The sequence below is a fragment of the Helicoverpa zea genome, chromosome 17, assembly GCF_022581195.2.
Source record: "Helicoverpa zea isolate HzStark_Cry1AcR chromosome 17, ilHelZeax1.1, whole genome shotgun sequence".
Lineage (NCBI taxonomy): Eukaryota > Metazoa > Arthropoda > Insecta > Lepidoptera > Noctuidae > Helicoverpa > Helicoverpa zea.
Window position 1 is genome coordinate 1,334,166 of NC_061468.1, and position 72,089 is coordinate 1,406,254.

Below are 72,089 nucleotides of genomic sequence, written 5' to 3' on the forward strand. Positions count from 1 at the left end.
ATTTGGTCTATCTTTGTCTTGAGGCAAAGTGGAACACTAACAGTATTAATACTACGATGACAAGTTTCTATAGCAATTATTTCATGAGTATTTCTCATTACAATAAAGTATATCGAATATTCGAAAAACGGAACAAAAACAAAATAATTGAATGTTTACACTCATCTGAATGATATATCTTATTTCAATTAAGGATCGAAATAAAACGAAGCGGACATTTTAAACGATATGGTCCGAAACGCTCAATTTTCTCTGTGATGACATTAAGTTTTTAATCGGATTTCCATGTTGATTCGAGGATTAATGACGGACACGAATCTCATTGAAAACGGTTGTTCCGCGAAAATCTCCGTATCAAAATATATTATCATTAATTAAAAGGAAATTGTTAATAATAACAGACAAAGGACGATTTTATTTCGTATTGAACTAAAATATTATTATTTAAGAGATACCGTCGCTTGGCTCTCTCGTGAATAATGACTTCATTTGCATTGGGAATGGTAAATTTTAAAGTTAAATGTTACTCGCATAAACATGACTATTTATCACAATGTCTCGATAAAAAGCTTAATGACAAAATATACGAGCTTAATGGCACGTATAAAAGAACAACAATTGAAAGAATTGGAATCTCTTCAAATAATGTCATGTAAGTTTTTGTTCAGCAAAACGATTATACAGGTTCTCCCTGAAGAATAGAACAATTCGGATCATAAGCATTTTCCAAACTCTTTGACTTAATCATATCCGAGATATTGGTTTTGGGGTTCAATACTAAATTCCAATTTCAGTATTTTTATTTATTATTTGGCATAATTCTCGAAAAAAAATCTTATCAAAGTATCTGTAACATAACATTTAATGAAAATAACGGTTTTTGATCCATACTTCGAAAAGACAGCCTGTATAGTGTGACATAAAACAGTAGATTTACGAAACTAACCAATGTAATATAATATGAATATGATAAGAAAGTAGGACAAATAAAATTTATAGTCTATTATGATATGGAATATTTCTGGCAAAGCCTTGGCTTCAACTGTAAGAGTATTTGATTTGTGCGTCCTAAATTTTTGTTATATCTTTTGCACAAGTTGAATGAGAAAAGCATTTATAAGTGTTTTACGGCTGCTGTTTGATTTAGTATTATTTGAGTTCATGTTTCATATTTTTTGTTTTATCTTGTTTCATAATTTTTGTTTTGTTTGTTTTAATTTATAACTCATATTTTTTGCTTGAACGTGGTACTCAGGAACTGTTGGACTGCCTCGAAAATTCTTTCAGTATCAGATGGCCCATTTATTTCGAAGGGAGGATTTATTATTTGTCTTTTATTCGGGTGCGTGGAGTTGTTCCCATTGGGCACGGGTGAAACCGCATAATGTTCTTCTAGGAATAGTAAACATAAATTTCCAAACACGGCTTCTTCTACCAACAAAGGCGTGACATCATTTGATATTTGTAAACTAATTACGTTACCAATGGTAACTCGCGTAATAGAGTTCACCGACACAGATTACTCAACAAACTAGAAAATTAAATAAACCTCGAAAATTCTCTTACTAAACTAGAACATTCAACAAGCCTAAGCTCGCTTTGTAAATGTAAAACCGCCTACATACATATTCAACAAAAATAAATTAATTCTATGTTTGCATAGGCTGTGAGCGGTGTGAAAATTCTTAGCAGACTTAATTTGACATTTCTTCTACAAAGACCCATTGCCGTCCCTTTGGCCTCAAACGTCTCACTGTGTCAATATTAGAGGCCCAAAGCCGCATATTCAATATACGAATGTAAAGCAATTTAGTTCATGGGGACCCCTAGGGCGAAATGCAAATTCTCTGATGAACCTACCAAAACGATTCTGGGTATCTCGGTAGGACGTCAAAAAAACAAACGTTGGACATAAAATTATTTTGGAGCTTTTGACATGAAACATTTTGTATTTACGCATTTCATTTACACTAAATTGTTTGTATAAAAAAACTTAAATCCTTGTTAGTACTATGCACTATGTCACTTTTTATAAATGTGGGTTTTACAACCACGTTTTATAATAAGGTGGTATGTTTATGTGTTTAAAGTCACTAAAAAAGACCTCAAAAATATCAGTTGACGTCAGAACAGTTATAAAACGACTGAATATTATTTTTACAACCAGAAGTAAAATCAGCATAATATAATTCAAGAACCTATCCCGCTATGCATTCGAGTGGCTCTTCAGACCATCGAGAGCCAACCAACTTTGTGAATAAACTCACCTAATTTGATCCAATTTTAGAACCAATATTTTCATCCAATTTGAATGGTATATTATTGTACCTTCCAATTTCGTTTGATGATAGAATAGATTTGAGTTTTACAAAAATATCTGACATTTGTATTAATATTTGGATTTTTTCAGGCATTCAGTAGGAAGGGCAAAATGTTTTTGATCATACATTTTAAAGGTGTATTTTTGGATTATATGGATTGTACTATGAGCGTAAGATTAATGTATATATATTACATAAATTACATTACATAAATTCTCTATTTATTCTCCATTCAGAAACAAAAACAGACAAATCAAAACACAACCAAATCGTTACCTTGATATTTCCAACTTTTTCTTAACCAATTCATCGTCTCACCTATTACCGTTGTCAAGACCACAACTTACAACCTATTTCCATAAATAAATAGTTCCTTTTGTAATTCAGAAAATCAAATCAGAATTTCTTTATCCTAAGATCTGTCCGGAACATTTCTCACAAGTCACAGCCCATCGAATAATCCGAGGATTAAACGTACAAAAGAATGCAATCCCCTTTATCCTTGCCAAAGAAAATACGATAGGAAAGAAAGAAAGAAAGAAAGCATAGTTCTTAATACCATTGACATTTCATTCCTCTCGACGGAACCACAACAACTAAAACTAATTTATTTCTTCGGAGATAAAGATTCAGCTTGTCTGTTCCGGGAATCGAATCTCTGTACCCGTGATTGCATTGAGGCACTTCAATTGCTATAGAAGAGTAAAAGGAATTTTATTTTAGTCGTCAATTTGTGTTTTTTTTTTTATTTTTCTTTAAAACTGGTTTGAACTCAGGATGGATTGTAGGAAATGAGGGTTACAAAGAAATCTGAAAAATATACGTTTGTCTTAGATGGATCAAAGAACTTGATAATGAAGCTATGCTTAAACGTAAATTATGACTTTAGAACAATAGTTTTATATAGTGATAGAAAATATTTCATTACTTATTGTGTTTGGTAAAAAGCGCTGCAGCTCAAATTGCACAAAACAAAATTAAATAGTGGGAACAGTTTACATGAATTTGTGACATTTCACATAACGAGATAAAACAAAATGAAAAGCAATACAAAACAAACTAGACCAAAGCATTGTTCCATAACAATAGAACTCCAAAAATACATAGTTATTAATAATACCCAAAAATTTGTATTCCAAACAAATATTCCTACAGGGATCAAGCGTTATTAAAACGTTCAAATAAATTACTGAAACGACTGAATATTTCAGGGGAACAACTGGGAATCTAAACACTTAACTTAATAGGTCCTTTGAAGCTCACCGCTTTCAGCTAAGGATTGTCGTCGAACCATCTAATATTAGTAGAAACTGCTACTTGAATTTTCCAATAGGACAAGTTCAAGAAAATTGTTTAGCGTTTACAGCAAACGTTTCTGAATTTCAAGTAAATATATTATTAGCGTTTAGGTCAAAACAGTAATATTACAATTTTAACACACAGTAGTAGTAACAGTTTTAACTGCCTCGTTGGTCTAGTTGTCGCAAGTGTGGCTGCTGAGCACGAGGTCTCGGGTTCGATTCCCGAGTCGGGCCGAAATCACTTTGTGGGATTTAGAAGACTTTCACAAAGCAGCCCGAAGCCTGGAAGTTGGTGATTGATTCACCCGTGCATCGGAGAGCACGTAAATGTCGGTCCTGCGCCTGATCTCTTTCCGGTCGTGTCGGATTGCCGTCCCATCGGGCTACGAGAGTGAAGGAATAGGGAGTGCACCTGTGTCTGCGCAAATGCTTGTGCACTATAATATGTCCTGCGCAGTTGGCTAATCTCCTTACATGAGAACAGCCGCCGTAGCCGATAATCGGCTATTTATATAGAACTGCTATTGGAGGAGATGGGATAGTGAATGATGTTAGCTGGATAGACCTGCAAGTCTGTCAAGATGAATAATATTAATCATATAATTTACTTTACGGGGTGTAAAAGACATTATTAATACCATATTTGCATCGATTACTGCGTTGCTGCGTAGATTTTTTAAACATGTGAAGATTATTTAACATAATTATTTCTTTATAGAAAACATGAATATGCACTCTAGTTATATTTTGTGTTTGTATCTTACAGCGAATAGTCTTACTGTAGACTGTAGCCAAACAAAAAACTTATTTTCTAAGCAAAAAAGTAAATACCTGATATAAACTAAAACAGATTCCATATAGACAGATAAATAAACAATTTGTACGCAGAGTTCAGTAAATAAGACTGAGGCAGAATGAAATCAATCGCTACGAGCGTAGCGGTGTACCAATGACGTCAGCTTCGTAGCGGCGTAGCAACGTAGCAGCGTAGTCAATATACAGGGTGCGAGTATGTAGCAATGTAAATAAAATGTTACATAGATTGTTATATTTTTCCCTTACATTTCATGTTCTGGTAAATGTTAACATTACGTATTCAGCTGTTCTCTGTTGTATAGTTGCTGTTTTATGTTCTACATTTACTCGTGTCACAAAATTAAGTATGTACTTCTACATTTCATATTTGCGTGTTTCACAATCGGTTTCGGGCTTAGATTGATTTCATATAAAAATTACAGAATTAAAACAAATTCAAGTCATAATTTTTGCCAAAATATAGCATTATGCTGAAATAATAAGCAAACAAATTGGGGGTCACTAAATTACATTAGGTAATAAATATTTAAAACCCAAACACAATACCTTCACTCCAACTTATCTAATTCTCATCTAAATTCCTTGCACACCCAATCAATTAACACGGACGAACTTTTTGTCATTGTGACGAACTTCTTTTCCCCTTTTGTGACGAACTCCTCAATTCAGAACTTCACTAGCTCCTCTTTCAAAGAACGGCCGAGTTAGATTCGAAGCGGGCGAGACAAAGCGAAGTTTCTAGTCTCGCTTATTTTAGGCCCATTCATGGGTACTGCGGTTTGTCTGTATGTTTGCTTGTTTCTTGAGGTGTGCTCTGAAAACTTAGGTGTTTCTTGGTTTGTGTAGAAGTGTTTGTTCTGTTATAATTATGGTTGTGAGAAGATAATTAGGTCTGGGTTCTTTATTTAACCAGTAATATATTGTGACTGTTGGATTTATTTTGGTAGAAAATAATTAGGAGTAGGTACTTTATTTAACTAGGATTTAAATATGATATTATAAAATGAGGTCGTTGAATCATTTCTGATTCAGACTTATATTATGTGTAGATTAATATGAAAGCCTTATTAAAAATAAAGTTTTATTTACTATTCAACCAAAAAAAAAAAATGAAAAAACGCGCACTTTTTATATAAAATCCATTTGCATAGCTATGACGTAACCAAATCCTACGTCATCAACGTTGCACGGCTCGCAGAATTTTAAGCTTAGTTGTTCAATAAAAAATCCTATTTGCTTTCACTGGGCCCATGTATTCTGTATTCGGCCATTTTATTCCGATTTAGAATCGATATAATTTGAATGTCGATATGATTAGGCAGGTTATGCGATTATTCTGCTGTTCCGATTGTCGTTTCAATTTTGGACACGAGATACAAAATTTATTCACACAAAAATATGTTTCAATAAAACGTGGAAAAAGACAGGTTTTAAATATTAATGGAAAATTACAGTAATAACCCTGTTTCAGACATTTCATGCAGAAACCCGAGCTTTACAATAAAAAGTAAAGTATTAAAAATGCGGTACAAAAAAAAAAACTAGGTAAGGTCCAGATTCTATAAAATACTCCAATAATAGAATAATCGGAACTAAATTAAATCAGAAACATCTGGTACATTTTCCATCGCTTTGATCCCAAAATAAGAAAAGAAAAAAAGCAATTATTCAGTTAGAAGCCATTTATTAGCCTGATGCCCGTAATTGCGGTCTTGGATTCAATTTTGGGATTCCAGCCATATGGTACAAGCCTTTTAAATACAAAACAGCCTTATATGTAGCATACTACACACACTGCAGATTAAAAAATCGGGCGACAGTTGACCCGATGGCTAGCAAAAAATGTTCTTTAAGAAGATCTTGATTCTAATCAAAGTTTTCAGTCTGTCTGAAACCGGCTAAACACCTGATCTTAGTAATGTGCGTACTGCCATTCATCTTCATACTGATTTATGCGCCCAAACAAACTGGGCAGACTAAAAGTCTGCAGAGTGCTTGGAGCAAAAATTCACGTTCGGGGACATAAAAAGACAGCCTGAATTTTAGTATATAGTACTAAGTAGGATGCTAGACTTGACATCTGTCGTCAGAACCCTTTATTAAAGTCTGACCCAAACATAACTTGGGTATTATGGACAAGAAATATTTTGAAAATATTTTCGTATTAAGTTCTTGAGATTCTTGTACCAAATGCTGGTCTATCAATTCTATTTCATAGAATAAACGAAAATTAAATTGTGTTTCTACGAGATCAACTAAATAAACACTACGTACTGAGTTAATCATTTATATCTGATGTATGATATTTACACCATGGTAGGTACATCTCATAGAGAAGGTCAATTGTATGGTCCTCAGCTGATACTCACATCTTGTACATAACTTGACATCTTGTACTAAAAAAATGGTCGTTCATCATAAAATCTTAAAGCGATTGTTCCTCATTTATTGTCTGTTATATAGGATGCGTATGGCACAAATGGTACAAAGTTGTAATAGGTACAGGTAGGTGCAATACATGCCAAATATTACAGTTTGTATCGTTTATGTATGCTGTTGATGTACCAGTAAATATGTCAAAAGAAGTAACTTTTATTTTCACAAAAATAAGTGGTAAACCAAAAGGTGAACACAGAATACCAATCTCAAACCCGTTGTCCTGATCGATTACTCGAAGCTCGCACTTCTATTTTACTTACAGCTCACTTAATGAACTCGGAACATCCACTGGCCCCTTGGCTACCTCCCAACTTTAGACAGTTGAGCAAAAAACTTCCTACCAAAGTCGGTCAGAGTACTATCAACTTTTATTAGTTTTTCCTTTTTTAATGGTGACGTAATTCTATAATTAGTCGCACGACGTTAGAGCGAAAATTCGTATGTTTTTCGAAAGTTTGACTGTCGACTAATTCGTGCGAAGTTTCGTTTAACTAGTTTGGGTTGCAGTTTTGCTTTAGTTTTATTAAAATAGTTTAAATAAATTGAACTATATGTGTAGTATAGTTTTATTTATATGTGGCATTTTTACGACGATTTTTGGAATTATCCCCCCAATACACTCTAGAAAACTTAATTAAAAAATCTGAAAATTTAACTGATGTATTAAAAGCATTTTTTTCTTTAAGAGTTTCATCTATATTAATATTATAAAGAGGAAAACTTTGTTTGTTTGTTTAGTTGTAATGAATAAACTCTAAAACTACTGGACTATATTTTATCCCGGTGCGGGCAGTAGCTCCCACGGCACGCGAGTGAAACCGCGGGAAAACGGCTACTCTTTTATAATAAATATGATATTCACAATCAACTTCCTGTAAATGCTATACCCAAAAGCTATCAAAAACCCATACATTAAAATCTCAATTTCAGCAACTCGACCAAAACATGGTTGGTTTATACCCTCTTTACATAATGACCACGCTTAACGCCCATTGGAGTCTATTCCTATTGAATAAACTCATTAGGGTTTCCATTCAACCGTGGTATCTCGGACAGGTCCATGGCCCATTTCAATGGCTATATAAATACATGGTGGATCGATTATTACGTCCTTTCTAAGGGACGGGAAATCATGGTTATTGGTTATGTGGGAAAAAAGGTGATATTATTTTTTTTGTGGGTATTTAATGTCTCATTATATGTTTAGATGAGTGGACACTGAGATTAAGTAGTCCTTCTTTCCGTGTTTAAAAATATTAAAGTTGCGAAATGTTACTGGTGCTGTCAGATAAGATTTGTCCTATATTGGACAAAAATGAAATAACAGCATCTAAATAAAAAAAGATTGTCTTCGCTATTTGCTGCGACTATTCCCAATATGTCTTCCTGTTCGTACCTATGAAAGTAGGCCATAAACAGCTAATCACGGAAAAAAAACTTAATATAGCGTGATACAGGTACAAAACCTGATAATAACATGACTCGCATATTCTATTCACGTCGCCATCCAAACAGTGTCCTTAAATCACCGTACACATAGTCACACTACAGCAACACATCGCAAAACCGACCATAACTCGTACACAACATAGTTGAAATTCCGCCGCATCAATCTTGATTACGCGTGAAGCTTGAAATGGACTTTAAGCAGATGATAATATGGTTTAATTTTGTTCGCAGGGGAGGTGTTTTGAGCCGTGAAAGTGGGATTATGCATGGACACGTGATCTAGCGATGTCTGCGGCTTTCCTCTTCGCGGCGCTTGGCGCTTTGGCTCTCGTCAGCCGCACAGGTGAGAAGGGACCTCTATTTATGTGCAACCACGGAGTATTAGGTCGTGTGATGTGCCGTATGCTGTTGTGGCTTGCTATTGGGTGCTTTTTTGTGTTTAGAATTCTATGCCTCATGTGAAAAAAACAATTCACTGATTTAGAACCTGCAGTAAAAATGTTTGTTAGTTTATTACACTGCCTTCCGCTCACGATGTCAACCGCCTCCTTGGGGAACCCTTTTCTATCACCTGGATAAAAAGTGGCCTGTGATTATGTCTAGGGTAACAACCATATGTGTGCTTTTTCCGCAATCGTCTTCAGCGGTTCATGTGTAATTCTGTAACACACGTAGAGTTATTTTTTCGTAGAATTGTATCTATAACTTATATTTGGAATTTTTTTTAGGTCCCTGGTAGCTTAATTTTAACTAGCTCTTGGCCAGTTTTTTCCGTGCTTTATCTTGATGTTTTGTTCTGCCAGCGTTAGGCAATATAAGTCTAGCTTTTGTACTGAACCTATTTGGCAACAGTGAAGCTTAAATCTCTAAATACATAGCGCTTTTACTTATTTTTTGTATTGTCCCTTTTTTGGGCCACGACAAATATTGTTTATTCTTCTTTTATTTTGGATTTTATCACAAAAGTGGATGTTGGGTTTGTGTTATGCTGAGTTTTTTGTATTTTAGTCTTAATTAGAGAGTGTGAGTAGCTAAAGTTAAATGTGTGAATTCTAGATGCATTGATATACCTACCTACATCGCAAATAATTGGAAGACGGTTTTGCCTAACCTTTTCAGAAGTAAGTAGGTACTTACTTGATAGAGATACTCAGTTAGTGAAATCGTAGGTACTGTAACGGTATTTGGAAGTATAATCACAAAGAACGTTTTGAATATTTGTTTGCACCTAAGTTAAAAACAAATAAGTTAGTCAAATAAAAATATTGCCTCAAAAAAATGAAAGTGCATTATATAGTTTTGTAATTTCATAAATACTTATCTAGACTGGAATGCAATTTAATTTAATTAATCGTTATTGGCATTGTCTTTTTTTCACAATAAAATAGGTTTCAGTCAATAATAAAATTGGCTTTTAAAATAAATGTGAGACACAAAATAATGGCCATTGCGCTTAAATAAATTACCTACAGATAAGTACCTCGTATTTTCGATTTTGCATTGAAAATAAATAAAATATAATTATATTTGTGTGAGGTTATTCATTTAATATTTCATTTAAAATCATTATTTGATTATGTTGGTCTGCTTTTATGTAGTGTGAGTTTTCAAATAGGTATTACCGTGTGTCGAATTTTATTCAGCCAATTCATATAGTTACAGATCCCTTTGTAGAATATGAAATCTATGGGTACAAATAATAAATCTACATATTTTTGTTTCTTTGTACCCTGTATGCTCAGAAATAACCGAACCAATCCGAAAATTTTTCACTGTTGGGAAACTACATTATCCCCAAATTAGACGGGCTATATTTTTATTCAGCCACGGGCAGTAGTTTCCAGGCGACACGAGTGAAACTGCGGGAAAACGGCTAGTCTAAAATAATTAACTGAGTAAAGAAGCAGTACTATTGAAACCATTCCATGTACTAATAACATCAAAGTAGTCCCCAATATAACTTGTTCAATCATTTAAAAAACAAAAATAATAAACCTCTCTTAACAGACGCCAAAATTATCTCAAAGCCACCACTAATTCCTACGGTCTCACCATATTTCACTCCAGTACTCCATTACTTCTGAGCACAAGGAAGCATTTACTTGATTACACGAGCATTTTAAACGGAGCTTACACAAACTTGTGACGTCACCTAAGCTCACCGAAATACAGTCAGTCGTTAACGCCATGAAATTGTCGTTCACTTAAGCCCTTCTCGACCTGGGTTCTCAAAGTGATCCAGATTTCAAGAGAAAGAGCTATATGGCCATGGAGAATGAAGTGACTAGCGGAGGTGCCATAACGGAAAATCACCTAAGAAAATGCGAGTGAGCGGAGGACGGGAACGGTACTATCTTCTCTCTTGTACACCCTATGGACCCATTTTTTTTTATAATACCAAATTTTGTGGATGTATGACGTCGACAGAGAGGAATGGAAGAAAAAGGCATGTTGCGCCGACCCCAAATGACTTGAAAAACAGGGCAGGAAGATGATGATGATTATGAAATTTCGTTGATCAATATCTCAAAGAAACGAAACGCCTCGTTAGTTCTCGTAACTGATCATTTTGGTCATGTCCTGCCCACCGTACGAATTTGACCTAGAAGAAGGAGCCTGACCTACCAGCATTATAGCATCTCCGCTCTTTCCTTACTCCGTGTATAAAACCTAGAACCGTCTGTTTTTCACTAGAAAGTGGATCACTTTAACGTCTGGTTATATGGTCTGTGACCTCTTTTTAAAACTGTAAACGTTTTGTTTTTGAGATGTGCTACGGAAACGTATAAAAGCGTGATGACAGGGCTTAAAAATAGTGATTTTAATTAGTCCGCATTTTAGATTGGCAAAAAATATTGGACACGTATTTTATATTTTGACAAAACATATAAATATTTACTAAGATATGATGCAACAATTTATTGAAAATGAGGCTCGTGACGTCACGTTTATGTAGAATTTGTACTTTAAAGTGACGTAACACAATATTCAATCGTGATGTATCTTCGTTATTATTTACTAGCTGGTGCCCGCGACTTCGTCTGCGCAGGTTTAGTATTTCGAACAATATGTTTACAAATTGTAGCCTATGTGTTATTCTGATGTATAAGCTATATTATTGTAAAGTTTCATTAAAATCCATTCAGTAGTTTTTGCGTGAAAGAGTATCAAACATCCATACATCCATACATACAAACTTTCGCGTTTATAATATTAGTAGGATTTGTGAGAGAAAATAAAAAAATACGTGTGCATTATTTTAGGGTTATCTAAAAGACGGACTAATAATTTTATTCATTTACCATGCTTCTTGACATACTTTTTCGTCTGTTTTTTTTTTCGAGTTTGAACAAAATGGTGTCTGATTAATAGGACATTTGTTGGTTTTATATGAGAAAGGGGATTAGTGAATTGGTTGTGACAAAGACAAGTGGTGAGCTATCAAGTCTGATCGATTGATGAAACGTTTTTCTGCCCAAGTGACTCGGTTAATGTTTTCGATTTAAGCTAGGCTCCGAATTGAAATCTGTCGGTGAGAATTGTTCCTTGAAAATCTTTAACTTCAGACCATTCGTGTTGACTGAATTAAGAACGTCCTCCTTTTTGGGAAGTCGGTTAGAACCAAGCAAGAGTATTTATGACAAAGCGATATTTTTGAGGCATATAGAGTATATTTTCATAATTTCCGTGTTGTTGCGAGCAATCGATTTGTTTTATTAGTAATACTTAGTTAATTGCTAGTTTATTGAAAGCAAACAAATCAGCTGAGTAAGGTCATTTTTGTCCTAAAATTATACCTTTCTTTATTCATTCTATCACATATGTACAAAAGATTTTATGTCAGCTTTTTACACCCATATTTCACTCGCATTTAATTTCCTTACTTGAAAATTCTAAAAATAAATACGAAAACGTATAGGAACATACAACTGTGGGTTTGTAAAGGGCTCTCTTTTAGTTTCCGGGTAAAAGGGAGTGAGCATTTAGGGCGCTGACTTGAAGGAAAAGGGGGTGATTAGCCTAAGGGCGGAGGGGAAGGGACACCTACATGATTTAGTTAGATAAAATGTTTCTGCAGATTTCTTGGATAAAGACATGTGGCCAATTCGATTTGGAAGGTAATATGATATTTTTTTAAGACTGGTTAATTGTGTGTTCTGTTGTATAAAATGCCTCTTGCATTCAAAATGGCGGATAGTAAGAAATAAGAAGAATTGAGTTTAGTTTGTTCTTCTTGTTTTAAGAATAAAGCATAAAAACCTTTTTCTCTTATTAAAACTGAAATATAATAGAGCATGAAAGCTTCAACAAGACCTAATGAAATGAAATAAATAAATAAATTAAGGATTTTAATGAAAATTCATTTTGTTTTATTTTTTTTTTCACCCTTAGAAACGTTAAACCAGGTTTTTATAGTTTTAGTGTCCTCTGCTTTGACTTCTTAAAGTTAAACTCTGAACAAATATGAAGGCTTCGTGGCTCTCTAAGTTTTCTATCTAATGCGGGCGAAAAGTTTTCAAACAAAAAACGTAAAAAAAATGTGGAGCAGTACAAAGGTTTTAGTTTTAACTTACATTAAGCGCTTAAACTTAAGTTTTCTGTTCTTTGAAAGATATTAAATATAGCTCAAAAAATTGTATATCTTTTGACCTACGAGATTATGAAGTAAGAATGTGAATAAACTATCTAAATAAAGGATACTGATGTATTAAAATATATTAGACACATATGACTTTCTATTTTTACTTTTCTTTTCAATTATAAAAATCCTTTTTTTTAACATTATCTATTTATAATTCTTTGCAAAGAAAAATGATTTCTCTTAATTATTTTGTGTATTAAGTAGATGGCTTCACTGAATAAGCTTTGGTCCATACAGTTGAGCGAATTGGACGGAGCAAATCCAACACAATTGTCTCAAGGATATTTTGCTTAAGTGCGCAGTGATGTCAATGTTTTTGGGTTCCGTATTCTGTATTCAATATTTTATTATTCATAGTCAGCTTTTGTTTTAGGAAAGCATTGAGCTTTTAGAACTCTATGTGATGTACATACTTTCATATTTTCAAATACCTTTGTCTACACATATAGCAACAATAAGTCATATAATATAAGTCAATAATTAAAAATCAAGTATTTTAGCTTCAACAATGTTTAAGTTGGTTCTTTAACATAAGAATAACACAAAAATACAGAACCCTCCCACTTTACATCCAACTTTACTTGACCGTCTTTTTCATCAAATATAAAAAGAAATCTTGTGTAACGTCCGTTAATGGGCGCCAGTCTTGATTGAAGTGGTTCATGACAAAATGTAATTTAGACCCCTCAGTACATTATCTTGGCGAGTTATCCCTCCATCTGCTTTCTGGCTATTCTGGTTGAGTTGTTCCATTCTGCTGTACGTCTTTTTTTTTCTTTTAATTTAGCAGTTTTTTGGAATGTATGTAGCTTTTTTTGAATGTCATTCAACCTGTGACCTGTGTGTGTGTGTGTGTGATTATAAAAAGAAACTGACGTGCAAATTCAATGTGCACGTCATTTTTTTCTTCAAAAATTAAATATATCAGTAGAAAAGACAACCTTTGACAGACGTGCCACGAAGGCTCACATAAAAAAGTTATTAAAACAATTTCAAGCTTACAAAAAAAATCTATACCAAAAAAAGAACACATACACCCAAAAACCCGCTTCCGAAACTCAGAAGAAATTAGTTTTATAACTCAGAAACACACAATAGTTGTCTTCCCCGCCATAATGTCATAATGCCACCAAGACAAAACTGTTCCAGTGCCGATATTAAACTTTGTTCCGCGATATTTATCGCGACGTTCGATATATGCGATATTCTGAGTCCCGACACAACTTTTGACAGACTTATCGCAAAAAATAAAAATAAAACAATCATTGAATACTTACAAAAAAAAAAAACTATTTAACAATTTCACTGTGCACGTAATTTTTTTCTTCAAAAATAAAATCTAATTCGAAAAGACATGGCTCTGTATCCTGAGACAAATTTTGACAGATGTACCACATAGAAACGCAGAAAAAGTAATTAAAACAATTGCAAGCTTACAGAAAAAAACTATTTAAAAAAAAGAACACAGACACCCGAAAACCCGCTTCCGAAACTCCGAAGAAATTAGTTCTATAACTCAGAAACACACAATAGTTGTCTTCCCTGCCATAATGTCATAATGCCGCGAAGACAAAACTGCTCTAGTGCCGATATTAAACTTTGTTCCGTGATATTTATCGCGACGTTGTGACAATGTTGCTCCGTATTGTATTTTTAGTAGGTAGATATTGCTCGAGTTCTGTAGCGGATTCTTGCTTTATTTAGTGTGTAATTTTTAAATTGTTGAGGATATTGAATGGGGCGGTTTAGTTTGTATTGAAGTTTTCCAATGTAAGAGCATTCTTGTGTTTGTTAAGGGGGTAGAAAACATTTTAAAGATTTCTGTACTGACCTACTTACATACATTCACATATTGAATTAACTTGTGTAGGTATAGAAGGTTTTAAGTCGTTAAAGACCTGGAAACGGGGCAGGAAGAAAATGTACACATTCACGTTATGTCAATTTAACATAAATCAACCTATGGTTGTCATGATATCAGCCAAACTTCTCATCGTCGAAGCGAGGTCGAAGCACTATTTTCACAAAACACGCCCAATTATTAGGTCATATTTTTCAATTTCAATTTCTTTGTTTCACTTAAGACGCAAAGAAAGTGTGCTAAAAATCTTAATTATTCTCTCTAATAATAAGGCGGCCAACTTTCCGAAAACTGAATGCGGGACTTAACCTTTCGTGAAAAGGGGGGGGGGGGGGGCATTGAAAAATGATCGGACGGAACTGATAAAATAAAAACCGTAAGCAAAAAGCTATAATTTAACCTATCAATATCGTGTCACAGCGTGCACTAATGTCTTATTTTCAAAATCATTAGGCCTCACGAGTTCAGTAGAAATAAAGAGAACGAGATTATATTATAGGTAATCTGTGTTCCTGCACTGTTGAGCGTGCGCGCAGGTGGGTGTTGTGTAGAAGCGTGGTAGAAAAATAGGGATGCGGGACATGCGGGACGCATACAACGTTTTGCGGGATTATTTTACTAATAATTTCAAAACGGGATTTCGTCAAGCATTGCGGGACGGTCCCGCAGAATGCGGGACGGTTGGCCGCCTTATCTAATAACATAGTTTGCTTAATTAGCTTCTCAGTAGCAATTAGTGAAAGAGTTGACGAAGTAGTCGAGGCACACCTCCGACGTAGCTTCATTAAAACGTCATTTACATACTAAATTCAAATTTTCTTTGTGCAAGGAACCAAGATTTAGAGATGGGACGTGAGCGAACTCAAATAATTAGGTAGTTCGAAAAATTACACCGTGTAATCTGAACCCTAGTGATGTGCTTTGAATTCTATCGATAATTTACTAGAATCACATTTCAAAGTGACTTATTTGTGTTACGTGAGCAAGGGTATTTGAATAAGGAAGTTCATATATAGAGGTGAATGGATTTGTCAGTTAGTTTATATATTCGTTAGAAAGTGGAGTAGGTTTTCTTCGAAGTCTTATCGAAGTTTGTAATTTTCGTCTGACTTCTTATTTGAATTGGGTTTTGGAGTAATCGGAGACAACTTTAATCGTCTTGTTTTATTACACGTATTTGTCTCCAGTAGTTTTAGTTAAATATTTCAGATATAATATTTGCAGTTTTGCTAAAAAACATAGTCGATGATATTGTTTGCACTGAGTGAACTTATTTGTCGATAGCGATAAATCGTTTTGCCCAACACTAAAACGGAAAGCGAAGTTTCCACAAAGAGTGAGCAAGTTCACAGTCCCGGTAACTAAAGTGGCACCAACTTGACTTCCCGGTGGCAACGTGATGAGTTTCACAAGTAACATACTTTTTGTATTTGTCGGCAAAAAGATAATGTGTAGGAGTTCATTCACTTTTCAGGCTGGACTATTGGAGAGCGACAGTTAGTCTGATCGCTATATAAATAACATACTAAACGCTAATAATGCATCTGAACGCTAATAAATAGAAATAGACTTTGTCATTTATTTATTTTCAAACATATAATTTACATTTTTAAATATTAAATATAAAAATAAAAAACATTTAAAAATATAAAAAATAGGTTGCCACCGATATCGGGCACAGGGTCCAAGGTACCGGTGGTTAGGGTACCAAAGACAGAAACCTCCTCACAATACGTGCCGTATCAAGGAGTACTGCCTTCTGAATCAGTCCCTTGATCCAACCGCCCAACGAGAGCCTCCTGAGGTGTTCGTCGAGGCTCTTGGCTATTAAACCATTGGCCATAACGACAATCGGCACAACAACAGCCGTGTCGACACTCCACATGGCGACAACCTCGTGCGCTAAGTTGAGATACTTTATTTGTTTCTCTTTCTCAGCTTTCACAAGGTTCTCGTCATGCGGAACGGCGACATCGACTATCATCGCGCGGCGCGCTAATCGATCTATCACCACAATATCAGGCTTATTGGCTACAATAGTCCTGTCAGTGATGATAGATCGATCCCAGTACAACGTGATATGGTCCTTTTCGAGAACTGGGTCGGGCGCATACTTGTAGTACGGTACCTCAAGGTCTACAAGGTTGTATTGCAGAGCAAGCTGCTGGTGGATAATCTTGGCCACTATGAGAAATATATTATTATGACGAGAAAAGAATGATTTTTTTTTGGTTTGTAACCTTAAAGGTTCTGACAGTAATGAACCGATTTGAAGGACAACTACACCTTCCCCAACTGCCATAAGTGATATTTTATCCAGACACAGGATTTTGTTTTCAAAGCAGAAACAGCTATATTATCTTTAACTCTATTTTACGTACAATATACTTCGAGAAAGGTTCCAAGGAAGTTGGCATTACAATTCTGACAGGATTTTTACTCATCAAGTTTCCCCGTAATAGTTTCCTTTCAACCTTAATAAGGTCGGGGAAGGTATTATGTACTTCTCCCTATATTAACTACATATTACTATGTGTAGGATGCATAAACGATAGCTTACGGAAGCAGATGAGATCGTGTGATATCATAAACAAAAGACATCTAGTGCGCGGATAGGCTGACGGCTCAGGAAGAGAACGTCTAAACTTTGTATCGGGAACCAGGCCCGCCGTAAGCGGGCGTGCAGGGCGTGCACAGCACGCGGGCGGCACGTCCTAGGGGGCGGCAAATCTAGCGAGTTATCACGTAATATTTAAAAAATACAATATCGTTTTACTAATGATTTGATTTCAATATTTCCGAACACAGCAATAGCGCTAAGAATATTACTTACACTGCCGGTTTCAGTTACATCTGTTGAAAGATCATTTTCAAAATTAAAAATTCTTAAAAACGATTTAAGATCAACCAGTGGCGTAGCGTGGGGCAAATGTTATTTAAGGGGCGGCAAAATTAAACCATACGGCAAAAAAACATAGGTAATTACGTAATAAAAATATTTTTACTAAAAATAGATGAGTAGATTAGCAATAAAATTTCAGAAAAAGCCGCCCTAGCTTTGGTCGTCTCCTATCAATTTTGACTGTTTCACCCTTTGCATCCCCAAAAAAACCATGTCAGATACCATGGTTTTTCTTTGTTTAATTGTTGAGGCATTCAATTCCGAAAAATCATTTTTCACGCACGTCCGTTATGGCTTTTTGTTCACTTTGGCTTTTTATGATATGTTTACTTCATGAAAACTCCAAGGAAAAAATCGCGCTAGCTTCGCTCGCAGCTTTTGCACTTAATTTCTGTGCATATCTTACTTTTTTACTTTGCTTTGTTAATTTACAGTGGTTTTTATTTGTTTTGTGTCCTTAGACTATTTCGCGCTCGCTCCGCTCGCGCTACCTTACATATGAAATATGTCCCATAAGTTGACTTTTCAACGGGAAACCCACCAAATAACATATTTTACTGACTTTAAACATTGTTATAGATATTTAAGTGCGTTAGTTCAAGTTAATCACAATCTTTCAATAAGTACATAGGGGCCACTTGAGCAATGATTGCACTGCATTGATGCCCTAAGCAATTGCTTAGTTTGCTTATGGGCTAACTCTGGGGCCCGATTCTCCTAATTTTACTTAAGCAATATACGATTCACGTTCGACTCGATTCGACTGAGATCCAATCCCGACTCGATTACGATTGAAGCGTATGTGGCATTCCGCTATTTTTTCTTTGAAATAAACGTTTTTATCCTTTTCTGTTATTCAATAATGAATCATTTTGTCTGCAAATGATTTACGATTGCAAAATGATTGTACAGCAAACTACCGTATAGACCAAAATCACCGAAATAGCAGACCAATCGCACACCAATCAAATGTCAATCGAATACGATTGGTCTTTTATTAGTAGCAGAATGCCCGATATGGCTAAAACTGCTATTGCGATCATATTGCGATTCGATTTCTATTAGATTTTGACATTATTAACTTAGGAGAATCGGGCCCCTGAGCATTTCAAGTAAATTTAAAAAAGTTACCTATGTGTAATGTATGTTATGTATTGCAATATTTATTTATCCAAAAGTAGTTTTCTGCAATCAGAGCGGTGCATGTACATATTTTTTTCTGTTGGACAAGTAAGATAGATATGAATGGGCAGCATTTATATATTTTTTGACAAAACGTATGTAGTCGTAGGGCGGCATAATCAGTTTTGCACGCGGGCGAACAAACAGCTAGCGGCGGGCCTGTCGGGAACAATCTAGGTGATATGACACATTATAATGTTAACTATATAGTAGGTATATCTAAACTTGATATTATAAAGCTAAAGAATTTGCTTGAAATTAATATTATAAAGCTGGTTTGTTATTTGTTTGAACGCGGTAATCTCAGGAACTACTCTCAAAAAAGTATTTCTATGTTAGATAGCTCATTTATTGTAAAAGGCTAAATTTTTAACTGTGTGCTCAAAATACCCATGTGACGCGGGAGAAACTGCTAGTGGAAGCTAGTTAAAATTGTATTTAAAAACATCTTGGAACATTGGGTATAATGATGGTAAATATTAAATTAAATTCAGGGCAAGGTTAACAGATAATATTATTTTAAGATATTTTTAGGAAAACATTTAATTTAGGTTAATTTTAATAACCCTCTATGTTTTGAGTTCTTTAAAGTATTACAAAATGGCTACGAATTATCTTCAAGGTATAATTATAATTGAAGACCATTCTTTTAATGTTCTACAACCAACATCCTTGTCCACAGGTTGCACAGACAACACAAATGGCTTAGGAGCAGACGGAGTACAAGAGATAGACTATACTGACGTGGATCTAGGACTGACACAACGAGGGCCCAGGTTCGATGTCCCGCACTCGAAGAACGTCACAGCACTAGTGGGGAAGACGGCACAGCTCAACTGCAGAGTCCATGATTTGGGGAATAGGACTGTAAGTATAATAGCTGAATATAAAAATGACACTCAAATAATTGTAAAGACAGCAACGACGACGTTCTATCTCTTAATACTCTGGCGTACTTACGTAAATTGGAAAAAAATAAAGTTGACGTTTGAGTATTTTGAGGTTAGACTTATCCTCTAAGTAAAAAACTCACAGATTTTTGGCTAATACAGCTTTTATGACCATCCACGAACCTAAACCGTCAAGTGTTGCATAAAAAATATGATTGATTGACCTAAAACAACCAAAACTAACAAGTTAATGTTTGCATAAATGTCGATAGAACTCATAAAAACATTTCAAATAATTATTATTTCATAAAAGAAATAAAATTGATAATTTAAATTCGCTGCGCATTTTGCCGAAACAAAGTAAAAAAAAAACACAAATCATAAAAAACTAGTTTCGATAGTAAAATTGATGGCTCTTCAAAATTAATCACATTAGCTCTACGTTCACTTTTAAAATAAATATTGAACAAAGTCAAATATACTGAAAATACTTTGTGCAATCATTTGTTTAAATCATGAGTACCTTGATTGTTTAATTTTTGTAGTGAATATTTATTGACTTAAACTATAAATTAATTTGTAGTGTTGTTACGCTTTTTATCGATAATTAAAATCGCAATTTATAGAACAACCTCTTGATTGAAGTATTGAGATTAAAATTGCATTGTTCAATAACAAAGTCAGGAAGAGTTCAATTAATTGTTTTATTTTCATTCGTTCATAATTAAATTAGTGCCGTGTTTTTTACAAATATCGATATGATGTTGCAGTTTCCAATCACTTGAATAGCGTTTCTTTGATACAATATTTCATTGACTCGATATCAAAGGAACTTATAGGAATTGTCCCAATAAATTCAGTCAAATATTTTTAGAAACTAGAAACTAGACAAGCTATTTCAGGAACAATCAAAACCCACTCGTTTTCGAACCAAAACGAGTTACATAACTCATTTATCTATCCAATCCAAACAAAAGGCAATTCCACTGAGTTTAAAACAAAAAAACATCTAAAACTAGGATTACAGCGCAGTAAGCGGATTTTTTGTCAAAGAACAAAATTGATATCGAATTTCTCTGGAATCAGAATATCGGTGAAAACGGTAAAGCTTTAGAAATTGTTTTCGGTGAATAAGCAATATAAATAGATTTAAAAGACGCTTTTTATATTGAGAAGGTTTGACCTTAATATTAATCACATTTTAAAGCTTACCATTAAATTAAATAAAAATTCTAAAGGCAACAGCTTATAGAGGTATTTTCAAATCAGATGTTTTAGCATGCCAATTATATCGATACTTATGTACCTATATTTGCCATCACTAAACAACAATTTTAAATAATTCAAGACATCACTTCAAATGATTGAATTAAGAAAATAAACTTAAAAAGAAATAGCTGTGAATACTTTATGCTTAAATATGTATGATGGATGTAATTGGTGACCAGGTATCATGGATCAGACACCGTGACATCCACCTGCTGACGTCAGGGCGGATGACGTACACCTCAGACCAGAGGTTCATCAGCGTGCACAACCCTCACACCGAGGACTGGATACTGAAGGTAACACATATTTTTATTCCTTACATATATTGTAGATACGAAAGCAATACGGCTATCACGCCAAACCGAACTGTTTTACATTGGTACACACATAGATTTGGGGCTTGAGAAAGGAGATCGGGCTACATTTTATCCCGGTGCACGAAATAGCTACCCCTGGACTCGGCTAAAACCATGAAAACCAGCTAGTATAACATAGATACGGACTAAAGATCAGTTGTTACAGGTCCCATTAAAAATAAGTTATCCATCTAATATATTTGACAGATTCTCCTTCAACAAATTCCACATAACACAATAATGACAGAATAAATCCACTCAACGACATAATAATATTATCTAGGCTAGAATATTCAGGCTAAACAAATATTGAGTGATGACTCATAGCTTAGAATCCATTAGGATAATGTACCTACTACAGAGGTTATAATAATAACAATAGATGACCTTCTTGGAGACTGGCTGGTGACAATTATTTGAAATGAGAACGTGTGAAAAATTTATGGCCAGTACCGGTTTTTGAAGGTTCAATTTAAAAAAAAAAAACTATTAATAAGTAGGTCACACCATAGAGTCTATTAATAAGGATAGAATAGATAGTCTGTTCACAAGAATTAATAACACCCTTAATTATGGCCACCTGGTGTCTTACGTTGAAAGACGATAGCTAAGTCTTACATTATAAGTGTGAAAATTACCTAAAAAGTCTGTGTGTTTTATACTATAATTACATTAACGGCCGTTCTCAATATTCTATCTGACGATACGCTTACTAAAGATAGGAATTTAACATCACTTGTATGGAGCTAATGTCAAATTCTCCTCTAGAAAGAATATTGGGAACTCTAAAATGAAATTCAGCACAGTGATAGATGTACCTACCCTCAAACAGATTCAGTCCGTTTATTCGGCTGGCAAAAGGAATTCTCCTGCTAAAAGTAAAGCTGTGTGGGCTAAAACAATAACTATCGATTTTAGTTCCGACCAGCACACCATATAAAATTTTACCTGTAGCTTTACGTCAAATATCTTTAGCAAAAACACGTGACACCTTGTCCAGACAGGTAATTTGATACAAAAGCCCGTCTCCTAAGAGGAGCTGCAACATTAATCGTCTGAGCATATCGCAGCTTCACGCTGCTTGCTCTGCAGCTCTCCACATAATGCTTCTGTCGTTTTTGCTTTAGTCACCATGGAAAATGGACACTCTTTTGTTTTTGGTGTAGTTATAGTTCGGCCATTCAGAGAATGCGTTCCTGACACGTCGCGATTGAACTGACGACGTAACTACATTCATTGATTATTGATATAATAATGTTGTTTTAATGCTCCTCAATTGTTAAAACGGTAAACAACCAGCAAAAATATTTTTATCGTAACTGCAACGCCATTGCAAAGTTACGTCGTCAGTTCAATCGCGACGTGTCAGGAACGCATTCTCTGAATGGCCGAACTATAGTAGTTGTTTTATGTCCATATTGATTGGGAGATCTTTTTTATGTACCGGAACAAATAAATGTTTTTTTTTTTTTAAATTTCTTATGAACAAGATCCATTACACACATATGCCCCACAAAGTCTTTTAAGCTTTGATGACCTTGATTTTAATGACCTTAAAACTAAGGCCTTTTAGTGACCTTATAAGCCTCCCCACTCAGAGACATTTAATGGTTACTTAAGCCATTTCTTAGTGAAGGATTTGTATGACATTCCGTCACTAAGGAGTGACTTAAGTAATCATTAAATGTCTCTGAGTGGGGAGGAAAGTGTATTTTTTTTGTTTTGAAGTTGTCTGTTTTAATAGGGTATAAAACTAAGGTGTAAAGACTTTCCCGAAGCAGGAAGCCATAGTCATATCGTGGTACCTCCGTATAGGCAGAAATAATTCTGCTTACCCCTACACATCTGTAATATAAGAATATTTTTTTCCAAGCTCTAAATAATAATGTATGTTATTTGTTCCCAGATTCGGTTTCCGCAACGTCGCGACTCTGGTATTTACGAATGCCAAGTCGGCACCACGCCTCCCATCGGCCATAGAATGTACCTCTCCGTCGTCGGTAAGTACAAGATTCCTTTTTTTCATAGAAATAAAGAACTTATTAAAAGGAAAATAACGAATTTCTATACTGGGCCATACGACAATAAGTGTTAAATAAAAGATAATGCTTTATCATTTGCACTTGACAGTTAAAAAGTCCCGCAAGACGTTGAGAACTACAGAGTAAGCCAAAAAAAAATACTAATATATCTACTACGTTGGTGAGCATGTTACCCAAAGGTTTCATTATAAAACCAAGTGCCACATAATTATGTGAGCATGGGCCAAATACTGATTGAGTTTAAAGTCAGCTCAGATATCATATTCACAGAAAAAACTTTAAAGTAAGACTAATGTATTTCTAGGTATAATAAGGGTCTCAAGAATTAAATTAATTAGCCTTTGATACCTAAAGGTACTCCGTTGCGTATAAAACTAAAATAAAAATAGCGCGCGTTTTTTTACAAAAAAAAAATACAAAAATAAAACGCTCTTAACTCAAGTGCATTAAGTCAAAAAAGATAGGTCACATTCAAATACAAGTTAGTGGCACAATTCGAAATTAGAATAATGTATTCAAATATAAACAGAACTACTTCGGATGGCGCCAATTGGTTGAAAAAATCTGAGAGCTCTCCTAGCTACAGAGAATACCTGAACAGCCAATTTGTGATTTAAAAATAGAATTTTTATACAGACCTTTTTCTTTTAACTTTTTGTATTTATTTAAAACTAGTTTAAAATTAAATAGAGAATGACAATTATATATTTATGAAATAAATATTCTTTTTTCGAACGTGAGGAGTCAACATTATTTTTGTTTTAATATTTATATGTTTTGTTAACGTTACATGCTGTGAGAAAAAAACTACTGAATGAACACAACAAAAATGTAACCACAATATTAATTAAATCTTTTCGCAACTACAAAATTCATTTAAATGTACAAGCAGCTACAGCAATATTTTCTTTGACCGCAGTCATGGACCATTTACTCAGAGTATTCAAACCATATATCTTTTCTTTACGATCTCCCGATTATAAATAAGAACAATTTTTAGGGTTCCGTAGGTACCCAAAGGGTAAAATGGGACCCTATTGTCTTCGCTCCTCTGCTGTCCGTTCGTCAGTCCGTCTGTCCGTCCGTCCATCCGTCACCAGGCTGTATCTCATGAACCGTGCTAGTTAGAGAGTTGAAATTTTCACAGATTATGTATTTCTGTTATATAAATAATGGTTAAAACTAGAATAAAATAAATATTTTGGGGGGCTCCCATACAACAAACGTGATTTTTGCCCGTTATATAAATAATGGTACGGAACCCTTCGTGCGCGAATCCGACTCGAACTTGGCCGTTTTTTACTATTCAACGCTTGGTTTTTATTTATCACTTTTAAAATCAAAGCAAGAAAATCTGCGTGCATTCAGTTTTTATCTAGACTTTTCTAGACTCGGCATAAAATGAAACTGGACTGAAAAGAAGCCAGTTAATTTATTCGCCTTACTGAGTTAATGGCCGTGAGAGAAATCTTTTTGGAAAAAAAGCTGGGTATGTTAAATGGGGAAACATTAACGGAATGGATTTTTTTAATATTCTTGTATTCGTGTTTATTGATTACTTTTCGAGTTTTCGGTAATTTGGTCAAGTATTATTTTTCACTTTTATTTAAATTGAGAATTTTACTAAAAACAATTAGAAATCTTGCTAGCCAAATGACTTCTAAATTCGAAAAAAAACTTTTAGGTCAAAGTTGATAATAATATATGTGTCTCATCAATGATTTTTATATGAGGCCAGCGCAACATATATTCTTCTTCCATACTTCTGTCTTACGTCATCTCACAATTAAAATTGCACAAAAAAGTGGCTAGTAAAAATATAACCCAAAAACCATCAAAAACAAAAGAACCCATATTTATTTAATCAAACCGACATCTTTGGCAACGCAAGCAATGCCATTTGCGATTTTATACGTTCTCAGATATGTTGGCATCAGCCATTTTTTATTACACGGGGTGTTCACAAAGGTCAGGGCCGCTATAAAACCGTTCAGTGGGTGAATCAATATTGATTACATGTTGGTAAAGTTATATTTTTGATTGTTCTTTGCTTTTTCTTTGTTGAGGATTTTTATTGTATTTTTTAAATTACAACAAAATTTGGTTGAATGGTTTTTGATGTATGTACATACATAATATCTTGTATAAGATGAGTGTCTGTTATAATTTGTTTAGGATATTTTTCAATCTTATTAATTTTGTCACTACAATGTTGACCCAAAAAACAGTATTATTGTGTTTACAATAATTTCATACACGGCTATGCAATTGCTTCCAGTAATAGTAGCTAAGTTGAGGCAAAAGATTAATTATTTTATCAATGTATATTTTTAACAAAATTATAAATAAATACAACCAACGTAAATTGTAAATGGTTATATAAGTATCTATCATTTATGCGGACATATGTTTTACATAAAAAAGATATAGAACTTGTAAAACATTTTAAATCAAAACACCGATACGTTATGTTTATTTATTCCTCGCAACTTTTTGATAAACGGCCCATATTAACAATGCCAATTTATTAACGTTACACAAAGAAACAAAACCAAAAGAAAATGTTTATTTTTCTTCAGACTTTTGGGAAACCTAAAAGAGGGTTCGCCTTAGGAGACCCGACAAAAATTACACAGATACAAAATAAAAAATAAAAGAAATTTTCAGCGTCACAGAATTACGTATTATTTATGAGGCAGCCTCGCTTCAGGCTTAACAACACAAAAACATCTAATTTTTCACGTTCATATAAAATAATCTGCGAACGCTTGGTTTACGTCAAGGTATTTTCAAAATCTTTGGTTATTGGGATTAAATTTGATCACAAGAATATGCTTAGCAAGATTTATTTTTATGCGTCAGTTTTAAGACGACAAGGAAAATTCTTAATTTTGTGCTCATAAAATATAAAATTCGCTGATTTTGCATAAAGTTTCCTTGTGTCACCTCATTTTAACGAACATTGCAGAATAGCATACGATTTATGAAACTGAATTATTCCGGATTTTATGTGGGTTTTGTTGAGCAGATAGACACACATTTTGTTTAAATTACGGTCCAACGGTATTGAAAAACAACCTTCGAATGAAATCTGGAATATTTTTCAGAATTTTCATAATTAGTTCAAGAACATCCAATCTTTCACTTTTACTAACATAATAATGATAGTTAAGAGTTTTTTTGTAAATATTCGATCATCAAAGAACCCAGTTTAATATTTATTTACAACCTCATTATTAAGTTCGAGCAACTCATATTACTTTAGATCGAGTCTTTTGAAGTCTGTAGGGACATAGCGAAAAATATAATTATGTGGTCCAAGATTTGGTTTTGAAGCTATAGGTACGTACTAATAAACCAAGACTCTGACGTCTGTTATTTCATAAAAAATAAGTTGCGTTAGGTTAGATTTTTCTGAGGATTCTTCTAATTCTCGCTATATCGTCCACATAAATATACCATGTTGTTACTGAAAACAATGTAAATAGAAATGATTCGCACAACACGAAAACCGAAATCCAACCAATAAAACAACATTCTTAAACAAACTGAATAGAAATCACATGAGAAACCTTCACATGAAAGCCCAAATTACGGCCCCATTGTATTATTCATCCTACCTTTCCCAAACCGTTATTCCCCATACGTTTTGAAAGGAATCGTCAAAACATGCATACAGCATAAAACAGTCGATTTGAGCGGGAAATTTCGCAGAACTGTCAAACCGTTCCCCGCGGAATTCGCCCAAAAAATTCCAGAATATTCGACGAAGGAAGTATGTTTATGAAATTGGTGACGTATTGGTACAGGCGCAATTTCGTTACGTTCTAGTTTTCCTTGTGAAAGAATATGTTTATGGCATTTCTTCGTACGTTCGGTTAATGGTCTGCCAAATTTTGAGTTGTTACCGGGTTCAATGGCGTTCCTTTGTTTGTGAGACCAATTGTTTCTTATTGTTTTGTGTCGTTTACTTTCTATTCTCTTTTGTTTCTTTTAAAATTGTTTACTTTTAGATACAATATTCTTATGTTAGAAGCTTTTGATAGTTAAAAATATGCCACAGGATCATCATGCCTTTCTTCATCATTATCAATTTTCATTTTAACCATCGTAAATTCCTTAAATACAGCCTCCATAACCTCGGAAGCTCTTAAACGATTAATGGAATAAAAGACCAAAATGCTAAGTTTCCTACAGATCTTTCTCATTTCTTCGCATTAAAAACTGCCAGTAATGGCTTAATTGTGAAAAAAAATACGGTTTGAGTAATGACAAGCTGGTTTTCGTTTGGCCTTAGAGCTCCATAGTGACTTTTATTTTTTAGCCATGAGTATGATTTTCAAATAACGAAAGGGGTTTTGTAAATTCCATGTTGCTATGCTGCGTGATAAGTATCTGTGTTATTTTTGGCCATTGAACCATGGCCTTTTCTAACTATCATTAAATTGGTTTATTTGTGAATGGGGTTTGTGCGCATCTAAAAAATCTATTTGTGTTACAGTTAAAGTTAAAGAATCCTTAAGCACAGTTTCAGTTCCAGAAAGGTTTCTATTTTTTTCCTTAACTTAATACGATCAACCGTGTGTTCAATCTGACCTAACTTTCCAAAAGCACAAATTCCTTAAACTTGGACTTCTCACCCTCTTATCAGGCCCACACATGACCTACCCCAACGTCTAGAATGTTCCATCACAAAAGGTTCGTTAGATAAAGTCTGGACGTTCGAATTGTACTGACGTGATTTCATATTCATAAGAGATACGAAGAAAATATTCAGCTCAAACTTCCAATTCATCGGTTTTGGCATTGATAAATACGAGTTTCCAAACGAATTTTGAAGATTTTAGAATACATTTTTGAATTGAAAAGTTGGTTGGACCCAATTCAAGTTTTGTATTTATGTATTTATAATATTTGATTTGTTATTTATGAATGTTGAGGCAAAGAGTTTTTGGCTACACGAACCTTTTTATTGAAGAAGCATGTTTTATCATTCAGTGGCGTGCACTTGGAGAGGCCTATGTCCAGCAGTGGACTGCGATAGGCTGATGATGATGATGATGTTTTATCACCAACTGTAATGGGAATTAAAGTTTCAATAAGTAAGACCAGCTAGCTGAAATAATCAAAACTTTAAATTGTATCTAGGACTGTAAAACTAGAACAGTTTTTAACAAAATTAACGTAGAAAACAATCCCAAACGAGCTGTCTGGAGACTGGAAGTGTCATCAAATATCAATTGCTGTATTGTTGACAGTCTCAAAAGTTACATCTTTTGAACCACTTAGCAGCTTTAAAAGAGGCTCATCTTGTCCAACTTGGTTGTAAACAAATAATTCCGTTTACAACTCAGGATTGATTTCAAAGCGCTCCTTATTATGAAGTTTCTATTGCTGATCTTTTGATGGTAGACGAGAAAAGGACAGAACTTAATATTTGTTTGGTTGTTAATGAAATGGTTAGAAGTAATTATCGCATAATAGGTGATTCATACACAGAGATCCTATTGCCCACTTCCGACTTTTCGTAGGACAGATAATCGGATCCATTTTTTGTGGGACTATGGAGGATTATCCGACTAGGATTTTCTGACCGACTTTCTATAGGGCGTGTGCATTGCACTATTACATGATATTAGTGTGTTCTATTAATTTCTTACCAAAAGTCGGTCACCGATTATAATTGGAGGCGGGAGGGCAGATTAAGCATTGCAACAGAACAGGTTTCATTTTCCGCCCCGATTCTGCTCACCAGCGTTTTTGAGACACGTTCAATATTCAAACATGTTTAGAAATTGAAACCGCTCACCGCTTCTAGCTTGAGACACTAGACGTCGATCCTTCAGATCAGCGACAAAGCTATTAAAAAGCAGTCCATTAAAATATGCGCTCTAAATTATTACACTCGATGGTTATAATAGACTTTTATTTTATTGTCTGCTAATTTTATTAGGTCTCAAGTCATTAAATTAAAGGCGGATGTTTTTATAGCTCTTAATTATACCATAAAGCTGAAAAGCAAAATATGGGACTCGTAAACCTCTCTCGTCTAATTTAAATGCTCTTTTTTGTGGCATCACAACTAAAACACTAAAGACCAGTCAACAATAACTATAATCTAAACTCCTCAAATGAAACCCAACTCTATACCCCACTAACAAAGTCTATTTTTCCAAGCAGAGCCTCTGACGACGATCTTGGGGGGTCCGGAGCTGTTCATTAATACTGGCAGCACCATCAACCTGACGTGTGTGGTGCAGCACTCCCCGGAGCCACCACCAGCCATACGATGGACTCATAATGATGAGGTAAGGAACCTACTGATACTTTCGTATAAAGTTGTAGCAGTACTTGGGATGGTCTGGTCTTAGGAGGTATTACCAGTTGGACCCGTCTTGTTATAAAGGAATTATTATTTACTGTATTTCATTTTAGTTACACTCTGTATACATGCATCCTACGGTTGTCTACTATTGAATCAGCATGAACTGTGTCATTTTGGGATGACACCTTTTTTCCGATGGCAAAATTCATCAAATGACCCCCTCCCGCTGTGGGTTAGCAGCTTGAGGGAGTGTCAGACTTTTACTGACTAAAATCCATCATGTTCCTTCTTAGGCCTTTTATGTAAGGCCGTGGTCACTCTTTCGAACAATTCCGCAGCCTCGGCAGTCTTTAGACCTGGTGGGCCCCGCTGTATGGTCTGGTCTCAGAAGGTACTACAATTTGGACCTGTCTTGATACAGTGGAACTTTGCTTTATTGTGGTTGGACTCAGTTTATGAAGATCTGATAAACTAGTCTTTTTCTACTATTGAATCAGGGAGCAACAAAATCTCCTTTTGAACCTAAATTAAATGACCTACCAATGATTACGAAACAGGTAATTTTACCGCATCATTATCAAAACAATCGTCTGTCGACAACATCAATATGTAATTTTAGAGAGATGATTACTAACAACACTAAATTGGACTGTCAGGCCATCAGCTTAACAAAGTTCTACAAATTACTGTACCATCAAGAAGACCCTCAAAGTTCCAATTGCTTTCACAGCAGACAATACCCTACAGACCATTTATTACAACACCACTTTATTTATAGCTACAAGCAAATTGTTTTTGACAAACAGTTGTTGCAACATAAATACGCGAACAATTTACATCTGTCTCCAATTTGCATAAATTCGGAAACGGTATCAAATGATTGAATCTGGCAGTTTCGGTTCGGCAAATAAATTAGTCATACAACTTTGTCTATTCTGAGGTGTTGCTGGTACACTGCATTTAACGAATGTTAGATAGCTGTAGAAAGTTAAATAAGGATTGATTAACAAAGAAGTATTAGCAAGCATACCTATAACACAAAGTGTAGTTTGGGACGGTAAACATCGTACAGCGACTTGGAAAATGCCTCTTGGAACACATTACGCCTATTAGAACAATACACCAAAATGCACTTATCCTAAAGTTATTTTTAATTTGGGTCAGCCGTTTCACTCTGAAAGTATTCCCAATAGACATACATTTTCGAATTTATAACATTAAAACGAAGATTTAAATCCACTTTTGTCGACAGCATCATTTTCGACCCTCCCTACTTCAAACTGATCCAACACAAGTATAATAATTACATTTATCACGCTGTCTGCAGAGGCTACGTGACATTGGGACCTTAAAACTTGGGCATTTTTGGACCCCCTCCCTTAGACCAAGCGTCAGCAAAATTATCTCCTCTGTCAACGCCCTGACAAGATATATAACGATGTTCTGAATAAAAATGGCGGTGTCGCTGTCAGTAAAGATATTGTTGTGAGAATATTCTTCGGTGCACTTTATGAAATTAGGAACGTTGAAAGTAAGAGGAAGATTAAGAATGGTCCAGTCTGTAATAATACTGATTATTTGGTAGCCTTACTTAATCAAAAGTTCAATAACGACAGATTTGCAATAGATTTGTTTGAAGCAAAACATTATGTATGTATTTTGTGTGTAAATCAGTAGTAAATCTAAATAATTGACACTGTATTAATTGAAGATAATATTTCAAAGCTCATACAGGCTCAAAATCAGAAGTGATATTCGGAATTTATTGATATGGGACCATATTTTTATGAAAAAAGATAGTTGTAATTTTTATATGGAAAGCCTAAAGCTATTCAATTCAGGTTAAATTGATGAACATAATATGCGATATATCAAATAATTTATCACGCTGTTAGTGAATGATATACTTTTTATATGATGTGACCACATTTTGCGAAGATAAAAATAGGGTTTTCGGACTGATTCAGCAAATATTTTTGATCTCTACGCAACTTTCGGCGCCGAATCCATATTTAACTGTTTGACAACTGAACTATGATTAAGGTCAATATTCTCTAACATAAATTATCTTGAAAGAACGTTGTAACCTCACACTGCAAACTTTTAATCGGCCGATAGTTTGTTTAGGCTCATAAATCATCAGTATGAATATGAATGGTTAGATAATCATGTATTTAGCCGGTATCACTAGGTAGACGCCCGCCGGTAGACCGACTCAAAACTTTGATGGAGATTTTCTTTAAACAAAAGTCTTGCCAGACATCGGGTCAACTATCAGCTTACTATTTAGTCTGCTTTAGTGCTACACGCACTCTAACAGTCAATAAACCTTTAAAATCAATTACATGAAAAGGACGTTTTAACACTAATGCAAATTTTCAGACACAAATACCTTAGGGATAATTCTTTAGGGATCCCCTAAGAGCATTTAGGGAACACTTATTATGAATTCATTTTCACCAAAGATTAAGTGTCCTTATTCTAAGTGGCATTTAGTTAGGAAACGTTAAGAGATTGTTGGTGAAAACAGGCATAAGTATCTTATACTTTTAAAGTCAAATGTATCATGTCCCAATGTTTGTCGACACGCCAAAGTAACAAAATGTACAGAGCTTCACTAAATTGAGGATTCGTCGCCCCACTGGCGCCTTCTTTAAACTTTATATACTTACTTGATTTTATGGGGATCTGCTTTGAGTGACGATTTTATTTGTACAACTATTTTATGGGTACATTTGGCAGATAAAATTCTAGGTAATGTATTGATCAGTACAATGGTCTAGGCTACTTTGTGGTAGCATCTAGCTTTATAATTATGTCTGCTATGATTATGTATTATGTAGTAATGTTAATGATGAATTAGGGTTGATTAGACACAGGCGTAATTTAACTTTAGCTCCACAATATTTTTGCCATAGAAAAGAACCGTGGTAGATAGATATATGCCCATGTTTTCTATAGCTTTTCCATGAGGGTCTACTGTTAGAAATAACATTTAGCGACGTACCAATGAGCTTGAGAAAACATGATCATCCTATTTATTACTCTTATTTTATACTAGTACTTACTTTTATAACCGTAAAATTACCTTCTCAACCCATAAAGCATTGAAACGACACTAAAGCTCACCATTTGCTATACAGATGTAATATCCAACAGCGAATCCTTCAACGGATAACCTACTTATTACAGTACCCTCACACTGCAAACTTTTAGTCGGCCGATAGTTTGCTTGAGCTCAAAAATCAATAGAAGGTGAATGGTAGTACGCACATTACAGAGATCAGGTATTTAGCCTGCATCAGACCGACTAAAATCAAAATAAAAAATTGTTCATGCAACTTGGATGCAAAACAGCACTTTTTGAACGTCAGGAATTTATAACAGACAGCCCCCAAAACGACCACCCTTCCCCACTTCCTATGTGTTTTTGCTGGGAAGAAGAAGTGGCGCAACAAACTCCCCAGCAACACATGTCTGTCTATAGGTTAGAAGAACCTTTCAACAATTTGATTTGACAAGATATTCTTTGAATAAAAATTTTGGCATCCATCGGTTTGTAAGAGAAATAAACTTTTGTATTTACAACTTATATTTACATGATAAACTAAAACAAACAAAAAACATAGAAATAAAACAATAATCTCACTACGAACGAAAAAACCATAGACATAATATTAGTAAACAGGACTGCGCATATAAACCCAAAAAACGAGCCGAGTGAAACAGTTAGTACGGAGGCTGTCTGTCCCTTTCTAATAGGGTGACTATGAGATTAAGCTATGTGAGACAAATCCGAATTTGCTAAGATTATTAAACACAGATTAGTATTGAAGTTTTAACTTACGCAGTTTGTGACCTTAAGATACCAATAAAGGCTTTTAATAATAAGCAGAAATTAGCAGTATAAAAGCAGGAAGATTCGAAGTGAAGACTGTTTTTTTTTTTTTGTATTTCTACTTCATATATAGACTGCTGAGCCATTTATGTCGCCTTTCTTCATTTTTTGGGAAGCTATAACAATAGTACAACAGTTTTAAAATCCATCACCCATATTTTGACTCGTTACAAGAATTCATGGGCACCCTAGTTGTTTGGTTTACGAAAATGTTATTATTAGCTAACCTGTGGAACGATATATTGCAACCACCATAGGATTCACTTTTGCAAGTAGAAACGCAACACTTTTTCACCATTTTAATAGTTTAAATTGATTTAATACAAAAAAATATAAACAACATTTTAAATGCTGATTACGCGCCAAGAATGTTCAGGGTTACCGCTGGAAAATAAAAAAAAGCAAAATAAAAATTTATGTTGTTTATGTTTTAATAATAAATACGAATAAATTAATGCGATTGTTATTAATTTATTGACTTACAATTGTTAAAATAAGATAAAAATATAAGTGATTCAATTGTTTTTGGGAAGACAAAACGTTTGATCACAACATTTTTTTATGCTGGCAAGGTGTTAGAAAGAGACAAACAGCCTCCGTTCGAACTATCCCTCTCGGCTCGGATTTGCCTCTGTGTATTATGCAACCAATTTAGTACCTTATTGCGTTAGAATAGAGTTCATTTTCGTAAATATATATTTTGAGCGTGCGCAATCTTGTTTAGTAATATTATATCTATGGAAAAAACCGACTGGTTTGACAAGTATTGTCTTCTAAAACGTAGCTGTCAAACCAGCCGGCCAGTACCAATGAGTTTTCACAAAAAGGTAGGTCTCTCTCTACAGGTTCAAGTATCGGCCGACTGTTTAGTGTGTAGTGTGCGGGTATTCTTATTAGTATTCAGCCGGGTCACGGTACAAATGTGCGTCGTGTTTGCATGAAATTGAGCGTCTACATCAACGTTTCTACTTGATTCATTTATTTTATAAAGCTACACTGAGACTCGGTCATTTTAAACGCTTCAAGGAATCTTCTGCTTTTGTGTGAGAAAGAATTATTTAGTTCAGTCTTGAGATTGAATTTGCAGTAGCAGATGTCTTTCTAGAGGTGATATTACTTGATCTATGTACAAGCTACATGGCAAAACTGTAACTTTAGGAGTGAAAGAGTCAATGTAAAATTAAAAAGCACATACAAGGTGTTGATTTGCATTTGTGCAATATTTTATACGTAAATAATAGATTGGAATTACAGTAGACGGGAAATAGCTAATATTATTATGCGCTGCTTTTTTTGTCAATTGAATGTCATAGTATTTCAGGAGTAACCAGGAGTAACCCAATATCAATGATCGTTGCGTATGCTTTGTGTTTGCGTTTATATAAGGCCGCAGCACGGTGTTAAGGCCAGTAACACACGCGCCGAGATTAAATACAGCTAGTTGACATTGACAGACTTTCGAAAAAAAAAAACGTACCAATTTTTTATTGATTTGGGTTGAGAATCATTAGCATAATTACGTCCTTGAATATTGCACAAATGCAAATCAACAGCTTGTATATCATAATGTCCTTTCTTGTAACTTAATTAACGTGTGAATTAGCTATGTCATTAGTCAGTCCTGCGCTTGTTATCTGTTCTATCTCCGGTCGTTGCGGATTGCTGTCCTTTACGGACTATGTGTGTGTGAGAATGGAAGTGCATTAATGTCCTCGTGCAACCACTTGTGCACTACATATAATTATACCCTGGCTTATCTCCTTCAAGAGCAGCATCGGGAGTGTATACTATAATATTCCAATTAGTTTCTACTATTGGACGACTCCCTGATACATTCTTTTGACTGTAAATTCCTTGCCAGCTCTTTGGTCCATTTCTCCGTAACTAACACATCTAGCACAAAACTTTAACAAAGCAGGCTCCGCTTCCCAGTTACATCAATAATAAGAGTCTTTAGTATTCAATATGGGTGTGTTTGTACCACGGAGAAAAAATGACTAGCGGAGGTGCCATAACGGAAAATCACCTAAGAAAGTAGCGCGCCAAAATGCGGTTGTGCGGGAGACGAGTAACGTTACTGTTTTCACCTTTATACCTATGCCATTTTTTGTACCAAGTTTTTTTGACAAATGTGTCAAACAACCCGAATGCCTCGACATTTCACTTGTCGTTCGAATGATCGTTTTTATCATGCCCACCGTACAAAGACCTATAAGAAGGCGCCTGACCTACCAGCAATGTGGCATCTCTGCTCATCTTTCCTAACTCCGTGGTTTGAACTAAATTAAGTGACATAGACTATGTGGCGTCTTCACCACCCCTTTTATAAACAACTTGATTTGAATTCTTGCCAGTTTCTTACAAAAGGGTTGCCAAGATATGGGAACGTCATTTGTTTCAATAAATGCGGTTTCAAGTATGTTCGCTATTTGTTCTGTATGTTATATGAATGTGTTTTTTTGGGTCATGGTGTTATTAGTTTTTTTTTTGTATGTTATGAGTTTTTTTTTTTTCAAGTTTTATTTTATTTTATTGAACTGTGCCAAAAACCGATTGGGTAATAAACTTGCTGTATAATGTGGCTTTAAGATATTGTATAGATTTTTTGTTATTATCGAGGCAGCACAATACAATGTATTTTAATATTGGATAAGCAAGCTTGAACAAAGAGCTACAATATGACGCCTACAAAGCAAATAATATACAGCAATGCTAGAAAATATCAAGCCATTTGCCGTCACACGTTGTACGAATCGGTTTCACACCTAAGGCAATTCACATCAATTTTTTTACGTTCCTTTTTACGTTCGTTACTTTCATGCAGAAAATAATTAAGTCATAAATTCTACATGTTTTCTAAGTCGTTAAGAAATTAACCCGCTATAAAACTGATGGGCCGTTGCAGTTTAACTTTAACTAATTCACAGTAGTTTACAGCAAATTATTTCAGTGCAGTTTTTATCGAGTTCTAAGTTACTGTACTTTGTGTAGTACAATATTTAAGTAGTAAACTTTTATTAAGTATGCTACTTAACTAGAGGTATGATTTTGTTTTCTATCGTTTATAGTTTAACTAGTTAGTAATTTAACTGTAAAAGTTGTTAGTTCACTATATTACTGTTTACGGCTGTTTGTTAACATAATTGTGGTTAACTGATAAAATATGTATTTTATGCTCAATTGGTTTTTCGTATAGTTTAGTAGTAGGTAACATAATTGATGACTACTTTTAAAACATTTTAACCATGTAGCAGTTTGTCGACATACAAACAAGGTACTACAAAAAACTTGCAATAGTATAATAACAAATTAGCTATCGAATTTCATATTTACAGGACCAAATGAATACATACCTATTCATAGCCTACTCAAAAGGTATAATTTACAACTTAAACTTTATAAGCTTATTATACCTATGTGCATTCTAATAAATACAATACACTTATTCATTTTGTTCACCCATAAGTACAAAACATCTGTACTTCTGTAAGTACAAAACATCTGTACTTCCAAACTTTGTACACATACAAGTACATCGGTGACTCCTGTTACGATTGAACCAGTAAATTGAAACTCATTTGTACAAAGTGCACTGCGTTTCACAAACTTACTTCAACAATTGGACTTTTAAGAAAATAAAGAGAAGCTCATTCCTATTGTTCAGTTACCGGGTTATTCTTTACACTAATGTATCTATTGTACGAGTGAAATGTTTGCTGGATTTTGTTTTGGGTCAAATATTTAGGTACTTGTTTAAGATATGAGACTTTATTTTGCTCCCATTTCTTTATAACGAAGTAGGTTTTTCTTACAGAACAATGCAGAAAATATAGCTAGCATATATCGATATTTTCAGCCAGTAAGTCTTACAGCCAGTCATACCAAGGGGTTAGGATTGCCCGGGTAGCTGGGTTGAGGAGGTCAGATAGGCACTCGCTTCTTGTAAAACACTGGTTGTCGTTGCGTTGCGTCCGGTTAGACTGCAAGCCGACCCCAACATAGTTAGGAAATGATGACATTGATATTTTCAAGTTGTAAGAGTGTTATTGAAAGGATTACTAATTATCTAATGTCATACCAAACAATGCAGTGAAATTAAATCAACCACATTTGTGACTGTCATTCACAAACACATACTACTAAACAATCTACAATTTATAATTCTTATTCAAAAATTCATAACCCAGTTAAAACGCCATTATTCATAAATTAAATTCATTGAGCAGTTTCTCCAGACACTATAATCTCTATTTCTTCAACAAATCACGTCTTAATTAATCAAATTAATTTTCATCTCACAATCGGCGCTCGTTCACGCCTATTTAATTTCTGGAGTGCGGCCAAATGAATAAGTTAGTTGAAATCTTATTAGAAGGGGCATTACAGGCAGTTTAGCAATTTAGAACTATTAGGAATCATGATACAAATGGGTTGTGGCTAATAGAGGCAATAAAAAACAGACCCCAAATAAAAAAAAATATCACTAATATTAAAAAGATTTTAGAGAAACTTAGAACTTGTATAACTTATACATTAGAATGATGTATGGACTAAGTTTCGCTTTAACTGTGTATTTTTAATCTGTAATCTGTGACTGAATATTTTATACTGACCTTTTTTGCATACGGTCATTTCCAGTTAAAGTCAGTATCTCTTAGAAATCTCGTTATAACAATGTAATTTTATTTTATTTACGAAAAACTTAGAAAAGTACTCAGCAGTTAAAGCTGTAAGAAGAATAACTCAGTTGGCTAAAAAAACAATATTCAAATCCAGTTTTCCTGTAATTTCGGAATTCTATGTTTTTAACTTAGTAAAGTGGACTACTTTACTAATATAATATTGAATGAGCACCCTCCAAGAAAGTTGCTGAAATTATTATATTTTCAAAATGGAAGCAAGTCGTAACGTACCTACTCAGTATAACACACATTGAAAATATTTAATATGCTTTTACGATTTTTTCCTGGAAATACAAGATGTCATCTTGTTGAAATATGACGATGAGAACTTATTATATTTCTTTTATAATACGGTGTATACCTTATACATCAATACTATTTCGAACGAAGCACTGTAATTTACTGATCTACCAAATAAAATAAACATTAATTACACTTTACTGCCACTGAGTTCGATTGTACAGTGTATACATATAGGTATATACTTTGGGGCTGCCGGATTGTTTGAAAGATCTACCCCGGCCCTGGTACATGAAGAGTTTAAGAACAGAAAGGCCTGGTACAGAAAGAATATAATGGCTTTTAGTCGGTAAGAGTCTGACACTACCTAACACTGCACCCACAGCAAGAATTTGATGATTTCCCATAAAAAAAGTGTGACCATACTTTAGTTAGACGTTTCTTATAAAACAGTGATCAAAACACCAATTTGTCTGTATAAAAATATTAATACCTGTCCCTCTTTCCCATCAGGAGATCAACTACGACTCCCCCCGTGGTGGGGTGTCCGTCATCACGGAAAAGGGGGAGACCACCACCTCTCACCTTCTAGTGCAGAGGGCCAAAGCCCCCGACTCCGGCAGGTATACCTGTGCACCAGCTAATGCTAATCCAAGATCTGTTCTCGTCCATGTCTTGAGCGGTGAGTATTTCTTCAAATATATTTTTTAGTTTACATTGCAGGTTGTGTTTTGTTTGGTAAGACTGCTCGTGTTTGCTTCTAGTTACAGCGGTTAAGTTAACTACAAAAGTCTTCTTTATATCCTAAGCTACCTGGTAAACCTGGTAAACTTACTTAGACCAAAAACACTGACGTAATTGTCGGATATTTTACTTTAAATAATACATTTTAGACTATTCCAACTGATTCAATGACTCAGCATGAAGCTTACGTATTAAACATTACACGTCTTTAGTGAGTCTCTTAATATTCATGTCTCCTAAAATCATACGTGTTTCTTATTGTAATCTCGAAAACGGTTACATGAATCACCTTTCTATTTGCAAATAACCTTTCACATCACACCTGTAGGACTTTTTGTCCGAGATTAGTATTTTCCATTATTTCTACTTGTTAACGTCATCTATTATGAAAGGATTTCTTACATCATTTTACCCTTATTTTTGTATTACCTTAGTAGACGGTCGTAGTCTTAAGGTCAATACTGCTTTTTGTTACATGTTATCTATACTTAAAATACTACATCGGGTTACCTATCTAGCACAACTAGGTATTATAAATTGTCAGGAGATCAGATAGGTATAGTCGTTTTACGTAAAATACTAGTACTCAGCTGTATCCCGTGAGGCTGGGAGCTGAACTAAGTTCCAGTTGGCAAAAGGCTAGGCTAATTATGAAAATTAATATACTAAAGTTATAAATATACCACAGTGGGAAACGATAATCAAAATTAATATCATAATTGATGTTCATCCTCATGTGAACAAAGATGAACTTTGCGATTCTTAATAACATTTTCTCCCACAGGTGAGCACCCAGCTGCAATGCAGCACGGTGGTCAACTCCGTCTCCAGTACCCCCTATCTGCTGCCCTCCTCAGCGTCATCGTGACCCTCATGGGCTGCTAGTATCAATAACTGAACAGTTTTGTAATATATACCTTGAATAAGTGTCGCATCAACCATTTTGGGTGACAGAATGGAGTTTCAACAACTATAATTGAGCAATCCGCTAAGACTTCGTTTATGTAGATGATGTATTAAAATTAACGAAAATTCGATATTATCCTTTGAGGAATTTTGAGTTTATCAGAAACAGAGATTGATAGAGACCAAGGACCTCTTTGTTTTTGCAGTAATTATCAACGATTAATATTCAAACTATTAATATTCTGAGGGCCAGAATCGTAATCTGAATACAGAGCACAAATACTATTTATTGACTGCGCGTCGATGCATGTGGTTGCAGATGATTTGCTTCGCTCATTGAAGCGTGGAGTGTGGTAGTGTTCAAGTTAGCATGTGGTAGTGTTCAAGTCCAAATGGACTTATACTTGTTTCATCAAATCTCTTGTCGAAAGTTTCCAACTTGTAGCGCGGACCTTGCCTATTGCCCCTCCGCGCCCCTCTAGATTAAGACGCGCGCCGGCTCGCTACCGAAATAATTAAAAGTGGAACAGCCGCGCAGCTTTTGCGGCGCGCGCGGAGAGCCGACAGTGCACGAGCAACCGCGAAGCACGACGCATGCGCTCCGGTTGTTGACGGACGCCCGCGTCGCTCGCGTGCCGGTGCTTAAGCTCCCTTGTGTTAAATATTGTATTGTGTTTTTTTGTGTACGGATTATACTATTTTACTTCCAATCGTTTTTTTCAATAAAAACTCGGAACGAAGCCCAACTATACGTGGCGCCCAACGTGGGGCGCCACGTATAGTTGGGCTTCGTTCCGAGTTTTTATTGAAAAAACGATTGGTGGTAAAATAGTATAATCCGTACACAAAAACACAATACAATATATATTAGGGAGCTTAAGCACCGGCACGCGAGCGACGCGGGCGTCCGTCAACAACCGGAGCGCATGCGTCGTGCTTCGCGGTTGCTCGTGCACTATCGGTGCTCCGCGCGCGCCGCAAAAGCTGCGCGGCTGTTCCACTTTTAATTATTTCGGTAGCGAGCCGGCGCGCGTCTTAATCTAGAGGGGCGCGGAGGGGCAATAGACAAGGTCCGCGCTACAAACTTCATATACCATGGGTAGAAAATATTTTGTGAAGCTGTAACCACTCGATGTTTAGCATGCCTTTCAATTACCACAAAGTGGTATAAAATGTAATGATTGAAACTCCATTCTTTCCCAAAATTCTCAGGAAGTAATGACTTTCCTAAGTCATCTGCAAGTCTATGTGTCAGTGAAACAACTTAAACATTTTGTACAGGATACGTCAAAGTATAATGGCTACGAACATTGTTATATAAATATATGTTATGAGTATGTATGATAATATCATTGATTGTAACAATCTTCTCATCACCTGTAAGTTCATCAGCTAAGCTAAGTACGTTCAGTAAGTAAAACTTAATAGCAACTTGTTAACTTCATAAGTATAAATGACAGGTTTGTCAACATCTGCCATTGTCATTGTCATTTTTAAAGTGGCATTATCTGAAGAGAAATAAATCAACATTGAAAAAATAATATCTGTAAAAAGCAGCTGTAGTAGGGTTTATCTTGCTATAAAAGTTATCGATATAAAATAATAATTCTAAATCCTGCTTAAATTTAGTTCAAGCGAACAGATTAACTAAACTGTCAACTCGATAATTCTATGGAAAATCCCAATCAAATGATAATATTTTTATCGACTTCCGAAGAATTTTAGTAATCCGTCTATATTCTTGTCAAGTCCATCAAACGACTTTGATTCATAAATAATTAATAAATTGATGTTTCCAACGTTAAAAACGTCAAAGGCAAAATATATATAACATGAGGCGTAATTTTCTTTTTCCGAGAAAACTTTTGTGACCTACGGATTAGCGAAAACGATATCAAGGGTCGTGACATTAGGACCTCGTTTATAGAGAGAAGAGAAGGTTCAAAAAGTTGTATGAATTAATAATATATTTTTCATATCACTTTGTTCTTTACGTAACAGAGAAAGTTGGCGCATTTCAATATGATCCTCATTTTTCGGCGTTTGATATAAGGACTAATTAAAAAAGTTAATCTTGACACTTCTCACACTTTTGAATATGAATAAAAATATATTTTTTTCTAAATTGTTCCGAAGTTTAAAATCGATACCTAAACCTCAGCTGGCTTTGTTCAAGATTAAAAAAAATAATCACTATATTATAAAAAATAAACCTGTCCAATTAGGAAACGAAGATCTTCAAAAACAAGAAAGTAAGTATTCATTATAGAAATATAGGAATTTTTGCTCAGCTCAGCTTTGTCACAAAAACCTGTCTCGACAAGTCGATATCAATTACGTTTCAGAAATTTAGATTCGCGTGTGACGTAAGCAATGGGCGCGTCCTCACATTTTTCTATAAAAACTACGGCAGAATACAAATGAGGAAAATACAGTTACTTCCCTATTAATTAACGGAAGTAAGGGTGTTTTCTGAAGTGGTAAATCATTTGGGTGGACAGGTAATTTAATCAGATTTGTCAGACTGTCCTTTCACACAGTCATAGGCGTATCGTGATTGTTTCTGACATTTATATAACGTCTAACTTTGAATTTAACGTACCCTTTGTATACGATCTCGTCAAACAAATTAAATAAAGTAACACTTTAATTAATATACCTATTTCTGGTCTGTTTGATCAAGTTCTGTAAACCTTTCGAAATAATAACAATTTCAGGTTGCTATATATAGATCTGGTAATGTAATTGACAAAATTGATGTAAACGGTTCTCGAGTCCTTTTCAGTTAAATATTTCTGTCCCTCTGTCAAATTGGTTCAGATCACTTAAAAAACCTTGTCAGTTTATTTATAGTTTGTTGGACGTTTTGTGTTACAATTATAAGTCGTTAAACAATTACTATCGTTTTCTTCTTCATCAAATATTACTTTCATATTGTCACAAAGTTTCTTTAAATATTCATTGTGTTAATTTATGAAGATTAACCCCTTGATAGCTCCGTTTTTGATGCTCGAAAGAGCCGTTTAAAGTTTTATCATATTAAAGTTTTATTACTTTTGTCTCATGGCTCAAGAAACAAACATGTTTGTCGAAGAACTAATTCAGATATAGGTATAATTTCTACAGTTATCTTAACGACTCTATTTCGTATTTTAAAGGCCTTTTTAACTCAATTTTTGTTTCAAAAAACGTTTAAGAAACGAAACTCAAATTATATGGTTAATGAATATTGACAGTTTAAAAAAGGAAAGCCAGGACAGTATCTGAATTTGAAAGGCAAAAAAATAACAATTCTAATAATATAAACGATGAACAGAAAAATAGCCTGCCACCTGCAGCCGCTTTCGTTCATCCAATGAGCGTAAAAGAAAAAAAAACGCAAAAGCAATTTTAGTTGGAAATTGTCTTATAGAAATAATTTATTCACGAGTTTCACTCGAAGACACGTCGTTTTCGAGACGAGTCACTTCAAAGCGTACGTCTTAATTTATCACTGAAGGGTGAAACTGCCTTGTAATAAATTATTTGTTAAACAACCCTTGACGCGTATCAAGTACTCATAGATAGTCCATGGTAATTAATTTGGAGTAAGCTTTTGACTTTGTGAACTGATCTTTAGATTTGAGTGAAATCTTACTTCGTGCATAAAACTATATGTTTCAATAACGAAAATTACTGATAACTGGTAATATAATAAAACTGACTGCATATTGAATTTAATTAACATCTTTTTTACGAAATGGACTACAGGCGTACCCCAAGGATCTTACTTCGGTCCTGAATGTTTTAGGGCAAATACGAATACATTTTTATGGTTTGATTTAGACTCCATGTTATATAAATTGGGCATAGATTTGAAGTTCAATTAAATCTTAAATATGTTACTGTAATATGGACCTTAAATCTATAGCATAAAGTTTGTATTCGCTTGAAGGATACATATTTTTGTGAAATACATGGTTATAACAAAATGGTTGAATGTATCATAATTCTGCAATGATTGGTTGATTGCTATGAGTATTGTACATAATATAACTGTCACAAAGTAACAGACATGTAAGTCCAAATGATGTAGTTATTGTAAACAATTGTTTTGTTGCATTATTTATTGTTAAATGGAATGACTAGTTGTTTTCTCTCTTAGGAAATTCTGTAGGGGATAGGAATGAATAAGCTTTTGTAAACAGTACAACGAACCATAGAACTATTGTTTTCTTTAAAGGTTCTTACCATCTTCAAGTTAAATTATGATAGAATTTCATTGTTAACTTCAAAATCTAATAAATTCTGTTCTGTGAAGATCGAGAAATATAGTTTATTAATAATCGATACATTTTCCAAATTACGATCACATTAACTAATGCAACAAAATCGATTCTAATATAAAAATACAATTTGTAAATAAGTATTAATAAAGTAGCTATATAACACCGTTTCGTTGTTTCTTCGTGTTTATTTCAAGCATTTAATATAACTACTAGATTAGAACATCTGTCAAAATTTGATAAAAAAATGGATACTTTATAAAAAATACTTTTAAAAGGTATGAAATATTAGTAATAATAATTAATATAATGGTATAATAGCTTAAGTCTACAGTTATTTGAACGATGACATAGATTTTAAGGCTAATTAAGTTTTATGAATATTGTTTTTTTATAGTCTATCGATGTAATACGGTTGTGTAAATACAGTATGATATAAGAAGTTATTTAAGAAAATAAATCTATTGATCGTCGGATTTGTTTTGTTTTATTTAATATCTAAAGCATACCGTATATTATTCCCTTCATAAAGCCCAGTAAATATGGTAGGTTACCTACTTTAATTTCCTAATATCTAGCAGATGTTAAATTTTCTCATCTAATCGTGGTCTCAGACTATTTTGACTTAGGTAATATATTTTTTTAATTTTTATAATCTATTTCTACAATGTACACACTACATATATACAAACTTAAACTACTTATCTTTAAACAAAACTAAAAATAAAATACTATATACAAAATATATATAAACATAAAATATAAAAGAACATCGATCAGGCGTCGAAGTATTTTGACTCACAAAACCTAGTGAATTAGAAAACACAAAACTCAATCAAGACCTTTTATCATAGTTCAATTTTTTTTAATCAAATCTGATACACAAGGTCAGATTCTACCACGAAATAAACTACAAAAGTACAGAAACTCTAGAAGAAAGAAAAACTAAAACTCTTCTTAAATAAAACCGGCCAAGTGCGAGTCGGACTCGCGCAGCGAGGGTTCCGTACAAATCCTGTATAGATAAAAAGTGAGTTTCGCGCCAATCGTTAAGTTTAGAACAATCTTAGTTATGGTAATTTCGTGAGAGTCAAAATAGTTAATATTTTTTATTTTATAATATAACTAAAATAGTAGGCCAGTACCTTGTAAAAGTTATTTTATTAAAGTTATTTATACATATACAACATGTTATAGTCATCATTCAGAAATTTGATTGAAAATAACTAATTATGTCTTAAAGGTCATTGGGCATATCTGACCCGCTTTGTGAAAAGTGGCGGACATGAATCAAAGTAGTTTTAAATCGTGGAGAATGGTATGACGTTTCTTTGAATATAATATTTTATTAAAATTCCATGGAGACGAATGTCCAGGATCGTTTGAAAAATATAAAAGACAAGCAGTTTCAGAGGATTGTACAGGTTGCAATGCTAATTTTTATTGTTAAAGAATTTTCATAAAGAAGGAAGATGCCAATTCGGATGACCAGGATCTGATGAGGATCTGGAAACCCTGAGAAATCGAGGGCAACTCTTGAATATTGTAGGCACGCATCGAGTCATAACCAGACATGTGAGTGTATTTTTGAGGGTACTGGCTAACAGTGAAGGTTTGGAGCTGATTTGATTATGGAGACTACGGAGAGTCGAGGGAACTCCTGAACGGTATGTTGCAACTACCACGTGTTTGGGTTTATTTTATTCGTATTGGCGAAGACTTTCCACATAGATAGGTTTGACTGCCATTGTGGGATCGATAGCAAAGATCAGATATAGTTATCGGAACTCCTTTACAATTTATAACGTAACCTTGTGTTGGAGCTTATTTTATTTTAGGTGACGAGAATTCACTACTAACTTGGGTTAAAGCAGCCATTGCAGGAATGGGATCTTTTATTTTTGAGGGATTAATCACCTAACGAACCCCAGTTTCAGGTTTTTTTCGAAACCGCCTGACGACTTGTAGCTGTCGAATTGTAACAACGACCTCTAGAGAGTAGGATTCGGGGCTGCTGGCTTAACGTTTCTAGAGCCTTGACAAAAGTATTCTGTCCCTTTCTTTGTTTTATAAAGTCGGCTTTATTTTGTAGCATTTTACAAACAAATCCAACTTCAAACATAAAAAAGCAACAAGAAAACAAAAGCAAGAAAGAAATTAAAAAGATGTTAGGTGCATTGGTCTAGAAGTCGGTGTCTAGAGGATGCATCTATATTTATTTAACCACCGAGATCTAGACCAATGCATATAAACAGTTTTCTTGTTGTTTTTAGAAGTTGTTTTTTTTTTTTTTTTTTTTTTAAAGTTTTTATTTTTAACTTTTGTGAAAAGTTCTCGTCAATACGAATAATATAAACACGACGTAACTAAAAACATACCGTTAAGGAGTTCTCTCGACTTTCTCACGTCTCCATCATCAGGTAAGCTCTAAACCTTCACTGTTTGATAGTATCACCAGACATACATCTGAGAATCAAGTTTAAATCCTATGCATGCCTACAATTTCTGATAGTTGCCCTCGATTTCTCAGGATTTCCATCATCAGATCCTGACCTGATGACAATGGAAATAAACGGCGAGTATACTCTTTCACTACAAAGAAATGATTTCTCAAATCCGTCAAACGTGGTCGTTTAAATTCCCCATTGAAATGAGGAAAATATTTGATTTTTACACCTGATTTTCTCTAGATTCCCATGGTTCACATTGATGCGACTAATGCCATAGTAAATCAGAGCCTTTATCATTATACTGTGCTATATTTCGTTCGTATCCGCCGTGGGTATGGTTTCCATACTAAGGTGCCCAATGACCTTTGAATGATTTAAAAATTTTCACAGTTTAGAGGCCATTATATTTAAGAAGTGTTTGATATGAATTTCACTTTTTATCAAAACTTTAATATCTCTACGCGTTCATGTGAAAAAGGGTAAGTAGTAAGTTTATAATTATTAAAAAAATATTTTATGTCATGTAAGCAAAAATAATATTATTTTAATATTTTATGTAACTTCAAATTTATCATTTTCGTAATTTTTCCTTTATCTGTACTATATAACGTTGCTTCGTGCCGAATTTCAAGATTCTGAGTTCACGGGAAGTACCTTGTAGGTTTTGATTCCCTAGCGTGTGACGGAAATTCGTCTAAGGTATAGGTAAAACTGCTGTATCTTTTGATCGCGTTAACTTAGAAGTTTGATTTTTTCATTGCTTAAAGGGACAATAGACCTAGGTATTTGGTATAAATTTCAATTTGGTACCTTTATTCGTTCGTGAGAAATAAGGTAGTAAGTTTCATTTTATTAAAATATTTTTATTATATTATATAACAAAAAAAATGTGATTTTCGCAATTTTTCCTATATTTGCATTATATGACAATGCTTCATGCTAAATTTCAAGATTCTGAGTTTACGGGAAGTACCCTGTAGGTTTTGATTCCTTTGCGAGTGTCGAAAATTTGTTGAAAATATCGACATAATCGGTTGTATCTTTTGATTGGCTTGGCTTAGAAGTTTGATATTTTCACAGCTTAAAGGGACAATAGACCCGAGTATTCCATGTGAATTTCAGCTTGATACGTTCACGCGTTCTTAAGATAAAGGGTCTTGACAGACAGACAGACAGACAGACAGACAGACAGACGGACAACAAAGTGATCCTATAAGGGTTCCGTTTTTTCCTTTCGAGGTAAGGAACCCTAAAAAGGGGTCTCAAAAAGGGTCCTTTCTACAAATCAGGTCAGACTAGACGAAGTTCCGTGCGTACCTCATTAGGCATACAAGGGTAACACTCGACGCGGGCCGCGCTAGGGTCTTCTAATTACACTATATCAGGATTAGCGGGAGGACACTCGTACTTGACTACATTTTGAAAGTAAAGGTTGGGTTTCTTTGTGGCGATTTTAGTGACAATGTAGGAAGAAGTCTATCGTTTAATGACTGAAAATATTAAAAGATTGAAGCTGGGATGTTTATAATAAACAAAAGTGTATGATATAAAATACGGGCCAGCTATTGTTTTAATTTATAGGATTTCTTTTTCAAATCTTTAAGATTTCAAGTACGGATCCTAACAGTCGGTGTTCCAGTAGGTACAAATCTTTTTTTGATTGTTTTTGTTCATGCTGGTAATACTGATTTATTTAACCACCGAAGAACATAAAAACAAATAATATAAGATACTTAATAAATGAATTCACCAGAGCATACAAATTGCCTCAGTATTTAAAGCTACCGTTAATTTACAAAGACAAAACCTGTCAAACGCTTCAAAACAACTCGGAATACGCTTTTGAAACACATTGGAGCACAAACGACACGCAAAATTTAACCCTCTCAATGCACGCTTCTAAAACAACGCACAATATTTCACAAAGAGAAATACATCAACTGAAATTGGTAAGTAAAGGTCTACTTTAATACAATGGAATATCTTAAACAAATGAAAAATAATAATGAAATGACCTGACCTGGTTTAAGCACCTGCCCCTAAAGTACCTATAAAGAGTGTACGTTTGATTCAAGTAAATAACGTAGTAATGTAATCTTTTTTTTTCTAAGGGTTTCGTGCTGCAAGTTAGAGAATGGCTAGTAGTGAGTGGTGATGGAAATCATCGTGACAGACTTTACCCTTTAAACGTCTGCAATCTTCAACTCATTTGAAGTTGAATAAGTGTGGTGATTAAAGCTTTTTCTGCTGAATACTGGTAACCTTGGCCTAGTTACTGGTCAATGAATCAAATTGCACTATAGAACGATTTTTGCCAACATAATGACCGTATAAAACACAAAAATATTTGTCTTATAACACTGCGCAATTAAGTTGATCGTCTAGGTTTCTTATAATCTTTATTTTCCATGTAAGAACTAAACAACATTCGATCCACTCAGCTCAGCTCCTCAATTTTCTGAAAAGAAATAAGGGAAAGAGGATATTTTATTTATTGACTTTGAGAATGTCGCCGCGACACCCAATATCCGAAGCTACGAGAAAATGAGACTATTTACAGTCGTATTTCAAACTCACTTTAGTTATGAATGAGTGATCGTGTTACGATTGATGTACATTTTCAAATGAGGAATGGTGACGATTTTGAAATTAATTTTAGGTATGATTTTCGAGTGGTATGTAGGTATTCAATTGTTTGTTCACATCAAAGTGGTGTTCCGTATCTGTCATTTGTTTCGTATGCGAGAAGAGTGTTATTGTTTTTTAGACTTTTATACTACCATGAGGCATACATCTAAAACATACAAGTAACTTTGATGTGAACATTATTATCCATTTTGATTTCTGGATTAGGATACTGGTTATGTAAATATGTATTATGGAATCAAACTGACTAACACACCCAGTAGGTAAGTTTACCGAAGCAAAGAAGAGCGCAATATTTCAATAGCCATTGAAATAATGTCCTGCTTGCCTTCGAATAAACTTTTCTCAATCCCCAAAATTAATGAAATTCGTCAAACATTTACTACCTAATATTATTCGCAACCACGAAACCAATGCCTAAAACTTATTTGGATAAACCTCACTTACCTACGTTTTGTGATAGTAAACTACATGTAATGAGAATTTGCGTAACATTCTGTCTATCATTTTGGAGATTATTATTCAACTATTATAATTAATATCTTCTGAATTGTTCGGATTGTTGTCGGTAGCTGTCTTAGACCATCTAACTAGCTGGAGACGCCATTCCCGTACCTACCCCCTTTGCAAAAACATGCAAGCATGTTTTCTTAGAAGAGACAATCAAATAATAATAGGTAAGGTTGAAATTCAGCATGAACTATAAAAGATAGTCGTTGCTGTTTTGGAAATCTCAAACGATTTTTAAGACGTAGTACGTCATTGGTTGATAGTACAGTCAACTTCAGGTCTGTGGTAACAGTTTTATAGTAAAATCGTACTTATTACTATGGAGTTAAGGTGCATGACAGTTACTACTGATGTGCAGCCTACTGTACATACAGTTGTGTGCGTCAAGGTTATCCTTCTGTTTGTCAATTTTGTCTTATACGTGCGTAAAGTTATGATCAAGAATGCATGAACGAGCAATTACTTTTTGTTGCGTTGCGTTACCATTTTTTTTCTCACGTAGATTTCTGTTCATGGCGTTTCCTGTAGATGACGCTCTAAGGTATCTGTGTGTATGTGTGCTCATTTAAATAATCTCATTTAGCTATGACACAGTTTGATAGTTCTTTTGCTTTGATATTGTACAATGTTTCGCGTTTGTCGGGAAGCGTTATAGATCTCCGTGTGGCCTGTCTTAAATTAGTTTCGTGATGGATTCTTGCTTAAATAGATGTAGAATATGTGTGATGTGTTTAATAGATGTCACCATTTACTAGAATAATTTTCCAGAAACCATTGAAATGGCTGGACTGATTAGAATGATATTCTACTGAGTGGTTTTGGAGTGGTCACATAATAAAATTGTAGATACTATTTTGATTGACGGTATGTCTAACATGACCCATAGATTATTTTAGTCTATGTACGCTAAAAGTAGGATGAAAATCTAAAAGAAAAATCATAAGGTATACCCGGTAGGTTAAATAAAGACCGATGAAACAGCAACTAGCACATGGATAAATTACAGTAATTCTTGTCTAAGGAAAACTATATAATTCCCAACAAACTAATCCACACACACACAAACAAAAGCACAACACTATAAACAACACACACACAAGCAAACATGCTTATGCAAATATTATGTCCCACATTAGAACATCCTGTAGTATTTCGCTGATTTATAAACCCCCTGTATAGTCCCTAAGGACTGAAACTCGTTGCTGGAAACTGTGAAAGGCCAGTACTAGGTACGAAGATTTTGTTTTATTTGCTAATTTTGTGTGGTCTGATACTTTCTGGAATGTTCTAGCAGCTCTGCTTCGTGAAAAGCATTTTGTGGCTTTGTAAATAAGATTGGGTGTGGTGTTCTAAGAATATTTAGGTACGCAAAAATGGCATACGCAATTCGAATTTACCCGTTATTTGTGGGCTTACTTAGCGCTCGCTTGTTTATCTGTGCATTACAGCCTTTTCTCACTGGCGCATTTTCCGCTCGGTTTTTTAAGGGTCTATGCACACGACGTTTTTATCCTGCAGAGCAGTTTGTTGTCGTTTGTATCTATACAAACGCGCGGCACCGGCGCGTCTGTATCGATACAAACGCGCGTTTGCATCGCGTCTGCATCGCTACAAACGCGCGTCGACGGCTCGTTTAAAAAACGTGGTGTGCATAGGCCCTAACGTTTGCTGGGACGCGTATATGCGTGACATCGCCCGTATATCAGGCAGTAACAACTTCATGCGAATATTTCTAAACTGTACATAAAATTGCAACTTTTGTGCACGAAAACATCTTAGCTGTGGACTCGCGCCGACTCGTACACCTTTTTTTTGTCTCGCGAAAAGTTTTGATGGTATGTCGCCATGAAACAATGCTTGAGAACTCAAATTTAGTAATAAACAGTCGAATTGAAAATCTCCTCTTTGTTGGAAAGTCAGTAAAAAAGAGACAACAAAATCCCACAACTCTTTTACTTCACAACACAATTTCTACCATACATCCTCCCACAATCTCCATTAAGGAAATCGGTCCCCAAAAATAACATTCACCACTGTATTGTACTACATATATTCAGTCCGTTTAGTACAACAAGCGCCTCACTGAATATTATTATAATCATTCATTCACGAACACAATGACCGACGTCATTCGCACGACACCGGCCAAAGACTAAGAATTATTTACACTCCTACAGAACTGCAAATAGGTAAATACTAAATATTTTTCTGTCAATATTATCTTATATTGCAAGTCTGTTTGTGAGCCGCGAGCGGGAATGAAACATTTATTTCTTTGATAAATAAACTTATAGATACTTGTGTTTTATTTAGTGATGTTTCTTTCTTAAAAATTCTTGGAAAAATTGCAATTAATTTTGAATTCTAGTTTACTGTAACTGTTATCTATTCATCCACATAAAAAGAAATAATGTAGGTACGTAATCGTACAGTGATTACTGTAAAAAGACGGAGATAAAAATGTATATTCGTTTAGAATACAAAACAAAAAAAAACTCGACACATTTACAATTAATTTTCAATAACAGGTAAAATCTTTGAAAAAATATCCTTAGAAAAAGCTTCCAATACAGAGAAACATTCTTCATAATTTAGATAAAATTAAAAATCAACTCAATAATTAATCATCGCACCATTTCTTCATACAAGATCTGTTTTTCTTAGATTCATTCATTTTGATTTTTCTTTGGGAGGATCTCGCAAAAGAAAAATAATTAATTATCATGTGATTGATTGCATAAGCAGAGCGTATAAGTATTGTAACGAAACTGCGAATTTCAATCTTATGATAGATCGTAATTAATCTTAGTGAGTTACTAGCTTTTTTCTTCTAGACTTCATTCACACGCTGAACGAACCATTATAAATATATACCTACCGAGAGAAAAAAATACCTATTTATCGCAACAAAATACACACCCAGACTCCTCAAAAACAAATGTGTATAATGCAATGAATCAAATGACCATCTAACTCACAATACCATTTACATACAAAGCCAAGCAATTTTCTGACGACTATGAGCACCGTTGTAAGCGATACCACTTTTTACCACTTGAATTAAGGCGTAATATTAATGACATATGTTATTTAACAAATATCGCAAATGGCTCTGTTGACTGCCCCGAACTGCTGAGCAAAATATTTATTCGTACCAATCAAAACAAATTACGAAAACGGCCTCTACTACAGGCACCACACGCATCAACAAATTATAGGGGTAATGCCTTCTGCATACGCAGCGTTACAGCTTTTAATAAATTGCCATCTCACCTGGATATTGATCTATTCTGCACTAGCGCACAAAAGATAAGAAAATTTTTGAATACGGACTATTTTGATGGGAGACGCATGTAGTTCATTTACCTGTTTCCTGCTAAAATGTTCCCATCCTCCTATTCCTACTTGAATTAAGTATAAAAGTGAAGCAAGTGAAACACGTTTGTTTGTTAAAAATATGAACTTAATATAATTCTGTAAACATGTGGAAGCTTGTCATTAGCAATTATTTTATATACTTTGTTAAATAATTGGTGTAATTAGTCTGTAAGCTTTCTTTAAAACAAAATAAATAAACAAAATAAATAAATAAATAAATACATATTGTTTGCTTTTGGCTTATTTCGATTTTGACAAATCAGAGCATTTGTTTAAATGTACTTACTTTTCCATGCGTGGATTTATTTATCGAAACAAAATGTACTTCTATACTCCCGGACTCTGTCTTTCTCGAAATTAAGTGTAATGCAATAAATCAGATGACCTTTTTAGGGTTCCGGACCTCGAAAGGAAAAAACGGAACCCTTATAGGATCACTTTGTTGTCCGTCTGTCTGTCTGTCTGTCTGTCTGTCTGTCAAGACCCTTTATCTTAAGAACGCGTGGACGTATCAAGCTGAAATTCACATGAAATACTCGGGTCTATTGTCCCTTTAGGTTGTGAAAATATCAAGCTTCTAAGCCAAGCCAATCAAAAGATACAACCGATTATGTCGATATTTTCAACAAATTCTCGACACTCGCAAAGGAATCAAAACCTAAAGGGTACTTCCCGTAAACTCAGAATCTTGAAATTTGGCATGAAGCATTGTTATATAATGCAAATATAGGAAAAATTGCGAAAATCTCATTTTTTTGTTATATAATTTAATAAAAATATTTTAATAAAATGAAACTTACTACCTTATTTCTCACGAACGAATAAAGGTACCAAATTGAAATTTATACCAAATACCTAGGTCTATTGTCCCTTTAAGCAATGAAAAAATCAAACTTCTAAGTTAACGCGATCAAAAGATACAGCAGTTTTACCGACACCTTAGACGAATTTCCGTCACACGCTAGGGAATCAGAACCTACAAGGTACTTCCCGTGAACTCAGAATCTTAAAATTCGGCACGAAGCAATGTTATATAGTACAGATAAAGGAAAAATTGCGAAAATGATAAATTTGAAGTTACATAAAATATTAAAATATTATTTTTGCTTACATGATATAAAATATTTTTTTAATAATTATAAACTTACTACCTACCCTTTTTCACATGAACGCGTAGAGATATTAAAGTTTTGAATAAAAAGTGAAATTCATATCAAATACTTCTTAAATATAATGGCCTCTAAACTGTGAAAAATTTTAAATCATTCAAAGGTCATTGGGCACCTTAGTATGAAAACCATACCCACGGTGGATACGAACGAAATATAGCACAGTACAATGATAAAGGCTCTGATTTACTATGGCATTAGTCGCATCAATGTGAACCATGGGAATCTAGAGAAAATCAGGTGTAAACATCAAATATTTTCCTTATTTCAATGGGGAATTTAAACGACCAAGTTTGACGGATTTGAGAAATCATTTCTTTGTAGTGAAAGAGTATACTCGCCGTTTATTTCCATTGTCATCAGGTCAGGATTTGATGATGGAAATCCTGAGAAATCGAGGGCAACTATCAGAAATTGTAGGCATGCATAGGATTAAAACTTGATTCTCAGATGTATGTCTGGTGATACTATCAAACAGTGAAGGTTTAGAGCTTATCTGATGATGGAGACGTGAGAAAGTCGAGAGAACTCGGTATGTTTTAGTTACGTCGTGTTTGGGCTTATATTATTCGTATTGACGAGAACTTTTCACAAAAGTTAAAAATAAAAACTTTTTACAAAAAAAAAAAAAAACAACTTCTAAAACAACAAGAAAACTGATGATGCATCCTCTAGACACCGACTTCTAGACCGATGCACCTAACATCTTTTTAATTTCTTTCTTGCTTTTGTTTTCCTGAACCATTTTTGCGAACATAACGTAACCGTTTCGACACTTAGCGTCGACACTGATCTATCTCGAAACATAATCTCGTCGACGTTCCGTGTTGGCGCCGTCGCTGCAACTAAAAATAGGGAAGATCTCGACACAATAAACAAGTAACATTTGGTTTCTAATTTACGTCGCCGTGTCGTAACATTGTTACCGTATTTTAACCAGAGTTCGCACTAATCATTCAATCATTCATTCGTTCGATCAATTTCGTTGGCTCGTGCGTGAGTGACACGACGAAATAATACAAAATACAAGAAATCCCATAATGATGGTTGAAGTATGATAATGATAATGAAGTAAACAAAGTTTTAGTTTTCATCAATTAATATGGTTTATAATGCTCAAATCTTATTGGGAAAAAAAGTTTACTGTATAATTTCGTTGAATATGTTGATATTTCCAACGCGCCACCGTAATATCATGTTTTAATAATTCTGGCGAAAGAAAAACTTTTGTTAAATAAAAATATAAAATGATGCACATCGAGTGCTCAAAAGCTTCCATTTAAATACAATATCAAATATTTTAGCAAGATTTACTCATAAAATTGATAAATAATTAATTATGAAAAAACATTTTTGATGTTTGTTATGAAAAATATGCTCGTCGCAACTAGTCACAAAGTTACGATAATGTGTCGACACGTGTCGACATGTTACGGTAAATTGTTACAAAATTACTAGATTTTTAAGATGGTTTCTCTTAACATTTGGTTACAGTGTTTTCCAAAGTTTTTATCAAGATGCCTTTTTGCATTGTTATAACCAAAGAAGGCTCATCAGAATTAATATCGCTTGTACCGAGTAGGTACTTGGGTTAAAGACGAAGACGTCTTGTTTTGTCCGAGAAAAACAAAAAACAGCGATTTGGAGCTCGAAAGTTGAAACTTTGGCACTAGGGTAGGGACTATACCAATAAGCTCCTCGGTACGAAATTCTGTACTGTTTTCCTGTAAATGGCCTAGAAAATAATAAGTTTTAAGTTCAATAAAATGGGTATCCGTCAATTTGCCCTACCAACAATGCAACATCATGAAAAAAATATTATTATAATAAAAAAAAACCTGCATGTACTCGTACGAATACAATTACTTAAGATATTTTGGGACCTACTTATTTCTTTAACTCTTCTGTAAAAAGTTGAAGTCCATCGGAATTTACGTAAGGTTTTTGGTTGTTTACTCATTTGAAATTTCATTAAATGGTTGATAACGGCAGAAAACATAGACAGTTTGAGAAGAACTGGCTCTCGTCATGTTTTTATATATGCAAGTTAGGTTAAAGTGTTCTGGAACATCGACTACACATGTTACTTCCCCGTTACAACACAATTGTGTCAACAATGCACACTGGTTACAAACCAAACGCAAAGTTTCTAAAATGTGTGGTTACAACTTAAGCAGTAAAGTATCGAAACAGCGACCACACAACGGTACTGAATCTAGTTTCTGTCACATTTTTACTGAACCGTTACAACACATAAAAGCTAATCCCTACACAGTCACGTTGTGTCGTACCAGTTACGAAACTGTTGCGACTTGTTACATCTTTATCATATCTGCGACCAAAAATGGCTGTATGGGATGTTGCTTTTTTATATGTTTGAAGTTGGATTTGTTTGTAAAATGCTACAAAATAAAATAATGCCGACTTTATAAAACAAAGAAAGGGACAGAATTACACTTTTGTCAAGGCTCTAGAAACGTAAAGCCAGCAGCCCCGAATCCTACTCTCTACAAGTCGTTGTTACAATTCGACAGCTACAAGTCGTCAGGCGGTTTCGAAAAAAACCTGAAACTGGGGCTCTTTAGGTGATTAATCCCTCAAAAATAAAAGATCCCATTCCTGCAATGGCTGCTTTAACCCAAGTTAGTAGTGAATTCTCATCACCTAAAATAAAATAAGCTCCAACACAAGGTTACGTTATAAATTGTAAAGGAGTTCCCATAACTATATCTGATCTTAGCTGTCGATCCCACAATGGCAGTCAAACCTATCTTTGTGGAAAGTCTTCGCCAATACGAATAAAATAAGCCCAAACACGTGGTAGTTGCAACATACCGTTCAGGAGTTCCCTTGACTCTCTGTAGTCTCCATAATCAAATCAGCTCCAAACCTTCACTGTTTACCAGTACCCTCAAAAATACACTCACTCTCTAAAATATTCAAGAGTTGCCCTCGATTTCTCAGGGTTTCCAGATCCTCATCAGATCCTGGTCATCCGGATTGGCACCTTCCTTCTTTATGAAATGTCTTTAACAATAAAAACTTGCATTGCAACCTGTACAATCCTCTGAAACTGCTTGTTTTTTATATTTTTCAAACGATCCTGGACATTCGTCTTCATGGAATTTTAATAAAATATTTATATTCAAAGAAACGTCATACCATTCTCCACGATTTAAAACTACTTTGATTCATGTCCGCCACTTTTTACAAAGCGGGTCAGATATGCCCCATGACCTTTAAGACATAATTAGTTATTTTCAATCAGATTTCTGAATGATGACTATAAAATGTTGTATATAAATAACTTCAATAAAATAACTTTTACAAGGTACTGGCCTACTATTTTAGTTATATTATAAAATAAAAAATATTAACTATTTTGACTCTCACGAAATTACCATAACTATGATTGTTCTAAACTGAACGGTTGGCGCGAAACTCACTTTTTACATTGAATACAGCATTTGTACGGAACCCTCGGTGCGCGAGTCCGACTCGCACTTGGCCGGTTTATTTTAAACTCACAATACCATTTACTGTTATTACTACTTAAATAACGATTATTTCGATTTATGAAAATCATAGCATTTTTGAAAAAATATTTTTCCTTTTAGAGGTTCTAACATTTTAGGCACAAACCTTTTCAAAACGAAAACAACTCATCTGCATTCAAACAAAACATGACTAACGCGTTGTATTTGGAGAATTACTTGCGGCCAATGTTTGAAATGTCCGCGTAACAGTCATAGCGCTTAAAGCTATGTAATAATGTACACCAGATGTTTCTGTGGTTTTACTTGCGTGGTGAATATGACTTGTTATTTTAGTGTTTGTAGCACTAGGTAAATATTTTGATTTCCTAGTAGTTAAAGCACCACAGTATCTCAAGCGGACTGGTTATGGTTGGTTTTCGGAAATGTGCAAAGGTGACTTTACAAAGTATAGCTGAAACATAATTTACACTTCGTCAAATTACTCCAAGTCAGCAATGAGGTGATCCATAATAAAACCAGAGTCACTGACATATCCCAGCGGATAAGCTATTGCCATTATGGCTGAAAGGTGCTAAAGTTGAGACTGCTGACTGCAGCTCAGCACAGGATGACCACCAACGAGATGGTAAGATGATCTGATGAAGGTACCGGAAGCAGGTCGCATGCAATCACTCCTTTTGGAAATCAATGGGGGAACTCTGTATTCAGCAGCGGACGTCTTATGTCTAAAATGTTCATCGAATAGCCCTGTTATGACCTGCATAGATCATAGAAGCCATCATAGGAGACCCTAATTAAATGAGGTTTTAAACGGTGGAGTGGGTGTTTTGGTACATATCTCTGTGTTACCCTTTTATAAAGTGATTTATTTTTGGTGTAAAACAGTTAAATCAATTTTGATGAAAGTAAATACGCGTAAATGGAATTATGGAGTCGTATCAACACAACAACTATTTGCCCGACTGGAACAGAATAAAAGCTAAGTTTTTCAAATAAGTTTTTTAAATAATATCTTTTTTCAGTGTAGTTTTTATCCATAACGCATGGAGGAGTTCCTTACGAAAATGGACTGGACAACTATAGGAAATCGTATATGGAAAAAACCCCTGGAAAAACTTTTACCTTGATTTACCATACCACCCTTTCTATTCCAGGAAAAACCCCAAAACTATCCCCATCATTATACAAAATAACCAAAACTGTGTAAACATCGGTCAGTGTTCTTTCCTCCTTTGTGCAATGACGCCATTTCACTTGACGAAGGATTGTACAAATATTTGCTTTGTTTCCCCAATGCAAAATAAACACTAAGGTAATGGAAATAGGGTGTATTTTAGTTCAGCAGTAGAACTGACCTGTGTGTTAGCCGTACTGATGTAATCGTAACATTAACGTGAGTGATTTTTGAAGCATTAAATGTGGGTAAGTGCTGTAACGTTTATATTGTAAGCCTTTTTATCGTTCCACTGCTGGGCACAGGCCTCTTCTCGTACAGGGAAGGAAGGAGCGTTAATCACCTCGCTTGCTCATTTTTGATGTTTCAGACTTTTAAGTTCAGGTTTCCTGTAGTTCTTTTCCTTGGGTTTTTATAAAACAGTGAAAAGGTCCGTATACAGGAATGAATTTTAAGCAGTGCGCAAAAAAAACTGGTGGTCCAGAATCATTAACAGAAGATATCTGCATCATCAGTAAAAATTTTTTTTTCATTCTTTTGTCCGCCCCAAAATCAGCAAAATATGGATACCAACTATTCTTACGCGCTTGGAGCAGCGCTCGCGTCAGTAAACCGGTTTCGCGTTGCCGCCGTGCCTACTATGACGACTGTGACCGTACAATCGGTTACAAAATAAACATCTTTCGTTATAAATAACTTTTCTTTTTTGTACTAAAACACGACAAAATAAAAATGTACGTATCTATAAAACTTATTTAACTTTAAGTTGACAAAGTTTGCGCACTGGATAAAATTCATTCCTATATAACTTAGAATAGTTACTTGCCTGACCTGGAATCAAACCACCACACGTACTTGAGAGGCAGATCCTTTTACCACTAGGCTACCAGAATTTCTATCTACAATTTAAAATACACCTTCTTCCACTGACAGACAGAAGCTGACCAAGTATCCTACTCTGACTTCTGAACTAAATTCCTTTCTATCACTCTTGGCGAAAAGCGGGGCAACCTATTTAATTCCTGTGACGTCACGCTGACCGCTCACACCCCATGTTAGATATTTATGCAGTTCGCTTCATTATAGTATGGAATTTTACTTACTTACCAAATAACACAAAAATCGCGAAGAAAATTTTATTAATACAAATGTCAAAATCTTTAAAATTACACGATATCGCTTGGGAATATTTAGATACTAGCTTCCGTCAGCGGCTTCGCCCGCGTGGTGTGTTGATAAAAAGTAGCCTATGTGTTAATCCAGGGTATCACCTATCTATATACCAAATTTCAAACAAATCGGTTCAGCCGTTTATGCATGATTGAATAACAAACATACATCCATACATTCTCACAAACTTTCACATTTATAATATAAGTAGGAAGTAGGATTGCTGCGAAAAATGTTTGAGTTTGACAGTTCTTCTTTTTTTTTTTAACGTTCAGAAAGGCGTTCACAGACTTGGACACATAGGTAGTCTTTTAAGGCATTCATTAAAAAAAATGGATAACTTTATATTTGAAGCTGAAATAACGAATTTAGTCTTAAAAAGGGTTAACTCCTTATTGACAGACAAAAGCTGACCAAGTACCCTTCTCCGACTTCTGAACTAAATTCCTTTCTATCACTCTGACACAAGCGGGGCAACCTATTTAATTCCCGTGACGTCACGCCGTCCGGTCACACCTCATCTACATTTCTACGTGATGCCAGCTCACCTTAGTTACTTACACTATGTGGTGGACGAATTAAGTGCAGATTTGTGGCAGATTTTCTTTTGTTAATTGTATAAATATGTGCTGTTGCATGTGCTTTTTTATAAGGTTGTAGTCTTTTGTTTGTATATTGAGTTAAACAGTACCTACAGAGGGATGGCTATAGGAAAACGAGATGACCAAAGAGCTATTACTTTATGAAACATTAAAATATATATCGCCCAGGGATAGACTACTAGAAAAAGATACTTTACAAGTTTTGCGCATTTCACACATCCGGGTGAAAACCCCGTAACTTGTAAGATTAGTGCGATCAGGCAAAGAAACACTCCAGATTCAAAATATTTATTAGTACCTATTGATACTAGCCCAAAATAACCGAGAAATTCTTCAAATTGACTTGACCATTGAGATCCAGATAAAGATAAGTACCAGACAGACCTATCACATAAAAACATACACTAACAACCTCACATTACCTTTTTGCAAGTCAGTTTAAAACCTAGACTCAAACAGCTGACCTAAAAAGAAACTGCCCAAACAACTCCCATTCACGAACACGATCTATGTTATCTAGATCAGTAAAGACGGCTATTCACTGACGCTTCAATAGCGCTGCTAGTAAATGATCGGGGCATATTGATAACGCGGTGTATGGGGGGTTTTAGTGCCTTGAATATAGTTGGTAGTCTCATAGCTAAGGGTTATATCTAAGATATTATATGTATAGCTACATAACTGAAGGGTTAAATAGAATATTTTTAGTGTTACTTAAGTTAGTGTGTAATGAAACTTATCTTAGAATTTGGTTGTAAGGTTTTTGTTGGCCTGTGTTCCAAAGACTTGTTATTGAACTAGTTACTTTGATACATTAAAAATATAATTAAAAACATTATTTATTTTAGCAAAGATTTTAATTCATCAAATTCTTTGGTTTAACTTTGTATTTACAAAAGATCGTATTTTTTTTTTAAATTTCGTACAGTCTTTTAAGCCTATTATTGGTTTGTATTCGGTCAATTTGTAATTTAAAAGGATTGAGTTAATTTGACAGTTCATTGAATTTTGAACCAAAATATTGTTGTATAAGAAATGAATTTGATGAACCATGTTATGTAAGGGTGAAAGGTCAAACGTGAACGAGAGAATGCTTATTCTGTCTCGTACGGTGGATTTCAATAACCGGTCCATCTGTGGATTTGGGTACAAGATAATATGAATTTGCGATACCGTGTGACGTCCCGTATTAATATGGGATTAAAGTCAAAACTTTATATCTGGTAAGCAAATCGACAGATATAAAGGATATTGAAATCAGGGAGAGCAAAGAATTAATGCTCTGCACCTGACATGAATCACTATAGAGAGACTACTAAAATGCTGCAAAAGAATGCTGGTGTTCTAGATACCAAATTCAGGATGCCGATAGCAAAACAATAGTTATGAAAATTAAATCAAATTGTATCTACATATACATAATACATCTCACACCACAAACCGCAAACAATAACAACTTTCCGAATAATTGACGACCTCTGTGGCGCAAAGGTCACCAAGCCGGACTGCCGAACCTGAGGTCCCGGGTTCGATTCCCGGTTCGGTCAACATTTGTGTGATGAGCATGCTTGTTGGCCGTGGTCTGGGTGTTACAATATGTATTTATAAATATGTATAAATGTAGCCATATGTAGTTTATCAGTTGTGTTAGCACCCATAACACAAGTTAATTAATAACTTAGCATGGGGCTAACCAACCGTGTGTGAAAAGGTGTCCCGACATTATTTATTTATTATTTTATTATAATATAATTTTAACAAATTATGTTTAGGTATTCATTTGTAACCTTAATAATTGTACAAAATCAAATTACGTTTTATATTATTGCCTCTAATTGATTCAAAGCTCTATTAATTCTACGTTAATCGAAGCATACAATCGATTACACAATTATGTAAACTGCAGTTTATATTAATCCATGTTTAAGATTAACGAGAGGTTTGCAATGAATGGCTGAATCGCAATTGTTTTGAAAGGGCTATTACAAGAACACAGATTATGTTATTCTCGTGAATGGAAGAAAGCAGGGTAGGAAAATCAATTAACGTAAATACGCAACCACGCACTGCTAAAAACTCAAACTCAGCTTCACCCATCTTCATATCTGACAGTGATACCAACGCTCTTAATTCCCTTACCAGAGAAATCCGTTTGATGCGACATGACATGTCACAAATTAAAACTCAACTGAATGAACTGACCGCAGGTATGAAAACCTGCAACAGCAGACTGGATAGCTTTGATGACAGAATCACCCAGTCTGAAAACAAAGTCATCGCATTAGAGACTCAAACCACTAAGCAGATACTGGAACTAAATGACACCATCTCCCAACTTCGCGACCAGTTAAATGCACAGGCCCAGGTAGCCATGAGCAATGAGATAGAAATCATGGGTATTGCTGAACCAAAATCCGAAAACGTCAAGCACACTGTACTTCTGACAGCAGCAAAGATTGGCGTGGACCTAAAAGAAGACGACTTTGACTGGGTTACTCGCACCGGTATCGGTCATAAAAGCGCAGCTGGGGACTTTAGTGCAAAAATGCCACGCCCGATTATAGTACGACTCTTGAGGCGAAACAAAAGAGATGAGCTTATCAAAGCTGCTAAAACTAGAAAGCACTTAGATAGCAAAGACATTGTCCCTGAAGGCCCTACAGGAAGAGTCTTCATCAACGAACACCTCACAAAACAGAACCGGCAGCTTTTTCGTGAAGCGAGAACTAAGGCCCAAGGTAAAGGCTTTAAGTTTTGCTGGATTCGCAACGGCCAAATTCTTCTTCGTAAAAAGGAGGGCATGGCAGCTATACGTATCCAGAACATGGCCAACATCCACGACCACCTTGGACCGGACATACCCGAGCCCAGCCCTGACGTCGGGCCTGCACCAAGCACTTCGCCAAGATCTAGTACCGTACAGTATTAACATGTGTACTTACGGCCCCTTTAAAAGGCTAAAAATGATTTTTTGTTCTTTGTATAAGTTACCTTTTTATAAAATTTTATATATTCCTACAAACTCATATCACACTTACACTCATACCTACTCTTACAAAATTACGAAAACAAACAACGAAAACATGCAGTCATACACACACACTTACTTACGTCTAACACTCAAACACACAACTTACCGTACATTCAATCATACTTCTAAAATACGTTGCACTATGTATAAATTCCCGCCAATGTTTACTAGCTCGCAATATTATAAATTAAGTGACAATACTGATCACACCCCATACTACGTTAAACTACTTTCATCATTGTGGATAACTTAGAAACTTTCGAGAATATCGACGAAACCCTCAGTATAAATTGTCACATTATTGATAAACTCGAATTATGCCAAAGATACCTTACCTGCGAATATAACCTTAAAATAATGACATTAAATATTATATAGAAGCGCACAACGTAATTTTGATAGTTTTTTAATAGCTTTAAAACGTACACAAATAGAATACGACGTTATTGTACTGACAGAATGCTGGTTACATGAGAGTTCGATTATCAGACAAATAGACGGTTACAATGTTTATAGCACCACGAAACATAAAAACAAAGCAAGCGGAGTAATTGTGTACGTTCGGGATTCGTTCACGGCAACGGCTTTAGAACCAGATGTAGAGGACGCAGATTGCATATTGGTTAGCATAAACGGTTATGCTCAAATAATGGGACTGTATCGGTCCCCATCGGTTACTAGCTTGGACAAGTTTTTATTGACACTTGACACTACTTTATGCAATCTCAAGGAAAATTCAAGACTTGTGCTACTAGGAGATATGAATATAGATTTATTAAATACAAACCCGAACGCTGATAATACTGCATACCAATGCCTAATGGCGCAACATGGCTTACTCCCCGCCATTACCAAACCTACTAGAGGAGACAAATGCCTCGATCACATCTTTGTAAGAAATAGAGCTTCAAAAGTAGGAATAGTCGCTAGATGTACGGTAACCGATCATGATCTAACTATGGTTGGCCTTAACACCGCCAATGAAAAACCAAATAGGAAGAAGAGGATAGTCATGAAAACAAATTATGAAGCTGTATCTTCTGACCTACAGAAAATTGAATGGGAAAACGTCACTAACAAAACCGATGTAAACGAGGCACTGGAATGTTTTAATTCTATTGTAGGCTCAGCAATAAAAACCCACACTCAATACATTAAAAGCAGCCGGTCAAAGTACAACTTAAAACCGTGGATCACTCCTGGCCTGATTAGATGCATGCGCCACAAAGATAACCTACATCATCAACTAAAACAAAATCCAAATAACGAAATTCTTAAACGTTCTTATACTAGATATAGAAATTTCTTTATAGATATTTTGCGAAAAGTCAAGGAGAACTATAAAAACAAGATCCTGGAAGAAAACAAGAAAAATGCTAAAAGACTATGGAATACAATTAAGGATATATGTGAAATGCCACGACGGAAAAGCGATTCATCTGATCTCCTGGCAGGTAAAGGAACACCCTCGGAATCATTGAATAACTGTAACCTACACTTCACAACTGTGGGCAAAAATCTGGCAAATCAAATATTACAACGGCTATCAACGTCTGAGGAGGACTTAGCTGCAAATGTCAACAATAATAACTCACCTACTGAATCGATGTTTATGACACCTACAGACGAATTTGAAGTAGACTCTGTAATAAAACAATTAAAATACGATAGTGCTCCGGGTTTAGATGGAATCAAACCTTCACTTTTAAAACTTATTAGCAACACTATTTTAGAACCGCTCACCTACATTTGTAACCTTAGTATTTCAACGGGAGTCTTTCCAGAGTATTGGAAAGTGGCCCTCGTATCACCGATATACAAAGCAGGACCTAGAAATTCTCCGGACAATTACCGACCGATATCCTTGCTCTGTATTTTATCAAAAGTTCTTGAGAAGATAATGAACAATAGAATCGTCAAGTACCTAGAAAGCAACTCTCTTCTCTCGGAAAGGCAGTATGGGTTTAGACGAGGAAAATCTACAACGGATGCAGTTGATCTCCTAACTCACATAACTTCTAAACATACAGATACTGGAAAGCGATGTCTTGGTGTGTTTCTAGATCTTGCCAAGGCCTTCGATACAATTTCTTCCCGCATACTGCTGAGAAAACTTGAATTGTCTGGAATAAGAGGGAAGCCACTTGACTGGCTCCAAAGTTATATGAGTAACCGACGACAAATCACAAGAATTAATGACTTAGTCAGCGACGAACTGGAAATCAGCTATGGAGTGCCACAAGGAAGCATCCTTGGTCCTACATTATTCACGGTCTATATGAACGATATCCTTAACATCAACATTCCTAACGCTGATCTCATTTGCTATGCAGATGACACCGTTGTGCTGTTCCATGGAAAGGACTGGGAAGACGCATACAGAAAGGCTGAAGCGGGTATGACTAGGATTTTAAAATGGCTCGATATGAACCTGCTCACGCTTAACGTTAAAAAAACCAAATATATCGCTTTTAGGAAAACCATAGCCACGAATATTCCCACGCGGATTTTAAAGATACATAACTGCTGGCGGTCCAGCTCTCTTAATAATAACACTTCTTGTACGTGCAACGCTATTGATAAAGTAGAAGAAATAAAATACTTGGGTGTAATTATTGACCAACACTTGTCCTTCAAATCTCATACTACTGAGCTGGTAAAACGGGTTAGAAAGCAAATTTATATTATGAAAATGATACGAGATTGCGCATCACTCGAAATTAAGAGAACAGTGTACATAGCCCTCTGCCAGTCACTGATTCAGTACTGCATTGTCATATGGGGAGGAGCGGCAAAAACAAATATTATAAACCTCGAAAGGGCTCAACGTGCCGTACTAAAAACCCTGTTGCACAAACCATACCGCTATCCCACCGAAACCCTGTATAGTGAAGCGTCTCTATTGAGTGTACGAAAATTATTCATTCTAAATGCCACATCCAAAACTCATATTTCCATACACAAACGAAAAGACCTCTCATACATACAGACCAAACGCAACTTCAGAATCCCGACACCTTCAGTTAACTCATCATACGCACAGAGACATCCACACTTCCTACACCCGTACGTCTATAACGCTGTAAACAAAAAGTGCGATATAGTAGACTGTACCCGAACACAGCTAAAAAGAAAAGTTACATCCTGGCTGTTAACCCTAACATATGAAGATACAGAAAAGTTAATCACAATAGCAAAATAACATAATTAATAGCTACTTCAAACTCAAAAAAAACACCGTTCACACACATACGCCTACACACCCTCCACTATACCATTACACTCACACACACAAACATCCACAAATACACTATTCATCTCACACCTACCTCCCACACCATTTTTTTTATACTCATTTATTATTTTATTTTTGTTAATTTATGATAAGAGTTCATGTTAAGTTTCAATTTAAATTTTTATAACATTTTTTTTTTTTTCTTTATAAATTTATTTTAATTTTAATTAGTCTTAAGTAAAATTCAAATTTGTATTACTAGTAATTTGTATTGGTAAACCCTCTCTAAATTAGCGCCCAAGATACAGGCTTTGCCTAGTTTGGGGCTAATGATAACAGAAAATGTACCTTTTTTGGAAATAAATTTCTTATTTCTTCTTATTTCTTAAATGAGTTTTAATGTGTAATTGGGTGTTGCCGTATTTTTTCATTCGTTTGCATTTTTGAAAAAAGAAAAAATGTATTAACGCAACACAAGACCGAAACAAATAAAGGGGAAAATAAAGAAATTGTGTACCAAATAGGTGTAGTACAGCTAGATTCGGATGATGGTTTAATTTAATTCAAGGAATGAGTTAAGGTCATGATTGTCATGATTTTGTTATATAATTCGGTGTTGTAGGTGATGCAAAAAGCTTGACCTCTGCTAATATGTTGAGCCTAACTTTTTGGTAAACTTATCTATCTACCTAATACTTGTAGGAAAACTGGCACGTTTTATCTGCTAACGTGTCGACTCGAGATTTCTATGAAAATAGGTTACGCATTTGAGACAGAATTTTCTGTAGAAATGAACAGGTCAGCTGCGGTATATTGTTTTGTTTTTTAATTTCCCAATGCTGTCCCATTGCTTGGCATAGGCTACTCTAACACTCTTCCATCTTCATCTGTAATTAGTAAATTAATATAAAACAGTTTTGCTAATCCACACAAAAACACTGCTAAAACTGCAAACACAAAATTAAAAAACAATTTAAACTTCGTAAAGTAAACACCGCTACACTACGAACAATATTAATCCATCCATTTCAAAGTAATAACTATAAAATCGAAACACACGTTCCGTACCGTGTTTATAGTAAACCATATACCGTTTTATAGTTAAACAGTAATCAAGGATTGCACCATTCCGTTAACCGTAGTTTACTTAACCCGGAATTAAGATTAACCGACGGGCAGGCGTAATAGATAGAGGTATCTTTACGGTGTTGAAAGCTTTGCTCGAATTAGGATCATGTAGCGGGATTTAACGAATCCTTTCAAAGATAGGTCACTCAATCTCTCGACTGTATCGAGTAAGGGAATCGATTTATTTGCAGGAATCGAGTAACTACTGATTTTTGGTTTAAAGCATTCGATTTTTGGTGTAGTCATTTGTTTTTGTTGAAAGCACTTAAAGTAATTTGAACTGTGATTAAGTTTGGATTATTTGATACAACAAACATCAGATTAAGTTTTGATTGACTATCGACTTTCCTTAGTTACAAGCCTGGTTAAGTTATATATTGGACGTGCTAGTTTCCACTACTTAGGCACGAGATACTAAAAGTATTCTTAAAATTTCTTTTACGAAATCATCAGTTGAAAATGTTGACCGTTTTCTATGCAAAGTTGGTGAAACTGACCTTTTATGATTTTAAAAGCAAGTAAAGTTTACGTCAAAACTGGGATTGGTAGTATCGTGTCACCGTTTAATCACTCAGAGTTTCATGTTTCGTGTGTTTATTTTATGTGTTGAACATTTTTCAGGTAATTATTCTCTCGCAATGAGCAGTAACTAGTAATGATGAATTCGTTATATTGAAGAACACTTCATACATACCATTAACTGCACTTGTCAAATTTAATTAAAAACACTCATTTAACATCATTAATGCAAGAACGAACTTTGCAAATCTACATGGGGGTACATTTGGTTGCATCGTAAAACATTTACTACCCCCTACCCTATCTCGAACAACGACGCTAAAAGGTACAATCCTAATACATATTTACGCAATTAAAAGCTATAAACTAAGCTTAATCTCAGCTAAAATTACGCAAATTGGGTGCGTAACGCGTAAGAACGGAGCTAAATTCTCATTTAACCTCAAATAGCAAGGTTGTTTAGTATAAATCCCATTAAAGTGTGGGTCGGGACCTTAGCTTAGGAAAGTCTTGGGCTTATTACGGGACTAATGGAATGGAAAAACACGAGAACGTAAAGACGGTCTGGATTGGAAATGGGGATAGCATCGAAAAGGTAGGCATTAATTTTGTAAACTTAGCTAGAATAGGTAAACCCATATCATATTCTGTAACGATGAACAATTCAAACAAAAGCGATACTAATAAAAACATGACCTTTCCTGGTAGTTGGGCAAAAGCCGCAAAATTAGAAGACATTACAACTATTAACATTATATTTATTTGTACAACCAAAAAGTTACAGGATAGACGAGTCAGAAAGACAGGCTATATACAAATAAGACCGATACAAACAAATCAATTACTGAAAAACAAAAGAAAACACCTTAACATCCAAAAATAGGCAAACACAATAAACCAGACGAAACAGTTACAAATAACAACGAAACCCTAGCTCAAGAGAATATCAAACACAATACTACTAGATAATTACTACATAACAAGTACAGTTCGTATAACCCTCGGTCCACCCACAAGCCAGTTAATTCCTTACTATCAGACCGTTCCCTACTAAATAATCGAATTTACGTGAGAGCCCTGTTTTCGTTCGACGATAAACTAAAGGATTTTGTAGATATAACACTTCAGGTTATATATAGATGTTGGGATAAAGGAGAATTTTTGTTTAACATTATATGTATTTGGATTTAGTGTTTTCGGTTGCTTGTTTTTTTTTGTGCAAGTTGGAGTAAAAGATTTTATTTTATTTTCGGATTATAGATGTAAATGGTTCATAAAGGTGGTTTCTGTATTTGGATATTAATCAAGTGTCGTTATGATACTTAGTCTATTATGGCCACTCAAGCCATTGTAATTTTTCGCGGTATTTCTAACGTTTCATGTTTTTAACCGACTTCCCAAAAATGAACTTCCCAATAAGCTACTTTTAGAGCGAAACCACGGCTTGAAGCTAGTTACTTATGATTCCGATTTATAAACCCCATTTCGTTTTCCAGTAACCGATTTCGTATTCAAGGTCAAGAACTAATGAAATGTATGGATAACAAATCTTTCCAGGATCTCTTAAAAGAACCTGGATTAGTACTTATCCCTTCTCTTCTTTGGACCTAATTCGTGACCTTGACCTTGAGGTTAGAAAATATCCAGACAAGTGTTAGAAAGATAAAGCTATCGGTAATTTTTTCCCGCCCTGAGCGATGGAGCGGTAATTTCCTGGGAAGTCGAGGAGGGGTAGTCGGACAACGGAACATATTACACCGTAGTGTAGTAGTCATTTGTTAGTGAAAGTATTTTTAATGATGATCACTTCTGAAGTTTGTTATGTACTTGTTATAAAGACAGACTAGAATGGATTTTATTTCATTAATTTGAATTCTTAGTACTATGAATGTTTTCTTTTTTGTTTTTTTTTCGGTATCTTCGTTGTTGCAATGCACTGTTTTCATGTCTATTAGATTTAAATTTTAGAATAAGACTCTTTTCTACGAAGTTTAATTTGCCAGTACTGGTCCATTTTAAAATAAGCCCTTAATTCTTTGAATCCATTGATTTCTAACTTTAAACCATTTTTGAAAATTTGGTTACTTTTCACAGTCCAATAAACTTAGTTTATAAGACTTCGCAGAAAAAAGTAATATAAGTCTGGTTAACTAGATGAAGTTATTTTTATTTCTAGTCATTTGAGAGTTAGTACAAGCTGCAAAGCTAATTGCTACATTATAAAGAAAATAATATACCTTATTAAGTTGAAGTTTTCTAATAAGGATGATTAAGATATTCTTATGGGTATTTTTTCAGCTGAAAAGATAGAAATGGTTACTTTGAAATACTTTTTAGAAGCTCAAGGTTAATTGTGTTAAATAAGTATTTGAATAATATTGATTCGGAGCATCTAGAAATATGAATAAACTTATCTATATTCGCATTTTTTTCAACTCGAATTTTGTTCTAGGTCAAAAAAGTTAGGTTTTTATTTATCTGAATTCAATATAGTGTTGTCAATATTACATTTGAAAAGTAAAAGGAAGTTATATTTGTTCAACATTATCAACCAACATAATTCCGCCGAATAATAACAATGTCAACCAGCATAACATAAATTAAGTTAGTTAACAACTCTATTATTTGGCCACATAAATTAAACATAAAATTAAGCACTCATCAATAGACACCTAAAACTGCGGTCAAATTCTAATAGCAAATAACATGAATTAATAAATCATATTGAAATTGGTACAATAAAATCATTTTCAAATATATGACTTATTCACGAACACAGATTGGGTGTTTGGACAAATAATCTATGAGAGAAGATGATTCTCTATCCTTGTCATTTATATCTTACGTACATGTTTCTTTTCATTTTGATCGTAACCTTATTACCTAGAAACGCCCTCAATTACCACATTTTTTTAATGATTTTATTTATACTAAAAGTAAATTGCAGACTTAAAAGTCAACCGATAGTTTTTTTTTTAAGTAAATGTCTAAAGTTTTCCTTCGTTCTGATACTGGCTAAATACCTGATCTCTGTAAAATAGGTACGTTTT

At 34.7% G+C, this 72,089-nt stretch overlaps 2 protein-coding genes across 2 annotated transcripts; both read left to right on the forward strand.

Annotated features, from left to right (window-relative positions):
- Positions 1–8,553: 8,553 nt before the first annotated feature.
- LOC124638406 (zwei Ig domain protein zig-8-like) lies at positions 8,554–40,700 on the forward strand. The gene is made up of 7 exons (XM_047175361.1): positions 8,554–8,669; positions 19,596–19,780; positions 21,252–21,368; positions 23,335–23,428; positions 29,651–29,778; positions 39,129–39,297; positions 40,144–40,700. The coding sequence occupies exons 1-7, from the start codon at positions 8,612–8,614 to the stop codon at positions 40,242–40,244; spliced, it is 852 nt and encodes a 283-aa protein (XP_047031317.1). The 5' UTR covers positions 8,554–8,611; the 3' UTR covers positions 40,245–40,700.
- A 22,593-nt stretch (positions 40,701–63,293) lies between these two features.
- Positions 63,294–64,055, forward strand: LOC124638469. Its single transcript, XM_047175440.1, has one exon. It carries the CDS (start codon positions 63,294–63,296, stop codon positions 64,053–64,055), a length of 762 nt encoding a protein of 253 aa, XP_047031396.1.
- Positions 64,056–72,089: the final 8,034 nt, after the last annotated feature.

What these genes read in the sequence shown, in the direction of transcription:
- LOC124638406 (XM_047175361.1), top strand. Translation starts at nt 8,612, where the DNA reads ATGTCTGCGGCTTTCCTCTTCGCGGCGCTTGGCGCTTTGGCTCTCGTC. An exon ending in AATGTACCTCTCCGTCGTCG is followed by an intron (nt 23,429 to 29,650) that starts GTAAGTACAAGA and finishes TTTTCCAAGCAG; the next exon opens with AGCCTCTGACGACGATCTTG. An exon ending in TCTCGTCCATGTCTTGAGCG is followed by an intron (nt 39,298 to 40,143) that starts GTGAGTATTTCT and finishes TTTCTCCCACAG; the next exon opens with GTGAGCACCCAGCTGCAATG.
- LOC124638469 (XM_047175440.1), top strand. Translation starts at nt 63,294, where the DNA reads ATGTCACAAATTAAAACTCAACTGAATGAACTGACCGCAGGTATGAAA.